At 33.8% G+C, this 72,089-nt stretch overlaps 1 pseudogene; it reads right to left on the bottom strand.

Moving 5' to 3' along the window:
* Positions 1-24,040: 24,040 nt before the first annotated feature.
* LOC149528549 (uncharacterized) lies at positions 24,041-47,501 on the bottom strand (annotated as a pseudogene).
* Positions 47,502-72,089: the final 24,588 nt, after the last annotated feature.

The following is a 72,089-nucleotide window of genomic DNA, read 5'->3' as shown; positions in this document are numbered from 1 at the left end:
CTTTCCAATCTGAGGTCAAACCTCTATTGACCAGGCTTTTTTTCCACATGGTAATCTAGGATTTGTCCACCTCTGCTCTGGTTGCCACATCAGCACTACCAAGACCCTTGCCACATGTCAAAAATCTGCTTCCTCGCATTATTTAATGACCTTGCACTTCTGTTTGCGAGGAAGCGCCAACCATTGGATCTCACCACGTGGCAAAATCTGATGGTCCCATTTGAGCTGCCACTATCAAACTGTGACCTGGGCCCACTGCCACATGGCACCCAGGCGCATCCTTGCATTACTTAAACTCCGCACAACTCCATATTACGGTTTTGCGCAATCTGTTGATCTTCAACACGTGGCAGCATCTGGTTCAACGGTGCCACATCATCGAGCATGCACATTTGGTTAAAATTTAGTGCTTACATGTGCCCGACAGCTATCCTGTTGGACCCACCACACATGGCCACAGCGTTGTCCTTTGGAAAATCCATGTCTTGAAGATGTTAAGATTACTGTGTGTAGGTGTATTTAAATGTTTTTAAAACTTCCAACATGGTGAATATGGGACTAACTATCTCCGCTGAAGTTTGCTTCTTCAAAATTCCAAAAAAGATTCATTGATGAGATTTCAGATTTGATAATCTTGCTTCATCAGCTCATGGGTAGTAAGGAAACTTCAAAATTCAAGATTTGGATGTTTCTGTTCACTATTGTTGTCTTAGTTGGAAAGCAATTTAACAAATGGGAAAAAACATCAGATATTTCTTTAATATCAAACTCCCCTACAAAGTCGCGTGAGCCTCCTGTTCCTTGATGGAGTGCCTTACTCAGGCATTAGCTTCTCCAAAAATGTATGTCCCCTGCTCTTTTGTTTTGCTTCACGCCATTGGGTGCCTCTTCAAACATCTTCAAATTATAAACTACGGCTTCATCTTAATTTGCTTCCTTCCTTATTTGGCATGGAGCTTCTTTGTTTGCAGGGGTAGCTTGTGCCATGGACGTCCTCCTCAGCTACCTGCACATTCGGTTGGGCTCTTTTCTGAGAGACTGGATTGTCATTTATGCATTGAGACATCTTTATCCTGCAGGCTTCTTGGACTAGCATGGAACTTGTTTTTTTTTAATATGTCTTTCTCCATCTTGAACCGCTGATAGAGAACTTCTCCTGCCATGGCTTTAAATTTTAAACTTCAAAAGTGACTCCTCTATCTCTACACCTCTATCTTCAATGATGCTCTTCCTGTTATGTTGTGGGTTCTCATTTTGCTATGTGTAAGCATCTTTTCATTGTCTAATGTTGCCTTCCCCTGTTCTGGTCGTAGCACTCTGCCTTATGGACACCTTCTATATGCTCATTATGAACTTGTTTCTTTGTATATGACAATCAATGGGAACCATGAGTCTCATCTTTCCATATTTTTTGTTTTCTTTTGTCTTGCTGGACCTCCATCTTTATCAACCTTACTGGACTTCTTCTCTAACCTTTTGGATTCCTCGTGATCCAATTAGTAGAAGACAATTATCTTTTATGAGAAAAAGGTGCCTCTTCCTTATGCAATATTAGAATAGCATCAACTTCATGCCCCTTTTTTTAGCTTCTCCTCATCACCATCTTCATCTCAAACCTTAAAACACTTAGATGCAAGATCATATCCAATAACTTCACCCATATACTTTCTCCTTGTATGAGATATCTTCACTTTCCTATAAGACTTATAAATTCATGCAACTTTTAGTCAGATCTTGCCTTCATATGACCATTGAGCCTATTTATCTAGGATAGACCTTGTTTGCCTCTCTTATTAGGTTGATCTATCTATCTGCAACACCGCATCGATCACCCAATGTGACACCAACATGCCCACCCCTAGGAGTAACCAAATCATTTGGTTGTTGAGGATGAGACCACTCCATCTTTAAAGCCATGTGTAGATCTATGATTGTCATAATTCTGATGAATTTAGCCGGGCCCCAAAGTGGGTCCGGCAAAAAAAAAATTTTCATTCCCGAACAACTGAATCCTCCAAATTGACCAATTGAACATCTTGAACTGATTTGAATTAAGTTCGACCACCAATTAATCAAATAAAACTCACTTTATCACCTTTTGCCAACTTGTCAAATTTGCGTCGGGAGGTCTGTTGACTACCTTTGAAAACTTATCAAATCACCTAATCATGCCCTGAAATTGAAAACACTGAATCTCTACTCCGCATTCTTGCACCTTGTCAGATCTCATCTCATGAGAAAATTCAGGGTCAAAACATATTGACCATCAAAGTCACCCCTTCAAAATTACCTACACCAGAACATGTCAGAATACCATAAACTGGGTTTGGATTTGGCTTGGAAAACTAGGCAAATGAGCAGATGGGGAAACTAAAACTGGGACACTGATTCTATGTCATGAGGACAATATGAATATGCTATTTGCACTCTTGATAAATCACGAGGCACATTTGGAAAGCGTCTGAAGTTGGCTACTTAGAATTGCAGGACAAGAGACAACAAAAAAGTGTTTTTTGCAAATGGAAAGGCCCTGGAAAAGTGTGCAAATGGATTCGTCAAGGTTTATAAACTGGCACACTTAAAGTATTTTCAGAGGACAAGACAGGGGTACCATCCATTTGACTTGACCAATCATAGATCAGCAGATATGATGTCACAAATAGGGGTTCCAATCAATCTGCGAATACTGACACTAGTAAAACTTTAGAAATCTCATTTGAAATCACATTTGAAAACTGATCAAATGGATTCGTCATAGGCTAGAAATTGAAACATAACAAGTCTCTGATATCTACAATGCAGCACAAAAGTAATTTTAGCATTCGGGTCAACTGGTCAAAAGTCATAACATGTCAAACAGGGCTTCTCGGAAATGTGTGCATAGTGCAAATGTTTGGAAACATTAACTGACCAACTTTGAGGGATTCAAAACCTAATCAAACGAACTCAAAATGACTCGAAATCTAAAACATAGGTTCCTAGGTATGGATATTAGATACTCCCAAAGCGGTAAATAATGACACATTTTTGGGTGCAAGATATTCAGGTGCAAACAAGGCCTCCTGTCGTTGTTTGACACTTATGTGAAAATGCAAATTTGGAATTAGGTCAAAACAAGACTTTGCCAGACATCTCAGAATGATGTTTTAACTTCATGGAACATGTGGACATGTTAAATGCAAGGTGTTAGAAACATTACACGCCTTATGGGGCTCACAGGTATAGTGGGGTACATAGGCATCAAAAAGTGTTTATAGGGCTCAAATTCTTCAATAGTGCTCAAAATTTGGACTACAATTTTGAGTGCCAACAGTTTGTTTTCTTTATATATGACATTTCTGATATGGTTAAGGAAGGGAGTCGTAGGCACCTGCTAGTCGGGATCTACATGATGCACCACTTCCTGCCATTGCTTTTTTAGCTTAGAATATTGTCTACGTACATGCATGGATTTTATGCAAGTTGTAGGTATCAGGTATCGACTTCCCTGAATTGCCAAGATGAGCATACCCTATTGCATTATCTCAATGGTAAGAGCAAGGAGATAAATCTTAAGTCCAAATCCTAAACCCTTTAGCCATTTGTCCTAATTGATAATTAGGACAAGTATTTGAGTTGAGTAACCTCCAAATTTGTCGAATGACGTTAATACGTGATTATAACCCTTTTTCGATTTAGTATGTGTTTTGCTATGATGGGTTTTCATATGCTGTTTCATGAGCCTTTGGAGTATTTTCTATTAATTAAGTCTAATTAAAAAGATTAATTAATGGTTTAATTTAATGAAAAAATTATTATGAAATTTTAATATTTAATTGTATTTAATTAATTGAGAAATTAATTAAATAATAAAAAATTAAATTTTGAAGATAAAAGTTATTAGTATAAATTTAGAACGTGATAATTTTTAGTTAATTTAATAATAATATATTTAGAGTTCATTTTTAAATAAATGCTAAATATTATTATTAATTGAATTAATAAATATTTTATCAATTAAGTTTCTAAAATAAATTAAAAGTAAAAAAAGATATTAAATTATTACAAGATTCTAGATCGCATGATGCGAGCATGAGTTGAAAATAAAAGAAATTAATTAAAAGATAAAATAAGTGAACATAATAATATTATTTTAATTTCATAAAGTGTGCATGGGATTAAAAGTAATAAAAATTAAAAATAGAAGTCAAGTGAAAAAATAAATAAAGTTATTTAATAATTCAATTAATGTGCATTAAAAGATAAAGAAAAGATAATAAAAGTTAATTTGGAGTTTGAGTCTTGTGAGCAAGGAGTCCTCTAGGGTGAACACAAAATTAGTGCCCTGATTTGAGGAGAAAACTCCTTATGACAACTTTGGAGTTCATTTTTGAGGGACGACGAATTTTGGGAAAGAACTTTTGGAGAGAGGAATTTTCGGAGACATCTTTTGGCAGTGAATTTCAGAAGGAGAATTTTACGAAAGTTTTTCAGAGGAAAGTTATTGAAGAAGAGCGAATTCTCTCACAATTTTTTGAGGTTTTCATATTAGCATCAGAATCAGGTAGGATCTTGTGCTTTGATTGTTGATTAACTTCATAGTTATCCTATCCTGTCTTCTTCGTGTCTGTGGATTGTAAAATTCAAATTCTTTGTGATGAAAGTTTATATATTTCAATATTGTGAATTATTACTTGTTTGTCAATAATTTCTGTATATGTGAAGAATAGTAGAGTTATCAAAAACACTCGTTTTCTAGATTTAAGAAATTAAGATTTAATTTGGGAAGGGTTTGAATTTAAAAATGAAGATTCTACATTAAAATTTGGATGGTTGGCTATATTTTCTCTATCAGAATAAAGAAGGAAAAAAATTCAAATATATATATAAATATATTAAAAGAAATTGTTTAAATTTAACATATTTATAAAAATTTATTAAATAACTAAATTTTATTTTACTTTTTAAAAAGAAACATTTAACAAATTTTATTAACAATAAAAAAATATTATAAATATATATATATATATATATATATATATATATATAAACGAATCGATATATATATAACAAAGTTTATTTAAATAATTTATTTTTTTTTAAATGTTTTAGGGAGGGGCGGTTAAACCACCCCCTACCCCCCCTTGCTGTATATAAGTACAGCAGGTGACTGATGTACGTAATCGTACCTACTGACATAGGACGACTATGACAACAGTCCCTGCGTAGCATTTATATCACTACAGGTAGTGATTTTAATGAATCGCTAGTAATATATTTTTTAAAAAAAACTTTATTATGTGCAAAACTCGATTTTGTTATAAGTGTTCTATTTTTTAATAATGAAAATTTACAATTATTTTATATCAATTTTAATATAAATTATAATTTTATTAATAAATTTCATTATAATAACTTAATTATTAGTTTAATAATAAGTTTTATAATAATTATTAAAGGATTAAACTCAAATTTTTAGTTGTTAATTAATTAAGTTAACAATATAAATATATATATTATTTATTAAGGAATTTGTTAATGTTCATTGATTAATTAATTAATAATTATAAGATAATTATTAATTATTAATTCAAAAATGTAAATGAATATTGGAATTAATTTGAGCTAATGATAAATAGCATTTAATAATGTTAAGTATATTTATCATTTAGAAATTTGAATTTTAATGGGTTTGGATTTATTTATTTATTTTATTTAATAATCAATTATTGTTATTATTTTAATAATTTAAGAAATGATTATTATTACTTTTAAGTTGTGTTATGATTAATTATAAGAACGGGTTAATTCGTTGGGGTAAACTATGAAACTTAGTTATTTGAAACATATGTTAATCTACAAACTGAAACCTCTACTTTTAACTCGATAATATACTTTCAAGTCAAACCTACTGTGAAACTATGATGTTTTTTTATGTACTAGTTGTGTTTGGGGTTTGGGTGGTCTGAGAGTGTTGACCAGTTTAGGACATTTACCAGAGGCTCAGGGGTTATGCGAATGTGATGATATGATGATCTGTTCTTGATCTATCTAAACCCAACCATTGTCATGTGTGATATGCTCTATGATGAATGCATTTATTGGTTTTTATTGATTTCCAATTTTCTTGTGTGAAGCTAAGGTGTATGTATATGGGATACCTAACTTAACCATTTTTGAGTCATGGATCAATTATATTTGATTTGCCTTCAAGCTTTGAGAGGACTGAGATGTTTTGAGTGATTTGTTCCCGATGATGTCATGTTGTGACATGTTTTGACTTGACCATTTTGGAGTCTTCAATCAGTATTATTTTGAGATATTTTATGGTTTCTCGTTGAGAACCAATGGATATTGTGGGATACTTTCTAGTTGCTCGTGGAGAATTGATGGATATTGTGATTTATAATTTGATGATTATCTGTTTATTATGGAGAACTGATGTGATTGCTATAGCTTATCTTTTGATGCTTTCCAGTCGCTTGTATAGAGCTGAGGTGATTTTGTGATTTTTGATTTCATGAGCCTAGGGTAGGTTATCTATGTGTAGTGTTAGGAAGTGGCTTGTAATGGGGGTCGGGGCCCTAAGAGGCTGCCTGGAGAAACACATTGTAAGTTGTTTTAATAAGTGAAAACATCTCACTTAAATGCTAACTTAAATGAACCTAACAAGATAATTGTATGTTCTCTCCCATGCTTTGAGTGCTAGTACAAACTAGGATGGGTTAGAGAGAATGTTTGGTTGCGACCTTGCATTCCATAGTATGCCTCGTCAGTACCAGAGGATACTAGTGGCCGCAGGATCATAGGAGACTCAAGATTCCTAGGGGATTGCTCAAGTAACTTCCAATGTGACTTCTGAGATGACACTTTTTCGCTTGCATAGTAGGTTTCTTATGTGTCTTTGTGGTGCCTCTGGGTCTAGATGTTGATCTATGTGTTGGAACCTTTGAGTTAATACACTTTTAGGATTTCCTAGACTTAGAGAGTACTTGTGTTTTGTGTTTTGATATCTTGTTTGGAACTTGAGACTATCTCCTCAGTGTGTTGGGAGTGAACCATTTAGGTTCCACGTGGTAGAGTGGTAGTGCTTTTTACTCTTACCATTGAGATCTGTTTGTGGTCACCATGGCTGGAGCTTTCTTGGATGGCATTTACCTTCATTCTGTTCATGGATTATTATGATGGATGGCTAGATTTTATGATAGATGTTTTATCATTGTGGATGTATGGATGTATCATGTATGGTGAATGATTTCATTTATTTTACTGTACTTTGTATCATGGATTTGAGGATGATGTATCTTTATTTTTGCATATGTATATTATTTTAAGCCTTTCATACCCTGTAAAATGTATAGTGGATGATTGAACATTTTAAATTAATTTGCCAAGAGGCGTTCAGAACAAATATATATTATTATGGACATTGGACTTTCTTATTATTCTTTCATGTGGATGTGGTAGTTGTTAGACTTAGGATTAGATTAAATTTAAATGTGATTGAACGTCTTGGGATCCTCAAGGAATGTAACCTATTATGTATGGTTGTTGATCATTATATGTTATTGCTTCCGCTACTATGTGTTTGATGTGTATGTTATACTTTCTTACTTAAAAAAAAAAAAATTGTTTAGAAAACTTAGTAAAACTTTAGGTTAATTCTTTTGGATCCCTTGGCAGAGCGTTACATGACACTAACACTTGATCATGCCTAGAGGAGCTTGGCAATGACGGAGGCTGCTTGCCTTTCCTTCTATCTGCTCCTTTTTCTTGCTATTCATCAGAATCCTCATCACTCATAATTGGCACTTTACTTGAGGTGCTTGGTGATTCATCAGTCGGTCCATACCATGACTAATTTCTAAAAAAATTTACGTCTCTTGAGAGAATCATCTTGTTGTTCAATGGGTCATACAATCTATATGCCTTTGATTCTGAGCTGTACCTTGTGAAGATGCACTTCACACCTTTGTCATCCAACTTTTTCCTTTTCTCTTTAGGCACATGTGCATATGCAACACATCCAAACACCCTTAGGTGTTCAACTATCCATCTTCCTCGTGACCATGCTTCCATTGGAATTTTATCATGGATTGCCTTTGTACAACACCTATTAATTAGGTAAACTAATGTCGTCACAGCCTCTCCCCAAAATTCAGTTGGGAGACCTTTCTCTTTCATCATGTTCCTTGCCATTTCAACAATGGTCCTATTGTTTCTTTCAGCCACTCCATTTTGCTATGGTGTATAGCTGGGTGTGAGCTCTTTCTTTATACTATGTTTCCTACAAAAAATTACAAAAGAATTGGAGATATACTCCTCTCCTCTATTTGATCTTAAGACTTTTATATAGTATCCACATTCTCTTTTAGCTTGGGCTTTAAACTCAAAAAACTTATCAAATGCTTCAGATTTAGATTTCAAAAAATAAACCCATGTCCTACAAATGAAATCATCAATAAATATCATGAAATAAGTACTCCCCCCCAATGGAAGTAACTTGCATAGGACCAACTAGGTCAGTATGCACTAACTCTACTAGATATCTAGCCCTCCTAGAATTTTCAGAATTAAAGGGAAGCCTATGTTGCTTACCCAAAATACAAGCCTCACACTTGTCACACGAATTTCATATTTGTGGAAAACCTTCTACCATTCTTTTATTTGACAAAAAATTTAAACCAACATAGCCTACATGACCATACCTGAGGTGCCATAGCCATGAGGGGTCTTCAATCAGACTCCTTAGAGTTGATTGTGTGGGAGATACAGCACCAACTTGAGATGAGAAACATGTCTCTATCCTCAAGGGAAGCATTTTTTTCTTTGCCATTTGAACTGCTGCAAGTATATTCTTGCTCCCACCCTTTTCATGAATGACACACATGTCATTCTCCATCAGCACTTTGTATCCATTTTGAATGAGTTAACCAATGCTCATTAGATTGTGCTTCATACTAGGGGAAAAATACTCATTTTGTATTTTCTTCTTCTCACCTTGCTTGGTGCATACCATAATAGATCCTTTGTCCACTACTAGTAGGGTTCCATTGTTACCCATTTTAATCTCAGATTTGAAACTCTTGTCAATGAATGAAAACAAGGTTTCATTACCACTCATGTGATTGCTACATCCACTATCGAGGTACCAAACCTCAGGGCTTCCTTCCTCACCAACATTACACATGATGAAGGCAGTGGCATTATTTCTACTTCCCATGTTCACATCAGCCACATTTGCTTGTCCTGACTGATCATTTTACTTCTTCCAACATTCACTTGCATAATGCCCATATTTATGACAGTAGTAGCATTCTACATTACTCCTATTTTAGTTGTAGTTTTTCTTACCTCCTCTTGAAGTATTTTGTGAGCTACTTGCTCCATCTGCTCTTCTTGAGCTTTCTGTTATAGTATTTCTTTGTCCTCCATTACCTCGGCCTCTGCCTCTCGAGTTTTTTTCTAAGCCATTTCTTCCTCTCCCCCTTCCTCTTGGATTTGACTAAGCGTTGAATGCTTACTCTTGGGAAGAAGAAGATGCAAATCTATTGATCCTATGCTCATGGGTTTGAAGAGTGCACATCAACTCATCCATTGTCAAAATAGTGAGGTCTTTTGCCTCTTCTATGGTCATGACCAAATTTACATATTTATGAGGTAAACTCCTCAATATCTTTTCCACTATCCTTTGCTCTTGATAGTCTTCTCCATTTGACTTCAGTTGGTTAATCAAATTTGAGGTCCTTGAACTAAAGTTTGTAACTGATTCATTTTCCTTCATTTGAAGGTTCTCAAACTCCCTCCTTATATTCTGTAACGTTACTGTATGGACTTTATCAGTCCCCTTGAAGTTCATCTCAAGGATATCCCACGCTTCCTTTGCATAATTTGTTGTTGCAATCTTGGAAAATATTGTGTCTATCATTGCTGCTTCAATAAGACTTAATGCCTTAGCATCCTTCCTTTTGACTTTTTCAAATGAGTCTTTTGATTATTGGTAAGAGTAGCATACTAAGCTAAGTCTGTCACATCATTGAACCCATTAACTAAAAACTCCCACAAATCATTTGCAACCGTTATGGTTTTCATCTTATTTGCCCATTTATCATAATTTTGTCCATTGAAGGGTGGTGGCTATTGCCAAATCTTTCCTACATCTCCTGCCATGATAAATATCCCAGAAAAAATTGTCCTAAATCACTTTGGATGTGGAGCCTCAAAGCTCTGATACCATGTGAAAAAATAAATCACAAATTAAAAAAATTTGCTCACCACGCGAAAGTGTCGAGTGACAGTTTTGCTTAGCACCTTAAGGAGCCAAGTGGCAGGAGGAGCTGAGTGGCAGGAGCCAAGTGAGCTCGACACTCAAAGGGAAACTCGGCACCAATGGATGTCGAGTGAGCTTGGCATCAACTGTAGAGAAAAGACCAAGCCGAGTGACCAGGTTTATAATGGAAATAATTTCACTATTAAAATTAGATAACCAAAACTTAAAATATTCAACAATAATCTTCTCAAATGCAACAAAGAGCAATGGATTCACGTATGCCTACTTACTTTCTATTCAACTTTGAATTAAAACATTACAAAATCTGTGAGCATTCGGTTTCAACCAAAAAACTCTAAAATAACCCTAAGAACTTCAAACTCATAAACAATTTAAAACTTTGCACTTGCAGCATTAATGGCTGCATACAATAACGCCTGGAGCAAACACTGCATCACAGGTCGAATCAAGCAATAAACTACGAACTTACAGAATGACAGGTAGAAACACATGCAACTGCAGGCACGACAATGATTTCTTCTGTCTCTGCAACGACTGATCTGCTAATCACTTCCTTTCTTCTTTCTCTGCTTATCTACTCTCTTCAACTTCTCTCTATCTGGTGGAATGAATCTGATTATTCCATTTTGTCTTCTGACCTAAAACATTTTTCAGTCTCATTTTTCAAACTCGCCTACTGGCAATAAATTTTTTTTGAACGTTCTGCAATCCGTCAAGTGGTAGGTGGGCATTTGGCTCAATGGGCAAGACAACCACTGCATTAAATTCCAACAAAAATATGCATACAGATTAGAAAACATTTTAGTTTCAATATGGGCAGGATGTATGACGTAGAAAACAGAATGAATAAAATTCAAATAGGGATGAAATTTCAATTTACTGGATAAAGACGACACTTGGTATCCTGACAACGTAGTGGCGATTGACAATAAGCAGGAGATGTTCAGGGTTATGAATTTCCTTGAAGTACTAGTCAAAATTTTATTTTAAGTTGTTCTAAATTCCATGGAAGGAATGGACGCTCTATTTTCACAAAAACCCTCACATATTTAAAGAAATACAATAGTCTATTATTTCTACAGATATAATCTAACACAAAACTATTGACAATTGAAAAATGAAAAATCTATCCAGATTCTGTGTCATCGGGTTGCATCCAGAGTGTTTTGTTGTACTTTTCTGTTCCCTATTTTGGCGAATTTTAAAATGTTTGCAATCAAACAATGACTATAAAGGCATTCACTAGTAGTGTCAATGACCAATGCTTTTGAATAACAACTTTGTTCTACTTCAAATATTTTACCATCTTCCACTAGTTCTTGCCGCCCTAGCGACTCCACTTTGTATCTTTTGTAAAGAAAAATCCCTTATTTAGTAGTTTACTTCAAAAACTATAGATGTAGGCGAAGGAACCCTAAGCTTCTGAAGCTTCTAGATTCTTTAATAGGCATGCCATCTCGACATATCTCGTTTCTAGAAAGCACGCGAGGGAGAAACTGTTGTGCGTGGTCAAGTATTAGCGGCATATCTCTCGAATCCCAAGAGCGCCTTGCCGAATGTTGTCTCTGCTTATTTTTCTATTTTGTCTATTTAAATTTCTGATGAACTTCAGTTTGATTTTGGGAAAAATAGTTTAAAATTTTAACAGTTTTCAATATTATTTTCTGTGGAACCACTAAAAACTTATTTCATTTTTTATTTTGGTTAAGTGGCTCTAAAGGTTAATCAACTCAGGATTTCTTTTAGCTGAAAAGGGTTATGAGATATTAGTAGCGCTTTTCTCTTAGTTTATTGTATAAGAATCCAACCGCATTGATTGTCTCGGTAACTTGGGATTTGTTTATTTGGGAGGTGTGTTTGTGTGTTTGTTAGATTCACAGAAGTGTCAAATTTTGAAATACCATAGTAGGCTTCATGGATATATTCAAAATGAAATGGAATTCTTCAATATTGAAACATTGGCAACTACTTTCAAATATTTTATTAAAATTTTAAAAAAATTCAAATAGAAAGGGGAAAATGATTACTTTTCAAATAATAAGTCAAGGGGTGAAGGCAGTGAAAATTTTGGAGGAAAATCAGTAGGAAAGGACCCTCCCTCAAATCCACTCAAGAATACATGGTGGGCTACTAAAAGAACCCAAAATAACACAAAGGAGTGTCAGAGCATTAAGAACTTGATGACAGAAATATGAGGAGACAAAGCTGAGCTTAACCCCTCACCAATCAAAAACTTTTGAAAAACAAGAAAATGATTCGGTGATAGAAGTAGATCCTTATGCCATAGTTGCAACTGCAAAAGTAGTCCAAGACATTTAGATAAATCAATAGTGCCGCCTTCTATACTCAATCAAACCATTCAAGGATGAAGTAATTTGTGATGTAGCACCTTTAGATGTATGTGATGTTTTGTTGGGATAATCGTGCATGCATCAAAGGCATGGGGTGTATGAATCTAGACCTTGTAGTGTCACAATCAAGCTTGGTGAAAAGAGATATCGAATATTGGAGGTATGCCCTACTAAAATTGCTTTTTTAATTAGCATTAAAAATGTAAATGTTTAATTTCTCAAACTAGAAATTTTTTCCTCCTCATGATTTGTTCTAAGGAAAAAAGTTTGTTATTCTTAACACACATGCTAACACAGCCACAACACCACCAAAAGGAGATGGACAAAATTTTCAAAGAGTACCATATTGTGTTTAAATCACTAGTAGGGGTCCTAACACACTGTCAAGTCAAGAACTCTATTGATTTCATTCCAGGAATGCCATTACCACATGACCCAATATATAGTAGTTCAATTTTGGAAAATGATGAAACTAAGAGATAGATTCAAGAATTGATTGAAAAGGGACACGTCAAGCCAAGCACTTCACCATGTGCAATTCTCACTGTTTTTGTAAGAAAGAAAGATGGGACATGGATACTTTGTATTCATTACATGGAACTTAACAAAATTACTATGAAAAATAGATATCCAATTCTTTGAATTAATGATCTTTTGGATAAACTAAAGGTGGCTAAGTTCTTTACAAAATTTGACTTGACATCTAAGTATCACTAAGTACCAATTGATCCAATGGATGTATGGAAGAATCCATTCAAGTCCAAGGAAGGTTTTTTTGAATGGTTAGTTATGCCTTTTGGCCTTACAAATGTTCTTGCTACATTTATGAGGTTGATGAATGATGTGCTTAGATAATTCCTTTATTATTTCATAGTTTTTTATTTGGATGATCTCCTCATTTTTATCAAAACCTGGTCTAAACATTTGCAACATGTTGAATAGGTGCTTTTGAGTCTAGAGAAACAAACTCTATGCTAACATAGAAAAGTGTTCTTGTGATATGCAAAGCATCTAGTACTCTATGTATGTCATTGATAGTGCATATGTTCATGTTGATGCTACAAAGACACAAATAATTAGATATTGGCCACCTACTACAAATTTCATGGAACTTCATAGTTTCTTGGTTGTAGCTAACTTCTATTGTAGATGTGTATTTGGTTTTTCACATTTATTGTTACCCCTTAATCAGTCACTCGGGGGTGGAGCACAAGAAAAAATTTGGTAGACAAAGGAAAAACAAAAAGAATTTGAGTAATTAAAAAAGAGATTATTTCAGCTCCAGTATTGGTCCTTCTATACTTTCAATAGTCATTTGAGATAGAAATAGATGCCTCAGATTATGCCCTTGGTGTTGTACTCATGCTACATAGGCACTATGTTGCATATCATGATGATACATTTTATGATATAGTATGAAGGTAGCCCACCTATGACAAATAGTTGTATGTCATAGTTCAAGCTTGTAATTAATGGAAGCACTATATCTTGGGAAAGGAAACTGTGATACACATAGGTCATAAAGCTCTTCAATTCTTGCAAACATAAGGGAAGTTGTAGAATGATAGGCATCAGAGGTGGTCATCTTATTTCCAACAATTTCACCTCAAATTCATCATAAAAAGGGAAATGGTAATAAAGTAGCATACTATTTTAGTAGGCCTCCAATCATAGGCTTGATAATGGTGTTGGATTCTTGTGTCCATCAAATAAAAACTTGGGCTCAACTGTATGGTGATGATCCTAATTTTTGTGACTTTTACAATGCAGTCTTATAAGGGAAGCATGTTCCTAAATTCTATATAGATGATGGGTTACTTTGTCATATTGGTCACATATGTGTCCCTAGTGGAGAAAGAAATAAATTGATATGGGAAGCACACTATAGCCAGGTGGCATGAGGACATTTTGGTATTGGTAAGACTACTGCAATTCTCCAAAATTATTTCTATTAGCCAAAAATGAAATAGGATATCATTTTACTATACAATCTTGTATAACATGTGCAATTCAAAAGCCTTCAAATTGTAAATTGCACCTCTATCTACCATTACCTATCCTTGATAAACCATGGCATTCTATTTCGATGGATTTTATGTCTAGGTTTATAGATAGTAGAAGGGGAAATTATCATATATATGTGGTGGTAGATACATTTTCTAAAATGGCTATCATGGTAGCTTGTAAAAAAATGATTTTGACAGAGGAGAATGCCAAGCTATTTTTTGAACATGTTTGGGTTCATTTTTTGTCACCAAAAAGCATTACTTATGATAGGAATAGCAGGCTCATCATTTATTTTTGGTCTTCACTATGGGCTAGAATGGACACAAAGATTACAATATTTCATCCTCAAATAGATGGCCAAATAGAGGTAGTCATTAGAATAATTATCCATATCCTTCTAATTTATTAGTCAAAACACCCCTGTAGATGAGATGAGAGTTTTCCTTATGTGCTATATAACTACAACCGTGCACTCCACACTAATATAGGACACAATCCATTTGAGGTTTGTCTTGGGTATCAATCATTGACACCTATAGATATAGAACCACTTAACTTGCAATCTAGTTAGCCAATAAAAACTTAAAAGGAGGCTGATAAAGAAGAAAAATTTATTGAAAGATCAAAATATTACAGCAATTCAAGTTCATAATATTTAACAACAAAGTAATAAGAAGTATAAGGAAAGACATGATCAGCATATAACTCCCCATCATTTCTAGATTTGTGACAAGGTATGGCTACATTTTTAGAAGGAGTGCCTCCAGGGACCTAATAGAAAGTTTCTTTCTATTCGGTATGACCTATATACCACTAAGAAAAAAGTTGGTGAGAATGCTTTTGAACTTGATTTGCCATAGTTTTTGGGGTTACATCTAGTTTTTAATGTGGAATTGTTGGGACCTTGTTTTCCTCCATTACTGGACATCTCTCAAGGTGTTAAACATATTCATGCTATAGAATTGAATCCATCTACTACAACTCCATTACAGCATGATCATGTCACTGAAGTTGTGCTAAAATATTTGAAAATCAAAAAATTCCTCTATATAGGGTGGTTCAAGCTAGTCGATTCTCTCATCAAGGAAAGTGGTTAACCAAGGAATAGATTGGAGCACAATTCCCTCGTCTATTGGAGAAGCTTGATGCAATGGGGCTCATTTCCTCTTAAGGGGGAATGAATGATCTAGATTATCTAGTGTAAATGAAACATTTTCATATTTAAAAAAAAGGTTTTCTAGGTCTTTTAAAATGGCTTTTTCAAAAGTATTCTGCTCAAAAATTAAATTTGAAACTTTCATCGGTCCCTAAAACTCAGTAGTCAAAGCCTCAATGTTTTAGGGATTGATACTAGATTTTTAGTTCTTCTTTCCACCGATGTAAATGGTTTTGAATTATGAGCTATGACATTGAAAATTTTGGGTAAATAAACACCTAGTTTTGAATAGTTTTAGTTAAATATTATTGTTTTAATTATAGCCACATATACATTTTGAATTCATGGCTATGGTGAGTTTTGATGTTCCATCACTATATATATTCTTACACTTTCATATAATAAATCGGCTTTTGGTTTGCATACAAATCTTTCAAGTTTTGGACTTTTTCCACAAATTGAACATTGATATTGCAGATACTTAATTCTCACTAGATATTGTGTTTCAGTCAATTTCTTAAATTAGATCAGTGGTATCAAAGCATAAATGCTCTTGTATGCCAACTAACACAAGAACTTCCTATCAAAGAGTAGGATTGGCTATGCAATATTTGTCTAAATACATTCCTTTGTGACACATAAAACCAAAGATGTCAGATAATTCATCAGACTCTTTGAAGAAGATGGTGGAAGAGGCTTCATCTGGGCATCAAGAAGAGATAACGAATCCATTTTTGCAAATTTTAAAGAACCAGCAATTGCCCAGTTTAGTAGCACCATTCCATGGAAATGCCCCGTTTAAAGTATAGATGAATTTTGATATCTCAAATTTTGAAGGAAAAGTTCATGTCAATGCTATTGATAATTAATTATCAAACTTGGATCCATACTTCTCTATGAATCATTTCTCTAATAAAATAATAATAATATTTTCCCTCTTGAAAAATGAAACTCATGTGAAACTAGCATGGGAAACAAAACTATTGAATATAGAAAGTGAAACTAGAGAAGGGTTGGGAATACTCTCTGGTAAAAAACTCAATTGGGAAAAATATGTGGAATACATTAAAGAAGCATACTTTCCTGAAGATATATATATCAACAAAAATATATAGAGTGGTAGTTGCTTCGACAAAAGAAAAAAGATAGACCAATTTGTACAAGATTACATCAATACATTCCATGCATCCTCTTTAAAAGTTGGTATAGAAGATTCAAAGAAGCATCAAATTTTGAAATATCATAGTGAGACTCATAGATATATTCAAAATGAAATTATATTTTTAAATATTGAAACATTGGCTACTGCTTTAAAATATGCTACAAAAATTGAAGAAAAATTCAAACAGAGATTACTTATCAAATAATAAGACAAGAAGTGAATTTACAATTGATTAGTTATCATCTCTATATTTGTATTTGCATTTTTTTTTATATCTTCTTTTTTATTTGTTATCATATTAATGCTCAACCTTTTCTTCGCACACGTAGTGTTTTCATAGTCATTGAGTCCACATTAGATTTGACTTTTACCTCCTATATCATTGTTATTAAACTATTACTGTTTTCGTATTCCAATAACCACTAGGAAAGGCACTCTTGTTATTATGCAACTTTGATGATGTGTAGATGTAATTATATTTTCATTACATACTATAATTGTATGATACATTAAAAATAAGTTTGAAGTAATGGGTTGAAACCCTTTACCTTCAACAACATTATTGCTCTATTATGACAATATTGAAACTTTGAAGCAAGGTGTAAACATCCTCCAAAATAAATGGAATGGATTTTTCACGCAGAGACAGAGGCATCATGTTCCTATTCATCATAGATTATCTCGTGAGGAGATCAAAGCTTACAAATGGAGAGACATAACATGTTAGGGTAACTTTATTTTAGGGATTAAAATCATGGGTTAAAGTAGTATCAATGGACATTATGTGATTCCTAAACTACTTGAAGGTTTCGCCTCTTCGATTGTGATGTTGGAGTTGTGGTTTTGGAGAGCACCAAAAGATTGGTCATCAATGAGGAATTTGAGAAACTATACACATAATCTATGGAGCAAGGCAAGTAGGAGGAGGGAGATGACTAGGAGGAAGTTGTTGTGTATCCATTCCTATTTATATCATCACTTTTAGCCATTGAACCAATACAAAACCTTTAAATCTGAAAATTTGAAAGCCCATTATCTAAGGGAAAGTTGAACTAATGGATTTTGAAATGCCTCCTTGAGCTCCAAGCTCCCCCAATTGGGTCCACACTAATAAAGAATTCTTATTTGTATATAACTTATTCACACAACTTATTGCTTGATCTTATTTTAATGTGGTGCATATAAAGAAATATAGTAATAAACTAAATGCAATTTAGTAAATAATGTCTCAGTTGTAACACTAATTTTTATTGCATAATAAACGATTCAACTTTTATGCCTTTGAATTGAATAAATATATTTTAAAATTTTCCTTTTTCTTTCATTGGCCTTTTTGATCTTTAGGAATCTCCTTTAAGGGTGCCCCATGTTATGTTTTATTTGGAGTTTTTAATATTTTTTTACTAGGCCAATGTGGGTACACTTTTTCTATCATTATATTTTTATTATTTTATCTCTTGTGTTGATTTAGTGATTGATTTGATATAACTCTCCTTATTTATATGTATTTGATCATGATCTTGAAAGAGGAAATGACATGGTCAATTAAATTTATGATTTTCAAATTATGGTAATTATGACTATAATAATGAATACACAATTTTGTATCATACATTACAGTCAAAGTTAATGCTCTTTTCAATTTAGCATGGATATATTTTTCATATATTTTCTCTAATTGGCTAATTATCATTGACATTTCTTTCATATTTTTGAAGGAGAAATTTGTGAGTGTTTTCATGTTATGATTTATATATGTTGTACTCACTTTTGAAAGCTCACTTCAATTTTACTTTTTAATTTTTAGATTTCAAAATAAAAACCTTTATCTCTTTTTTGATGAATAGTCCTTTTCAATTAATAAAATTTACTAAGATTACAATTCACAAAAAAGGGGCCGGGGGATACAAGATCACCCCGCGAATGAGTTCACACGGCTGAAGTCGAAAAAAACAACATGGCCTCAGCCAAAAACTATTAACTATTCATAAAAAAAAAACTTTTAACAACCTCAGGCTGCCAAGGCAGTACTAGCAGAGGGAGGAAGATCATCTTTATTAGGAAATCCCCACGCATCAATGGGATTGTGGGGCGAACTAGGAATAGTCCAGCCATCAGTAGCATCAGCAAGATTTGGGGTAGCTGCAGTCTCGGCATCCTTCTTGTCTAGCTGTGGAGGAGAAATTGCTAAGGCCAGCCGAGGAAACTTTCCAGAGTGTGCTCGTCTAGGGGGAGGAGTCAGGGACCAGCCAGAAGCTCGCCAAGGGGGAGGAGTTGAGGACTAGCCAGAACCACCATGCAGTGGGGAAGCGGAGCGGTGCCTCCAACCGCCATGTCCACCGCTGGGAGAGCGATGGCAGGGACCCTAGGAGGGCGGCGTGTGTGAATGGCAGCCAGAGGACTGGCGTTGGGAATGGCAATCGCGAGATGAAGAGGCATCGACCGAGGCATCCGGAGGCACTCTAGCAATGGTGCATGGAGCATTGCCTCAATGATTTAACAATTCCTGTAAGTGCACAACTTCCAGGGAAACTTTATTAGCTTGCACTTGTATCTGCATAATGACATTGTTACAAATGCATGCCTTAGTGTACATTGCAATGTTAACATCCAAAAAAGTGTGAGTGAATAAAACTGAATTCCTATCTTTCCAAAAACAAAATAAAATTTCCATCTTGAAGGTATGCCAAATCTAGGAGAACTTTCGAGGAATTCTGGAGGAATCACCCAGCAGAATCATGTGCCATGAAAAAGGTTTAGGCCTGAAAGCCTTGAAAAAATCATGAATCTAGTGCCAATAATTATGAGCACGCTTACAAAACCAAAAAATATGCAAAAAGGACTCAAGTTGACCATAGAAAGGGCATCTAGGATCAAGAACCCCAATGTGCTTGAGCCGAGGCCCCAAGGGAAGACCTTGGAAGGCAAGGCACCAAGCAAAGTGGTCAATCTTAGGTTCTATAATGGCACTCCAAATGCTGTCGAAACATTTTCTCCATTAAGAAAGCGAAGATTGCAAATGCCACCGTTGATTAAGCGTGTCCACCATTGGAAGGTGGGGCGAAAGCCTTTTTTACCCCATATTGGGCTTATAATTGGTAAATGGAGTGGTAGGATACCACTTCCAATCATGCCACGAAGGACAAACAGACTGAATCCCCACTTTATGAACTAAGTGCACAGGGATGAAAGACAACAGAAGGTCATAAGTCTAGCGATCGAAACTAACAAGGCAGTACTAAACTTGCATATCCTACCATGACCTGAAATTCATGGTGAGTCTTGAAAAGAATCCTTGGTAGTGCGGATGCCATGTTTAAAAAAACGCAAAGCACTGGCACCTTGAGTCTTGGCAAGAGGAGTACCCTGGGTGGCAAACAGGGGAGACCACCAAATGTTCTATTGATTTAAGGATAGCCCATTGCAAAACTCATCACCAGCCCAACGAAGCCAAGGTTTAACAGCTTCCAAAGCTTTCCAAATGCTCTTTATAACAAAACAGCCCTGTATGACCACTAGTTCACGCATAGTGAGAAGGGTCTAAAAACCAATCCCCTTCCACGTCGGTCTGTTAATAGGGAAGCCGAAAGAAATGCAATGCCTTACAAGTATCTTCTAGGCTTCATCTCCAGAAATAGCTCTAATAATCCATTTAGCATAGAGGATAAGGCCCTTCTCCTGAGCGGAAAGCAGGCTGAGACCCCCAGATTCCCTTGGGAGACAATAGAAATCCCAAGCAACTTTGTGAAAAACATGATGGTCAGAACTAGAGGCCCAAAGAAAATCTCTGAGCAAACGTTCTAGTTTGAGATAGGAAGCTTTGTAGGGAGCCCAATAGGAAGAATAGTACACATGGGTGGCAGCCAGAATCTTAGAACAAATCTAGAATTTACCAGCAAGAGAAAGTAGCTTAGTGATCTAATAATCAAGCTTTTTCCTAATCTTTGTAAGCACATCATTCCAAAGTTCCATAGGGGAAGCCTAGAAAGCAAAGGGAATGCCAAGAAAGCAGAAGATTTCTCCATGAGTAACCCATTTCCATTGAAATTGGCTGAGCCAAGGTGGAGCTGGCAAGAAAGACTAGTGATAACAGAGCATTTTATGCCATTGAATGGCAGAGCCAAAGGCTTGACAAAAAGTGTCCAGACAATTTAAAGTATTTTTGATGTTTTCTTCATCTTCAAGAAGAGTAAGAAAAGAATTATCAGCAAAATTACCATTGACTAACTGGGAGGAAGAATCAGGAGAGGCAATGCCACGGACCAGTCCTGAAGACATAGAGTGAGCAAGTAAATAACCAAAACCTTCAGCAGCAAGGACATAAAGCACTGGAGCTAGTGGACAACCTTGCCTGATGGAGCGAAAAAGTTCAAAAGCTTCAGATTGCAAATTATTGATGGTGATGCAAGCATTAGCATCTCCACGGACTGAAGGAAATTGGGACCAAAACCCAGAGCTTGAAGCATAGTCAAAATGAAAGGCCATTCAATGCGATCATAGGCTTTAGCAAAATCTATCTTTAAAAAGATAGCCTGCCGCTTGGACTTACGGGCTCATTCCATACCTTCCCAGATAGTAATGATGTTGTCAAGAATATATCTGAATTTGATGAAGCCAGTTTGTTTAGGCCGCACAATTAAAGGTAGCATATGGCGGATTTTGAGAGAGAGCACCTTGGCAATGATCTTATAAGACACATTTAGGAGGGTGATGGGCGTCCAGTTGCATATGTCCTCAGGATCACCAGTTTTAGGTATGAATTTAATATTTCCTTTATTTATGATCGCTCCTAAGCTTTTAGAATGATAAGCTTCAAGATAGACTTTGTGCAGATCAGGACCAATTTGCTCTCAAAGATGTTTGTAAAATTCACAGGGAAATCCATCATACCTAGGGGATTTGTCATCCGCCATGGAGTAAACTGCCTCTTTAAGGTCTCGAAAGGAAAGAAGTTGCTCACAGAAAGCGCGTTGCTCAACTGCAAGGTGGTTTGGAGTAACAATGATACACTTTCTGCGAGCCTCCTCCTGAGCAACCGAATTGCCCTGCGAAGCAAAGACGTTCTCATAGTGAAGAACAAATTCTTGCAAGATGCCGAGCAAATTGGAAAGAACATCAATTCCCTATTTTATCTTTTTAATCCCAACATTGGTATGACAGGCTCAGAGAGCTTGGAAGAACTCCTTCGAGGCTTTGTCACCAACCTCCAACTAGTGGAGACAGGCTTTGATTTGGGCTCCTCGGGCAGCATAGTTATCAACAATTTTCTTATCATGGCAAAGCTTGGCAAGCTGAATTTGTAAATCCACATAAAAGGGGTTAAAGGTGAGAGCTTCAGAGGCTTTTTTGAGGGCAAGGGTGTTGGCTTCATAAGACCATTTTTTGAAGATTGCCAGCTGATGCTTGTAGATGTGCAAAAATCAAGCGGTTCTGGTAGTTGCGTCATTCCACCATTGAATCCAACCTCGATGGGAATGCGGACATGGCCCCAAATTTTAGACACATTGGATGTGGAAGATGGTGGAAGCATGCAACAACAAAGACGTATTGAGGAAGAATTGAGCTTTAGCCACCTTGGGGACAACTGTTTGCCAAGAAATGCCAAAATAAATGGAATAGTGGTCTGACAATGTCACATCTGTTAGGGAATGACAGGTAAATCACGATCTTTAGAAAAGGAGAAAAAAGATTGCGTCGAGATCATACCATGATAAAGACATTTCAAAATGTGGTCAAGATCGGCTTGAAAATTGAACCAAGTGTGCCAGGCCCCACTATCATGGTGGTGGTTTGCATTGGGATCAAAAAGGCCCAATTTATGTCACATGTAAAACCAGGCTTCTCTTTCCCAAGCTGTCCAATGGAAAGGCAGAATGCCATCTTTGTCAGAGGCCACTTCAACCATATTGAAGTCCCCACATAGGACCCAAGTAGCTGGAGGCAAGTTGTCAACAAGTCAAACCCACATTTGTAGCCTTTCCACAACATCATTAGAGGCATAAACATTAATGACTCCAAAAGAATGATTGTTGATGGAAAGCAAAAGCCAAATAATATGGTGTGTGGGGTAAGAACTGTGTGAGATAATAGCAGAATGAAGGCGAGGTGACAGGAGAGTAACTACACCACCTCGGCTAGCTTCATGCTAAGAAGAAAAAATAACACTATCTTGCCAAATGATGCGGCATGTAGCAGAAAGCATGAAACCAGAAATCTTAACTTCTTACAGGCAAAGAAAATCTAAATTCCCAAGTCTATGAGGGATATCCTGGCCATAGAAATTTCTGGGGAGGTCTATAAGACATCGAACATTCCATGAGAGGAATTTCATGAGAACTCTTCCATATCATCCTCATCCTCCAGAGAGGAGTAGCTATTTTGCAAAAAGGTAGAAATCAAGTGGAAGTCAGACGAAAAATCCTCTGGACTTACAACTTGCTATTTTACCCTTGATATCTCTGCACGTCCAGGAGGACTGCAAGAATGCCTTGTTGCTGGTGGTACTATGGAAGAGACTGCAAGAGGAGTACGAGCCCTAGCCAAGGGCGAGGCCCTGGTGGCTGCCTTGATCCCCTACGAACCAGTAGGGTTTGAAACCTGCAAAACCCCCAGAACAAGTGCAATGGAAGCCGCTGGTGTCTTTACGCTAGCAAGCATTGACACTTCTGTGGAAGTAGGAGGAATCACGGTAACTGCCGCATAGGATGGCTTAGGAGCCAAGGGATTCAAGGTAGGCTTGCCCTTGCACCCAACAGTAACCCATTCTTCTTTTTTTCCTTCAGCCTGTTTGACTGGCATCGCTTTAGGCTGGAGTTTGACCCTAGGCATAGCCAAAGGGAAATCCTCGATCTTGTGTTTCGTAGACTGGCACCTATAACAGGTGTTAGGTAGGTTCAAGTAAAGCACCTTCTGAGAGAAGGTTTGAGTTCCAATCTGGATTTCCACAAAATCCTTGAGATCTTTGGAAAGATCAACTTCAATGCAAACAAGATGTTGAGGGCGAGCATTAAAAAATTTCTCAGGCTCCTTGGTAACAACTTTGCCAAGGGCTTGGGCAATAGACTCAATGAAAGGCCAACAGGGTAAGGGTAGACCTAGGAATTCGACCCATACAAGAACCATAAGCTTTTTATCATCTGAGATAGTGAAGTCTCGGGACCATTTTTGAAACACAAGTAGAAAGGAATGCACAGACCGAGGGCCATTGTTAAAGACCGCGTCTGTTTGCGATAGGTTAGCAAAGTGAAATAAAAAAAAACCTTTGTTAAAGTTTTACACAGCATCAAGGTGAACTCCATGAGGAGTCCAGCATTTGTTGACCCATTCTGTGAGCATAGCTTCAAGAGGAGTCCTACCAACAAAATACCCTATCAAGGTATGTTGTTCTAACTAGTCACATGCAACATCAAATTCTTGCAAAGAAAGGATAATATCAGGATTACCTCATGGAAAACCTTCAGGACAAACTTGTGCGGGCATTTGTTCGATGGTGGCGCCATGGCAGTCCGAAGCAGCAGCGTGAACACCAGAAACAACTGGTTCACCGCTGGCCAGAGCCATTATATCCTAACCTAAAGCTCCTATAGTAAATGCGGTATGACAAGTGCCGATAGAAGGGGAGTGCAGGCGAAGGGCCGTATGCAATAAAAATTGAAAGTTCACATGTAGCAAGAAAACCCTAGCAAAGCCCAAAAACCTCCGTCAATGATGCAAAAAAATTGAAAGGTCGCATGTAGCAAGAAAACCCTAGCAGAGCCCAGAAAACCACTAAAACCTTTATCTCTTATGTTAAATAACTATTACAAAAGCTTTTCAAGTGCTTGGATATCATCTTCATGTATGCAATTTTTATTTAATAACATTTCCATAATGACAAGTGTTCCAAACATGTCATGCACATAATTTTTGTTATATATATATATATATATATATATATATATATATATATATATATATATATATATATATATATATATATATATATATATATATATATATATATATATATATATATATATATATATATAAACTCATTGTCAAAGTTTTGCTTTGGCAAGTGAAAGATTCATAATATTTGCAATAAATTTTTCCAAGTATTAATACAAGATGAAACAAGTACAACTAATTTTCAACTCACTAAGGCCATATGATTGAGAGAAATCTAACCTTAATGCCAATATCATAGTTCTATTATATTAATTGTAAAAGTAACATGCTTATGAAAAATTGAGAGATGTTGCTAAAATGTTTGTGTTTGAATTTATTATGAATGATGGTGAGAAGAGTTATATTAGTTCTCAATAAAAAAGTCTTTCCATCTTTTTTTGAAGCTTAGTTTATCAAAAGAATAAGGCATTATTACGTCGAGAGGCGTTCTATACAATGGCAGCACAAATGCCTAGCACGGGAATATGCCAAGATTCCTTGTCAATAAAAATGAATTGGGAGTAGTTACAAACTTCCAAATTAAATATTGAAAAAGAATTCTTGAAATAATAGCTGGCCAAAATAATAGGAAGCCAAATGGAGGCCGAAATAATAGGCTCGAAAAAGTAGGGCCCGAAAAAGTAGTACCCAAAAAAATAGGGCCCGTAAAAATAGGGGCGAAATAATTTCAATATTATTATTTTTTTGTTAAATATAATTTTGCATGCACATTCATGCTTTTTTTTTGCGAGGAGTGGGGGAATTTGAAACAAATTCGTGGAATGTGAAGAGACGTCTGTTGGGGGATATGAGGAGCCTCTCAGAAGTTATAAAACCAAGGCTCCTCATTTCATTTTCATTTTATGTTTTTGCAGGAAGGAAGAGGTGGAGGTTATTGGAGGATTAGATTGGAGTTTTTGAATAGGAGTAAATTGAAGTTTTGGAGTAACATTTTTGCAGGTGAGATTTCTATATTTTATTTACATTTTCATTTAGATTTAGATGTAGAAGTAAATTGAAATTCAAAATTAGTTGTAATATTCTACTTTGATTTATATTTCAATTTTAATTAATTTCATTTAGATTTAGAATTTTGTTCATATGACCGAAATTGAGGCCACTGGAGGACCTGTGCAGAGTTTTTCGTGGAGATAAGCATGTGGGTACTGAATCAAGGCACATTAGGCCTCTTGGAGATGTAATTGCGGCGACTTCCATGGCTTTTTGAATCGAATAGGGCAATCTAAACAATCTCAGATCTAAAATTCTTTTTTTCCTTTTCAGCCGAAGACAGAACAAAGATTGCTTGCAAGAAATTTTGCAAAGTTTAAGATTTGATTGCTTATGGCTGACTATTCTTGGTAACTGATATTTCTATTGTATATTCTTGTGCCCAGCACGGGAAGTTTTAATCTATACAATTTATTTTGTGCATTTAGTGCACAAACTAAAGAATGCATATGCAATCAATTTTTTTATCAATCTTTATGATAGCTTTTTTTTTAAAATAGAAAATAGAAATTATTCTTTTATGTATGTAGAAAAAAATTAGAAAGATTTTATATATGTAAAAAATTAAAAGAATTCTATATACATCTAGATTTATTGAAAAGAATTCTATTTACATCTAGATATTTTGATTGAAATAACCATAATGTAAAAACAAAATATAAAATAGAAATGTTAATATATGTATGTAGAAAAAATTAGAAAGATTGCATGCATCTAAAAAAATTCTATTTACATCTAGATTTTTTTAGAATGGAAAAAAATGGATAATAGAAATATCAGTTGCATGTTTGTAGAAATAAATTAGAAAAACATGTATCTAGAAATTAAAAAGATTCTATATGTGTCTAATTTTTAGATTTTTACTTTATTCTAAACTAATTATTGATGGATATATATTTTTAAAATATTTATGTAGTTTAAAGTTTAGATTTTAATTAATTTGTATGCAAATAGGAAAAAGAATAAATATTTTATATATATGTAGATTAATTTCTATTTTTAAAATTTACAAGTAAATGAGTACTTTATTCATTTAAAGTAAACAAGTTTTTAAGGAATATATTTTTATTTTAGAAATATATTAATCATAATGTTCATTTATTATTACTTATTTAATATACTTACTCTCAAATCTAAGACAATAGAAATGATATTTTATTAACTTTGAAATAGGGAAGTGTTAAGCAAGTTCGTTTACAAAAATACCAAAAATATATTTGGTCTTTGATCAAATTGGAGTTAATATTAGAAATATAAATATGATCATTAACAATTAAGCTAAATTCAGTTCAAAACAATAATGTTATTTAAATTTAAATAAATTTTTTTGAAAAGAATTCTATTTACATCCACATATTTTGATTGAAATAACCATAATGTAAAAACAAAATATAAAATAGAAATGTTAATATATGTATGTAGAAAAAATTAGAAAGATTGCATGCATCTAAAAAAATTCTATTTACATCTAGATTTTTTTAGAATGGAAAAAAATGGATAATAGAAATATCAGTTGCATGTTTGTAGAAATAATATATGTGTCTAATTTTTAGATTTTACTTTATTCTAAACTATTTATTGATGGATATATATTTTAAAAATATTTATGTAGTTTAATGTTTAGATTTTAATTAATTTGTATGCAAATAGGAAAAAGAATAAATATTTTATGTATATGTAGATTAATTTCTATTTTTAAAATTTACAAGTAAATGAGTACTATATTCATTTAAAGTAAACAAGTTTTTAAGTAATATATTTTTATTTTAGAAATATATTAATCATAATGTTCATTTATTATTACTTATTTAATATACTTACTCTCAAATCTAAGACAATAGAAATGATTTTTTATTAACTTTGAAATAGGGAAGTGTTAAGCAACTTCGTTTACAAAAATACCAAAAATATATTTGGTCTTTGATCAAATTGGTGTTAATATTAGAAATATAAATAAGATCATTAACAATTAAGCTAAATTCAATTCAAAACAATAATATTATTTAAATTTAAATAAAATAAGCCATGTTTACTTTGAAACATCAAACAAATAATTAACTAATACAATAATTAAAATAAATGAATCTATTATGGCATAGAAAAATATTTTCGAAGTATAATTTCTTTGTTTTTGAATCAATATGAGTTTTTTTTTCTACTTGAAAAAGCAAAACCATCCTAATTGTCATCCTTAGTTAACCCTAACAACAACCCCTACCTTAGCCCTAGCCCCAAAAATGATGTACAATATAACTATAATCCAACATTAAACTATAATTATAGCACTAAAACATATCCCTATTGATATAACGAAAATCTCAGTCCAAACCATAATCTAAACCAAAAACCTACACACTAATATTGGTTATAGTCCTAACCCTAAAATCTAACCCTTTACCATAATGTAAAAAAAAACTCCAAAATATTGATCAAAATCCTAAACCTACCTATATGGATAACCATGATATTAAACTCTAAATCCAGTCCCAAGGTCCCAACCATGGTGTAAACCTATAACCGAACTCTTAAAAAATTTACTAATCCCTGATCCTAATCACATTCCCAACTTTAAACTTGAACCATAAACCATAGTTGTAACCATAATCATAAACTTAAACAAAACCCTAACCCTAAAGGTACAATCATAAAATTAATCATAGCTTAGACCCTAATCCTAGCACAAACCACAATCATGACCAAATATAAATCTTCACCTTACCCCTAATCATAATTTCAATGTTAACCCTAACATTAGTTTCAATCCTACCATGATATGAACCCTAATATAGACTTCACCTTGATCCTCACCCTAATCTTAAGTCTAATTAAACCCTGACTAAAACCTAATCTAAATGATATATCTAACTATAATCCTAACTGTAATTATCATACAACCCAATGCTAACCCTCATGTATATTTAATCCCTAATCTTAACTCTAAATATTCTATAAACTCTAGAATTTACCTTGATTCTAACCATAACCCTAAAATCTAAATTGTAACCATAGCACGAAAGGTGGGGACCCCCGCTACATGGCATAATTCTGGGTCTTGGAGCCTTGCGAAAGCACTACAGAGTGAGGAAATGTCATAAAGGTGACATGTAGTAGCATGATGCAATTTTGGGCTTTAGAGCATTGCAGAAACAATGCAGCTTAAGGAGGCGCTAGAATGGAGACTCATGGAAAGAAGAGGAAAGACATTCATGTCGCTGGCAAAAAACTATGAAAAGAGATAACATGATGTCTTAACCTCCCACAAAAAATGCAAGGTTGATCCCAAGGGGGAATTTGGTTTCCCCAAAAATGAATGATGGTCATCGATGAAGGTCTTCCTCTCGAAATAGACGGCATAGATGCATTGTGAGTCCTCACCAATGAAGGATTAAGTCGCAACCATCGATGTAGATTCTCCCCTCAAAAAGGATGACTGAGATGCAACGAGGAAACTCCTCCCAATGAAGGATTAAGTCACATTCGTCGATCAAGATTGGCTTTATTTCCAATGGATGACTAAGATGTAGTGAAGAGATTCCTCCCAACAAACGAAGCAGATAGCACAAAATTTGTGAACCCCCTCCATGTGGCACAATTTTGGGTCTTAAAGACTCATGAAAGCATTGTGGAGTGAGGAAATGTTGGAAAGGCAATGCGTGGTAGCATGATGCAATTTTGGGCTTCAGAGAATTGAAGAAACAATGTAGCATGATGATGCATCAGAATGGAGATGCATGGTAGCATCTTGTGCAATTCTAGGCTTTAGAGTGTTTCGAAGACACTAGCATATAAAGAAACGTTAGAATGGGAATGCATGGCAACATCTTGCACTTTTGGGAAGATGGGAAGATAGCTCGCGAAGAAATAAGAGTTATCGAATCTCGCAGCATGAATCAACCCAACCAAGAAAAAATGATCCAGCGTGGTCAATGAAGAAACCGAGCCAACACAAAATGTTAGCCGCCAACTTTAGCGATGTTAACCCTCTGCAAAGAACCTATTCCATTTAAGGTCTCTCAGATCAGACATCAGTGATGGGTTGAGTAGGGGGAAAAAATAGCACACAATGCCCTCCTAAATGAAATTCTAAATGTAACACTAATAACCACAATCCTACATCTTTCCCTAACCTTATCCATGAGTGTGAGAATATACATATTATTATATAGGGCACCTTATATAATAATAAATATAATCTAAAATCCCAACCCTTACTCCCCTCCTAACTATAACTGTGACCATAAGAAAACTTCTAAATATAACCCTTCCTCTAACTCTAACCCTAACCCTAACCCTAACTATAATTGTAACACTATCCCTACCACTAACTGTAACCCTGAATCTAACTCTACCATAATTGGACTTTAACCCTAACTATAACTATAACCCTAAACCTAACTCTAACCTTAACCGTAACCATAACCGTAACCCAAAACCTAACCCTAATCGTAGCTAGGATTCTAATACTCTGTCTACCCCTAACTCAAACTATAGCCCTTACTATACCTCAAACTCTAACCGTAACTCATATTCTAACCCTAAACCTAACCCTAACCTTGACCCTAACCCTAACCCTTTGTCTACCCCTATCTCTAACCCTAACCCTAACCCTAACCCTAACCCTAACTCTAACCCTAAATCTAACTCTTTCTATAAATCTAACTCTACTATAATTAGACTCTAACCCTAACCCTAACTTTAATCCTAACTAAAACCCTAACCCTAACCCTAACTCTAACCTTAACCCTGACTCAATCCCCTTACCCTAACCTTAACATTGATATAACTCTCTCTATATATAACCCTAACTCTAAATATAAACCTAACCCTAACCCTAACCCTAACCCTAAATCTAACTCTAACCCTAACTGTAAGCGTAACCCTACCCCTACCCATAACTCTAACTGTAAATCTAACTCTACCATAATTGGATTTTAATTTTAACCCTAACCCTAACTCTAACCCTAACCTTGACTCAAAACTCTAACCCTAACCCTAACTCTAACATTAACCCAACTGTAAAATTAACTCTATTGGTAACTCAAACCCTAAAACTAACCCTAATTCTAACCCTAACTCTAACTCTAGCTCTAGCTCTAACCCTAACTCTAACCATAACTCAAACTCAAACCCTAAACCTAACCCTAATCCTAACCCAAATTATAATGCTCTGTCTACCCCTAACTCAAACTATAACCCTAACCCTAACTCAAACTCTAACCCTAACTCATACTCTAACCCTAAACCTGACCCTAGCCCTAACCCTAACCTAGAACCTAACCCTAACCCTATCTATAACCCTAATCCTAACCCTAACTCTAATCCTAATCTTAATCCTAATTCTAATCCTAACACTAACCTTAACCCTACCCCTAACTCTAACCATAAATCTAACTCTACCATAATTAGAATCTAACCCTAACCCTAACCTTAACCCTAGCTCAAACCCTTACCCTAACTTTGTCCCTAACCATATATCTACGTATGACTATAACATTTTACATTACAATATCCCAAAAATAAAATATATATTTTTATCTAAATTAAACTCCTTATATTAAATTTAAAATAATATTTGACTCAAACCTTAACCGTAACCCTAACCTTAACCATGAACATTACTCTAACCCTAACCTTAACCATAAACATAACTCTACACCTAACTCTAACACTAATTCTAACTCTACCATAATTGGACTCTAATCCTATCCCTAACTATAAACATAACTCTAACCGTAGCCTTAACCATGAGCATAACTCTAACGTTAGCCTTACTATAACCCTAACACTAACCCTAATCATAACCATAACCATAACTCTAACCCTAACCTTAACCATGACCATAACATTAACCCTAACCTTAACCATAAACATAACTCTAATCTAAACCATAACCATAACTCTAACAATAACCATAACCATAACTCTATCCCTAACCTTAACCATAGCTCAAACCCTAACCCTAACTCCAACCCTAACTCTAATGCTAACCCTAACCCTAATTCTATCCCTAAGGTTAACATTAACTATAATGGTAACTTTGTCCCTAACCATATATCTATGTATGACTATAACATTTTACATTACAATATCCCAAAAATAAAAAATATATTTTTAATCTATATTAAACTCCTTATATTAAATTTTTAACAATATTTTGAAGCATAATTTTATGCTAACTTCATACAAGTCTAATTAAAAATTAATTAACAATTTTATAGTAACCTTATCAAAATAAAAAATAAAATGTAAATATTTTTCATATTGCGCCGCGACTGCCACTAGCTATATATACCTCTATATATATTACGCCGAGAGTAATCGTTCTCGAGGCACCTATTTTTATTTTCATTAATCCCAACTTTGATTAAAATAATTTTGGGATTAAATAAAAATAGGCGCCTCGAGAACGATTACTCTCGGCGTAATATATATAGAGGTATATATAGCTAGTTACGCTGAGAGGCGTTCCATACAATGGCAGCACAAATGCCCAGCACGAGAATATGCCAAGATTCCTTGTCAATAAAAATGAATTGGGAGCAGTTACAAAATTCCAAATTAAATATTAAAAAAGAATTCCCGAAATAATAGTTGGCCAAAATAATAGGAAGCCAAATGGAGGCCGAAATAATAGGCTCAAAAAAGTAGGGCCTGAAAAAGTAGGACCCGAAAAAATAGGGCCCGAAAAAATAGGGGCGAAATAATTTCAATATGATTTTTTTTTTTGTTAAATATAATTTTGCATGCACATTCATGCTTTTTTTTGCGAGGAGTGGGGGAATTTGAAACAAATTCGTGGAATGTGAAGAGACGTCTGTTGGGGGATATGAGGAGCCTCTCAGAAGTTATAAAACTAAGGCTCCTCATTTCATTTTCATTTTATAAACCTAACCCTAAATATAACTCTAAATATAAACCTAACCCTAACCCTAAATCTAACTCTAACCCTAACTGTAAGCGTAACCCTACCCCTACCCATAACTCTAACTGTAAATCTAACTCTACCATAATTGGATTTTAATTTTAACCCTAACCCTAACTCTAACCCTAACCCTAACCTTGACTCAAAACTCTAACCCTAACCCTAACTCTAACATTAACCCAACTGTAAAATTAACTCTATTGGTAACTCAAACCCTAAAAATAACCCTAATTCTAACCCTAACTCTAACTCTAGCTCTAGCTCTAACCCTAACTCTAACCATAACTCAAACTCAAACCCTAAACCTAACCCTAATCCTAACCCAAATTATAATACTCTGTCTACCCCTAACTAAAACTATAACCCTAACCCTAACTCTAACTCTAACCCTAACTCATACTCTAACCCTAAACCTGACCCTAGCCCTAACCCTAACCTAGAACCTTACCCTAACCCTATCTATAACCCTAATCCTAACCCTAACTCTAATCCTAATCTTAATCCTAATTCTAATCCTAACACTAACCTTAACCCTACCCCTAACTCTAACCATAAATCTAACTCTACCATAATTAGAATCTAACCCTAACCCTAACCTTAACACCCTAACCTTAACACTAGCTCAAACCCTTACCCTAACTTTGTCCCTAACCATATATCTACGTATGACTATAACATTTTACATTACAATATCCCAAAAATAAAATATATATTTTTATCTAAATTAAACTCCTTATATTAAATTTAAAATAATATTTGACTCAAACCTTAACCGTAACCCTAACCTTAACCATGAGCATTACTCTAACCCTGACCTTAACCATAAACATAACTCTACACCTAACTCTAACCCTAATTCTAACTCTACCATAATTGGACTCTAATCCTATCCCTAACTATAAACATAACTCTAACCCTAGCCTTAACCATGAGCATAACTCTAACGTTAGCCTTACTATAACCCTAACACTAACCCTAATCATAACCATAACCATAACTCTAACCCTAACCTTAACCATGACCATAACATTAACCCTAACCTTAACCATAAACATAACTCTAATCTAAACCATAACCATAACTCTAACAATAACCATAACCATAACTCTATCCCTAACCTTAACCATAGCTCAAACCCTAACCCTAACTCCAATGCTAACTCTAATGCTAACCCTAACCCTAATTCTATCCCTAAGGTTAACATTAACTATAATGGTAACTTTGTCCCTAACCATATATCTATGTATGACTATAACATTTTACATTACAATATCCCAAAAATAAAAAATATATTTTTAATCTATATTAAACTCCTTATATTAAATTTTTAAAAATATTTTGAAGCATAATTTTATACTAACTTCATACAAGTCTAATTAAAAATTAATTAACAATTTTATAGTAACCTTATCAAAATAAAAAATAAAAAGTAAATATTTTTCATATTGCGCCGCGATTGCCACTAGCTATATATACCTCTATATATATTACGCCAAGAGTAATCGTTCTCGAGGTGCCTATTTTTATTGTCATTAATCCCAACTTCGATTAAAATAACTTTGGGATTAAATAAAAATAGGCACCTCGAGAACAATTACTCTCGGCGTAATATATATAGAGGTATATATAGCTAGTTAGTTGTAAAATGATATGGATAGAACCAAAGATGATTAAACCCCATATTTTTCATGTTTGAATACGTTTATGCATTTGAAGAACCTCCTTTTCATTCTATTTGGGAAGAAATGCATTGTTATGTCAGCCTTCTAGATATTAATTCCACAAAGGGTTTTAATGTTGATTGGTCGAGTGAGCTTCTCGCTAACTTTTTCTAGTCATTTTATTTATGAATTGAGTGTGATAAATTTAGTACATACACTTGTACATGCTAGTTTCTTTCAAATGTTGTATGAGTAGCGTGATATTATTTCAATAAGGTTGGTTGGCAATATTTTTTTCATCAGAAACTCTCACGAGTTTTTTCTACCTCTTGACGAAAGGTTAGATAATGATATCCAAACAACATATTTGTTGACACATGAATCTCTACCGAGTCCATGGAATTGGAGGGACACAAGTGCCAAAGGTTAGCTAGCTCACAATGTATTATGTCTTGATCTATTTTTTAATATAGAAATAAAATAGAAGATTATCAACCAAAAACTTTTAATGTTTAAAATAATTCAATATGAATTTAGAAACTTACATATATTATTAATTTATGAAAGTTACTTAACCAATTTGAAAAAATATAAATATATAATAATATTTTAAAAAATTATATTTATATATATATCTATATATATATTTTATTAACAACAAAATATTTATTATATTTGATATTAGTTTAATTAGTAAAATTATTCAAAACTTTAGAAAATTTAATATAATTATTAATAATAAAAATTCACAATGGACATTTTTCTTAAAATGTAAGAATGAAATTCATACGAGAAATACGGGTGACTCTTGAATTTTGATTTAAAGCGAACACCAATCGATTAGAGTGGAGGGAAAGGTGGAAATCACGTTTTCAACCATTAACTTGATTCTCAAGAGCCAAATTCAAGATCTGAAATGCATTAGGACGAGCTCACCCTACCTTTTTCGCCATGTTCCATCTGTAGGGAGTTTCCACAGAAATGACCCTCAAAATGGATCTATAGTTGAAGATGATGAGCAAACCCCATATTTGTGAGAAGAATGAATATTAAAGGTAGATGACGACCAATTTCTCACTGAGTACTTGATTAGCAAGATGTAATGCAATCCACGGGCATGAACAACAGAATTCTTAAATATGGAATGCCCACCTCATTCATTAGATATAATTGTGGAAATGAGATATTAGAGGATGAACTTTAAATTCTATTTGAAGACACCAAGAGGGATCAAGGAGTGAATAAAAATAGTTTCCACTAAGAGTGGCAACAAGAAGCAATTGATAATATATGATTGAGATAGGGTTTTTAACCCATCAAAACCCCATTTTCAATGAGGATTTTGCATTTTTTATTTCATGGGAGAATGAGGGCACATTTATTGTTCAATAGGTTCATTGTTGATCAAGTAACTTTGATCAGAAAGATGATGGGTCTTACTGTTGCAATAGCTAAAGAAAGTGATAAAAAGAGAAGTTGGAACAATAGTATTAGAACAAATGGAACATAGTTGAGATAACATAGCAACATAGTGCCAATCAAACCTAAAGGTCAATGAGATGAAATCAATTACAAAGTGTTATTAGAATAGCATGGAGAGCTACTATTTTTTAATGTAAAAAGAGTTCCTTTAGAAAAACGTTTTGAGTTTATTGGCTCTTTATGTTTATTGGAGTAACATATGAAACATGCTTAATTTTTAGATGAAAAGTTTAAAATTATATGATAGATCCGTGAGTTACATGCAAATTGAAGATTATATATTAATCAAATAAATAAAAGTATATCTAATTAAAATTCATGACTCTTTTAAGGAATTTAGCTTGAACCATTTCAAACTATACTTTTCAGGGGAATCAAAAATATCCTCATTATCTTCCCACTTTGAAAAAAAAATCTTCCCGAGTCTGAATAATAACATTCATAGACAAATATGTATGATTTCTTTTTGAGAAATAAATCACAACTTTAAAAAATTTCACTTAGCACTAACTATTGTCGAGTACCAGTTTGCTCGGCACCTTAAGGAGCCAAGTGGCAATTTGCTTGGCACGTGAAAGTGACAGGCAGTAGGTACCGAGTTAGCTCGGCACAAGAAGAAGCCGAGTAAGCTCAGCACACAAAGGGCAATGCTCAGCAACAATGGATGTCGAGTGAGCTCGGCTCAAACTGAAAAAAATATAACTTAGAGAAATTTCAACGTGAATGTTTCCACCATTAAAACTAGAGTGCCAAAGCTTGAAGCTTCTAAACAAACTTCTCAAATGCAATGAATAGAGGAAGAGAAATGGATTCAAGCATACCTGCTTGCTTTCTATTCAACTTTGATTAAAAATATTAAAAAATTTGGGAGCATTCAGCTTCAACCAGAAAACTTTAAAATAACCCTAAACTGGTAAAACTTCAAACTTTAATGAAGTTTAAACTTGTAGCTCTAGTGGCTACATACAATGGTGCCTGGAACAATCACTGCTTCAACAAGACAAAACCAACAATAGAAAACTTACAGAATGAACAAAGGAAGCACTTGCCAACTGGATCTGCTGATCTCTTTCTTTTTTCTTTGATTTGCTCTGCTACTTCTATCTTCTCTGCTCTGCTGAATTGACTCTCTTAAAAAAATGAATGTAGAAAACATTCTTTTTGTTATATTCCATTTTCCCTCTCAACATTCAAATTTCAAAATCACCTACCAAAAATAAATGCCTGTCGTCCATGGATGCCTGCAGGAAACAAACTGATAGGGTAGATGAACGTGGAGCTCGAGGGAAACCTGCAGGCTTTCAACATTCAATTTCCAACATTCTTTGCATTGTCACCTAAATCTGGCCAAGGTTCATGATAAATTTTACAAATTCTGTCTCTTTGTGTGTAGATTTCTTTCAGGTTAAAATCCATAGAATTCTAGAACTCATTCAACAAATAAATTGTCTATGTTGTTTGGGACAACAGAAATGATTTGCATATTGATGTCTCCCAACAGAAACCTTTAACATGGTTTCAAAGTCTCAATCCTTTGAAGGAAAGATCTACTAAGAGGAAGGTCATGTGGCATAAGAAGATTACCCAAAAGATTTAGACAACCAAGATCTACAAAATAATCTACCTCGTCTTCACTCCAACCACAAATTGCATTAGAAATTGTCAAAGCTGCTACTTTCTTCACATGGATTGTCCCTTAAGAAGAAGGAAAAAATATGCGCTAATGAGAAGGTCAATTTCATCTTGTGTGCCTCACGTGATACTGGAGATGATCTGACAATCTTGGATACAAAGTTTTGAAATACAATTTTCCTTCAGTGATTCGGGAAAGCACTTTGTTTGTCAGAATATCATCGTAGTCTATAGATGCCAGATAGAATGTTGGACCCACATCTAATCAATCAGGACTTTGTGTTAAAACTTTAGACATCTTGTCTCTTTTTTTCAAATTCATCAATACCTTTCTTCTATAGGCTCCCAAACCCAACTCACTCTTCTTTGTACCTTCTGAAATAACCTTCCGAGGTTAGACTAACATTGTCCCACTCTCCCAAACCTTAATGCCATAAATCATCGAACACTTGATCAACCCAAATGCTGATAACAGTTCAATAGGACCCAATGTCTTCATCCACTTTATTCATGAGTTTTGTCTGGAAACACCTTCCTCTAATAGCTTATGACAGCTTAATACCCCTCTTAACACAACTTCGGACATATTTCATTCTTACTAATCCCCCAAGAATTCCTCACCCATCTCCCAAGGCTCATTATACCATGCCCAACTATCTGCCAACATAACTTTTCCCACATGACATTGTCATATTCCTTCTACAAGAAGAGTTTATCTTTTAACAAAACCTTTAACGTTAGGATTCTAATTTTCGAAAAGTCCTAGACTTTTCCCCTATCTATCCTCACCACTCAACACATTAACAGCTTTAACCCTTTCAACTAAGAACACTTGTAACATTCCTCTCTTTGAAATAACAAGTTACAAGGTTTTTTATATATACCTGTAGACAGTTGACTATAACGTTTCCTCGCAACAATATGTATTTATTCGCTTTGGTGAGATCCTCCTAAATGCGGCTACCAACAACATATCTACATTGGAGAAAAATCCAACGGTGTAGTTGTGAGATATGCCCCCCGTACTGAGACTGGTTTTTCTGTGAGAGTCACTTATTCACCTTCAACAAACTAGTATATGTCTTTGATAAGTTCACATGCCAATTCATGTATAGAAGTCTGCAATTTCGGGACAGGTAAAAATCATTGTGCGCCTAATCTATATTAAATTTGGGTTCTTAATATGTATAAAAATGAGAGATATTTCATTTTGAATAGTCATTTTCATAATCTTTGACCGAAGATTACACAGTTAACAAGAAATACTCACATCTCTACCTATATCAAGTGAAATTGAATGCTACAAAAGCCAATGTAATTTTGATTCATCCTCTTAATATGTACACTGAATGGTCTTCGAAACAACCACACACTATCTAGGATCAAATATTGGAAAGTGCTGATTTATCTATCCAAAACATGGAAAATATGCAGGAAACCAATATTCTTATTAATCAGAACTTATTACAACCATTTTCCTTCCCATGATTGGGCTTCACACACATTTATAAGCCTATAAAAAGCTCCCACAACTGACTACTGACCTGTAACTACCATGAACCGATCATTAACTATCTTGTTAGTCAATCTAATATGTTGATTTATGTCAAGTTGACAACAGAGTTGTTGTTGGTGGTATTAATTTCTACCATTAATAGCAGACAATCAGTCTATCGGCAGCCCACAACTTAGCTGTCCAGCCCACCGTCCAGCGCACACTCCAGCACCATCCATATTAAATAAGAGACAAACAGCCGTCCAAGCACCGGCCAACACACCAACCTCACCATCCACCATTAAATGTGCATTTGCTTATAAATATCATGGATTGAGCTTGTGATCAGTAGAGCCTATTTTGGGTTTCTCATTGTGGATCATGAGTGGATGGAATGCTATAGCATTCTATGGATTTGTAATAGATTTCAGTTATGTTAATGAGTATGAAGTGCTGTAGCACAGCTTGATGTATTTGTGTTTTGCTTATTGATTTGAATGTTTATCATTGCATTCATGTTTATCTTTGATCCACTCTATCCACCTCCTTCAAAGTGGTATCAGAGCTAATGGGAGATGATCCTAGAGATTGTGGAGAGCTCGAGAAGTTTAGAATTGGTGAAGAGTGTTGTGGCAATGTAGCCCAACAGGCAATGGCATTTGAAATTATCTTCTACAAGAATAAAGAGAAGAATAAATCAAGAGACCACTATGAGAAACAAAGAAGTCATGAAAAGAAGGAAGTCAAAATTGAACTGTGTTTAAGTTAGTGCTATGTGACACTATCATTAATAGATTAGAAGCATATGGAGCATCTCTGTGCAAAGAATGCATATGCATGACATGGAAGATATTGATCATGGAAATTTTTATTATGTTTGTGTTTGAAATATGTGTGTCAGTTGTTATGCATTAGTTGTTAAAGTTAAGTTGGTTATCTTAAGTGTAACATGTTGAATAAAAGGTGAGATGGTGTCCTAAAGCTCATTATCATAGTGCAAAGGTCTCTGTGTGTGCTGATTTGGAGTTTAAGTGTTGGAATCTAGATGAAAAAATGATTAAGGCTTTGTTATATCAAATGTGGTTATGTAATAGTAGATTGTTGAATTGATATCCCCTAAACAAGTGATGGAGATTGAATGAGAATTGTTTGTTAATAAGCTATTGTAAGGGGTGCATTATCGGTTGTACCCGACACCCTAGAGTTTGACTGAATGTATTGATGAACCATGTATGTGAAAAGAATTCCTATAGAACTGACGAGTACAGCGGTTGGGCACCAATGTATCTTGGTAGATGGATTTCTTTTTATATGGACTCAATAATTAGTTTGGTGCAGGTACAAAAGAGAAAGGCCCAGACTGATGATAGTTTTCCTGTAGTGATGATTCATGGCCAGTAGAACCAATGAATGCTTGGTTTGTAAACCATTTGAGTGCAAAGTTTATGGTGATCTTGAAACCATATTTGTGATGTTCGAGAAGTTTGTGGTGAACATGAAACCACTTTAGGATTGCATTGGTTAGAGGTAAGTTGTAAAACCCGAGGTAATTATAACAAGGGAAAACAATGTAAATGTGGTAGCATTAATGATAGAAATTAAGGGGGAGTTTTCGTGGTATTAATTTCTACCATTAATAGTAGACAATCAGTCTATCGACAGCGCACAACTTAGCCATCCAGCCCACCATCCAGCCCACACTCTAGCACCATCCATATTAAATAAGAGACAAACAGTCGTCCAAGCACCGGCCAACACACCAACCTCACCGTCCACCATTAAATGTGCATTTGCTTATAAATATCATGGATTGAGCTTGTGATCAGCAGAGCCTATTTTGGGTTTCTCATTGTGGATCATGAGTGGATGGAATGCTGTAGCATTCTATGGATTTGTAATAGATTTCAGTTATGTTAATAAGTATGAAGTGTTGTAGCATAGTTTGATGTATTTGTGTTTTGCTTATTGATTTGAATGTTTATCATTGCATTCATGTTTATCGTTGATCCACTCTATCCGCCTCCTTCAGTTGTTAACTTGAAAAGTTTACATGCCCTTTGATATCTTATCATCCCAGTTACCTTCTATTGGTCATTTAAAGACCTTATCAATAAAAAAACAAAAACTAAACTCCCCTATTGTACATTTATAAACCCTTGCATTAGCCTTACTAGGCACATGTCTCCTCATGGGAACTTTGTTAATAATTGAATAATATGATCTAATGTGCATTCCAAATGGCTTTATAGCCTAGTTACAATGCAGAATGGCCTTATAGGCCTACATATGCCTTATATCCCCTTAGGATTACCCATATGACAATGCGTTCCTTTGGCTCTCTGGTGCTCCTCCACCAATTGACAAGATTACCAAGATTTGGAAAAGCACTTTGTGTCTCAGAATGTCAGTGGTTGCAATGGTTTTCATCAGAGGTCTTAAAACATCCAGAAAAGAATGAAACAGAAGTTTCACAAGATTTGGGTAAATGCCAGTTTTCTCAATAGCCGCTTTACACTTGTTCTCTCCCTCAGAGCATGACAAAACAACCGTGCAAATGTATTGTAATATATCCTCATCTTCTTTCATTCCAAGAATGATTTTCAGGCTCTCAAGAAGCTCAATTGTCTTGTGCGAAATTCTAACATCAGAAATATGACATCTCAAAAGAAGAGAAATTGAACTTTTGGACGATGCTGGAAGTAAATTTGTAGATTGCTGTACAGTCTTCATTGAAAGGGATTCCAACTGAGCACAACACATTAGCATCTTAAGATGGGATAATGCCAAAATTGCCTACTACTGCAGATCTTCATGGGAGATTCCAAAAGACTTACAAACTTTGTAAGGAAACTTGGCAACAAAGAATATAACTATTTCCACATAACCCATAATAGATCTAAAATAAATACGGAATTAAAATCCACATGCAAGAGAAAAGACAACATACCCACAAAATGTGACACAAGATATACCCTGGGAAACCCTCATTGAGGGAAAAACCCAGCCTCCAAAAGCATCCATCATCATGTATTATTCAGCAAAAAATATCATTGCCATACAACCATGGAAGCCTTCATGGCCATAGCCACAACCGAGCAAACTATGTGAACAAGCATGAATCCACACATCCCATGCCATGCTTCCAACCTTCACAAATGCTCCCTTGGCTAACCTGTCAAGCCTTATCCCACTCGACTCTTGCCTTTTGTCTTCTCCTTGTCACTCTTGTTCTTTCTATACAACAACTACCCTTGTGGCTGCTTATATAGTAGCAAGTCCCACAAAACCACCAAGTGGTATTACATAAACCATGTGCTAAAACCATGTGCTACCTAACCCACTGACCCCACATTTAATATTGGGCATTTAATTCTTTTCCCCAATATTAAATAATTACATGAAATATTTTTACAATGTTACAATACAACTCATCAAGAATATTCTATGGGAATCTTTACATGTTGCACGTCCATCTAGGCACAACATTACATAATAAAATAAAATAATAAAATAAAAATATTATGCAATGTGTGCAACACCCATTATCTCAACAATCTTCCACTTGTTGTATACATTGCATAGGGTCAATCCGTAGCCACACAAAATGAACAAGGGAACAATCCCTCCCAGCACATCCACCATCATGGATCAAAATATACCAAGTGCTCCATCCTGGTACCTGCAACAAAATCAAAGTATCCAGCATCTCAAACATGAATGATCTCACCTCCTATTGTGCCACTACCACTGGACATACATAGAAGCCATCCAAAGAGAAAACCGCCCAACTTGTCGCATTAGAAGATCATAAAATCCTGTACCAACTAAAATTCCAAGCACAAAAACCTGATCCAAAGGTAATCACATGTATCTGTAGTTGTCAAAATATCCATAGCTGAAATAGCACCCACAACAAAGTGCCAAACCCATCCAACTATCCATACCTCAAAGGTATAACAAGTGGATTCTCATATCACTGACATATCAAATCTGCAACCTGCAATCATAAGCCTCAAGAGCAATACCTGCCACATATTTACCAAGAAGCTCCCACTGCAAAAGATAATGTCAAATCTATAACCAATCCACTCAACACATCTCAAAGAAGTGAATCCATGTAGTATCAAGGACATCCACAATACATAAACTGATATCCTACAAGAACAACTCTCATAACAAGTCTCCAATAGTCTCTCAATTTCTCCACAAACAATAAAGGAAAGAGATAAAGTAATAACCATGTCATCTCTCACATGACATACATGAGCACAAACCAGTGATCACAATCTCTAACCAATCTCAAATCCAATATAGTCAAAACTGAACATCCAGGAAGATAACCAAGACCAGAGAAACTATGCAAATCATAACCTGTATCATGTCCTTCTACACACACCTCTAGATGTAAACTGTGCAAGTATGATCTCCTCCATAAAACCCCAACAAGAAGCCTCAACAACACCCAAAGCATACCATATAACTAATCATGGATGTAAGCCTCTCACAAGAAGATCAAACTCAATAAAACCATTCCTAAACCAAGGAATAACCATTCCTAATCCAAGGAATATGCCCAATAAAACCATCTCCCAAACTCAACCAGCATAACAACATATGTACATGGAGATAACCAATGCTAAACCATCTCTCAAATGAACCCTCCAGAACTAACTCGTGTACCATAGCTCAAGATCCATATCCATGAAAGACAAGCATAAATATAATGCAACTGAGAGAAACAATGGGCTATACCTCTCAAGTAGCAAACCGCCGAGTAGACCAAGAGTGGGGAATGAGAATGCTCATTAAGATACCAAAGTCTCCAACCAAGACTCATCTAAGAACAATCTCCTCTCAAGTCCATATCAGGTGACTACCCCTCGAACTTCCTGCTGAAACCATTAACCGTCCCAACAAATACTTCTCTAATCCAAGAGAAATCAGCGTCACCACCGTCTCTAAGTATCCATGAGCACCTGTAACCAATCAATCTATGCCAACTCCAAATGCAACATAGCAATATCATGAAGTATCTAGCTTATGATCAGTGTACTCAATACCAAGAAACTAAACCAAGATCAATGTCAAAAGTTCCAACCATGGCCTCAGGAACATAAGCATGACAACATGATCTTACCATCTCAACTAAAGAGATAACATGCTCCATATGAACACACCATAACATGTCACAACTCTAAATGCGTATCAAGAGTATACCATGACATAATAATGAAACCATCCTCATACCAAGGATAACATGCCAAATAAAAGCATAAACCACACCTTTTCCAAGAACCTTGTGAGTCCTCAAGATGCAACCATCTCCACACACCATGAAGAAAACCATCTCCACATATCAGGAAGAACCATCTCCACATACCATGAAGATAACCAAGAACTCCATGAGTCCTCAAGATCTAACCATCTTCACACACCATGAAGATAACAAGTGCACCATGCAAATGTCAAAGATGCTTCTGCAGCAACAGGATCTAAGACAAACCTCCAACATCTGCAAACACTCAATAATATATCAATGCCAATAACTCCCACTCAACTGTGGTACCAAGTCACCTATGGCATCATAAAATCCATCCTCTCCAAACCAAGAATATATAAACCAAACCAGGAACTAATCCTGCACTGTCACCCCATCACTGTCACAAGCTCCCACTAAACTGTGTATCCAAGCTATCCATGACATCATGATGAAAAACCATCCTCTAACCATGAGAATCAACCAAGGCATCAAACTATCAAAGAACTCAAAGTGCACATCATGAGCTCCTCAAAAGAAACTAAATAACCATGATCCTCAACCAAGAAGATGTACCACCATAACCGAATCAGAAATCCAAGCTAATGAACATCAAGGATGTACCTGTATAACCAATCATGTCATGCCAAAATCCATGACACCATGATCACATCCATGAACCGAGCATCTGGCTCTCAATATGTCCAACCTGTCAGCATAGTCAACCATAATCCTCTGCCATGACTGTACCTGGTAACAACATCTCATCCCTTCTACATGAAGATAAAATCAGCAAATCATGTGACTTAGGGCATAGACAACCCAAATCCAAGCCACCAATCTGAATATGCATCAATAATGAAAGATCAATGGGCAAAGACAACCCATAACCAAGCTATAAATGCAACCTGTAAGTATAGACCGCTTACAAGACTGCACAACTTGTAGATCCAACAAGCCATCATGCATATCCAAACCAAACACTGATAACCATATCATCATGAGACCAAACTGAAATATGAAATGACATCAAATCTTAAATCTTCTAATGCCATAAACTCGCAATGTTACCATAGTCAAAATATATACCATAAACTGTTCAGATAAAAATATCAATAAATAAATCATGCCAAACTTGCACCAAATCTGAACCAATGTGTAGAGCTCTCCAAGAGCTTTCCGTTGACTACTCGAAGTCCAAAATCCGACTCCGTATGCCCAAGTTATGCCCTAATCCGTGCTCAAAATAAATAACATTTGACTTTAGGGCTCTGAAAACCTGACAAAATTTTAAAATCACAGAACCAAACCTACACCATCTTGTAGTGCTTTGAATTAGCTTTCCAACGCCTATAAGAACTCTGAAATCCGATATTCTGAGAGAAAGTTATGGCCATTTTACTAAGACAGTCTTTTTACCATTTTCAGTACGATTTTTTATTTTTTATTTTTTCAGTGACGAAAATTCCGACGGGATTAAATTTGACGGCCATCATGGGCTGAAACCAAAAAACCCTTTCATTTCCTCTGAACATGGCCAAACTAGGGCATATTATATATCAAATTTTATGGAAATGTCGACCCGGATCCAATGGTGAGGTCTGTTTTTACCCAAGAGGTCGTTTCTGCAAGCTACCCCCCAAAACCCTCATTTAAATGAAACATCCGAAAAAATCTTTTTATCCAACAATTTCCCATGCCCAAATCTTTTAACATCCCATCATAACAGCAAACCCAAAACCCTTAGATCTGCAATAAATCATTCATATATCTTGCCCTTTTCTTTTATCCTCTCATGCATTCCCATGGATTCAATCTAGGGTTACGATAATAAAACCATAGCTCTGATACCACTTGTAAGGAAATTTGGCAACAAAGAATATAACCGTTTCCACATAACCCATAATAGATCTAAAATAAATACGGAATTAAAATCCACATGCAAGAGAAAAGACAACATACCCACAAAATGTGACACAAGATATACCCTGGGAAACCCTCATTGAGGGAAAAACCCAGCCTCCAAAAGCATCCATCATCATGTATTATTCAGCAAAAAATATCATTGCCATACAACCATGGAAGCCTTCATGGCCATAGCCACAACCGAGCAAACTATGTGAACAAGCATGAATCCACACATCCCATGCCATGCTTCCAACCTTCACAAATGCTCCCTTGGCTAACCTGTCAAGCCTTATCCCACTCGACTCTTGCCTTTTGTCTTCTCCTTGTCACTCTTGTTCTTTCTATACAACAACTACCCTTGTGGCTGCTTATATAGTAGCAAGTCCCACAAAACCACCAAGTGGTATTACATAAACCATGTGCTAAAACCATGTGCTACCTAACCCACTGACCCCACATTTAATATTGGGCATTTAATTTTTTTCTCCAATATTAAATAATTACATGAAATATTTTTACAATGTTACAATACAACTCATCAAGAATATTCCATGAGAATCTTTACATGTTGCACGTCCATCTAGGCACAACATTACATAATAAAATAAAATAATAAAATAAAAATATTATGCAATGTGTGCAACACCCATTATCTCAACAAACTTGGGGATTTCTTTACTTTTAATCAAAATGAATATGTTTTTCTTCATTAGATATCTTAATATGCGAGCTGCATGAGTTTGAAACTGTGGTTGATCTATTCTTCTGAGATGATCAATCAAATTAGGCACAATTTATTTGTTGATTTCTCATTCTTGAAGTTGTACAATTTTGGGAGCTAAATCAAAGTTGCAAACTGTCATTTTGGATCAGAGCTGAAAAGTTCATACATAGTCGATAGAAAATGAAAACCCAATTTCCTATTGTAGATTGAATAATGTGGTTAAAATTATTTCATAGATCAAACTCAACCTGTTTTCCTTCTAACATGAACCGAGAAATTCTTTAAGATGTTGCTAACAATCTCTTCCACCACCTCTCTCTTGCAAGTTAAATACTAACCTTACTAAAATTATTATTTTCTCCAACCTGGCCATGCATACCATGGAAAATTCTCCATGATTCTCAAACTTCGAAATCCATGAACGAAATAAGCATCTCCCAATTCAATAAACGACGTCAATGCAACAACAATACGATGTTGAGAAATCTCGAAGCCATTCTCCAGTAGCCTCATCAGCTCTCTCTCTATATCAGCCATGATTTTTTTTAATACTGCCTTTTCTTTTCTAGTGTTTTCTAGGATCATGAATGTTTTCGGAACATTATTATGCGATTCTTTAAAATATGGATTGAGAAAATCCACCAAAATTGTCATTGGAAATTTATTCAGTATGCCATTCGTCATATCTTCCCTTCAAAATTCAGCTACTCCAACATCTATCTAGACCAGTGGATTGTTGTAGGTTTCTAAATGTGCTTTCAGCTTCTCAATGATAGCCACATTTTCATGGCTTCCCATGTATTGGATATAATCATATTTTTGAAAAAATTGACCATTGACCTTGCAACAATAGCTAGAAGGTCTTGAGATTCTACTGTTAATTGACCATGGACCTTGCATATTCATCTCTTGATCAACTGAATCGGAGAATCTAAAATGAATCAGATAAATAGAGGATATTTGTCTAGAAAATCAAACATATCACTAGATGACACTTTAGCATGGAGGTAATGTAGAAATCGATGATTTTCTTGGTTTTTTTGACAAAATGAATGTAGTTAACAATAAAAACATTTGATATATAATATGAATAGGAAAATATTTGTCATTGGAGATCGTGTTTTGGTAACTTGAATTGGGAAATGATTTTTTGTTTGTAATTAGAAACTGTGGTAAATGGTGGATTTTTAAAGATGGATTTTTTAGGATACAACATTCTCCTGACTTTGCTTGTAGGTTTTTTGGATGTTATCTTTTAGTAGACAATTGAATCAATACGTGGAAGCATTTGTTTGTGTTTTTTGTTGATAATTCCAATCCTGATTGACGTGGTTTAATACCGTGCAGGTTAGTTGTCTTGTCAATATTCTTGGTAGAAGCATCTGTATTATCTTGGTGTTTTGTTCTTGGCTTTTTGAAGGCTGATGGTATGCCTATCTTCTCAGATAATTTAATAATAATAAAAACCAAAGAGTTTGATAAAATATGACACTCTAATTTATCATGTGTGAACTAAAACAATTATTCCTAACTTACTGGCTTCCTTTTAGATGTCGTTAATGGTTAGGTTTTTTTGTTTCCCTTGTCTAATGTATTTCATACTAAGCATGTTTGTATGATGTACTATAAAATATGATAGCAAATAAGTAAACCAACATGAAATATTTTAAGTTCATGTCCCATGGAGTGTAAAGAGTTTTTATTTCTGGTAGACAGGTTCATCTTCCAGTTTTAATTCGTCACTCTATCAGAATAAGTGTAGTTGTGATACATTTTATACTTAATTATAGTGAGGAGGAGATTGAGCTTGCATTCCTATAATACTGATGTTGTCTTAATGTTTGAATATTTTGTAGGTAGATTCACTTTGTCAGTTGGCTCCAGTTACATTCTGCTTGCTGGTAGCTTAGGTTAGTCAATTAAAATTTTCTTCTAATTCCTATACAATGGAGTATTTTTTTCATTGGGGTTTCATAAATGTTTTTAAACAAACTTGTACTATTGTTAGCCAGCCAGTTACATTCTTCTTGCTGGTAGCTTCGGTTAGTGCATCTCAATTAAAATTTTCTTTTAATTCCTATACAATGGAGTATTTTTTGATTGGGGTTTGTCCTAGTGTTAGCCAGCCTAATTATAGAATTAAAATGTAGTTTACATTAAGAATTGTCGATTGCACCAGTTCTGTAATAATTTTGAATGCTAGTACCTGACCTGGTTTCTAGGTATCTTGGAAACTGCTTTTCTTATTGGAAGTAAAAATATTTATGTAATCACATTTGAATTTAGAATTAAAATGCAAATTTGACGCCCTACTGTTTTTAAAAAATTAGAGAGGAATAATGACAGATTATATTTTATCTTGGAAGAAATTGTTGCATGATCTGGGTGGTCACTTATTGAAAGTTTTAATTGATCTATATTGCACACTTCTCTACAAGCCGGTGGACATTGTATGTGATAAATTGATGTAATGTTTCGTCCAAATCAATAGGAGAGGCACCTCGACTTAAATTCTTAGGAAATCAAGGTTGAATAAGTGACGCTTAAACGTAGGTTTCAATAATTAATGAAGTGGATGGATTTATAGCCCCACTGAATCATCCAAGGTTCATGTCAAATTGATTGTTTAGCTGACATTGCTTTGTTTCATCTATTCGAAACCACTCCAGGGTGAAGCTCTGTCTCTTTTCTTAAGTTTTAGAAAGGAAATGCATAAAATGAAGTCATTATGTCTTACACAGACTAATCTGAGTAGTATCTGGGTCACCTAGAATATATAGCGTGTAACCAATTAACTGCTTGTAGAATATTCCTTGTTGTTTATATCATCCTTTTTAGAGGAAGTAGAATTCTTGAAAATCTTTCTTACAATTATTCAAAGAAAAGCTGCATTATGCAAAAATTGTGATATATCTGACTAACAACTGATTTTATCCCTTGAAAATTTTTGAATCATGCATTTTTTCGATGAATTGTTGACTTAAGATATTCAATGTGAAAATCTCTACAATAGAAAAATATGAGAAAAAATACCACCATAGAAAAACTCACAAAATTACCAAATTACTTTGAAATAGGGTCAATTCATGATGGAGTCAAACTTAGTGTGGAACTAGTTTGTTATTTTGTCCCTTAGTTTTGCATGCTTGGATCCACGGAGTTAGGAGAGTTATGTCAACTCATCGAGTTGGGTGAGTCATGCCCAAAAATTAGTGACCTGAGTTGGCATAACTTGGCCAAGTTGAACCAACCTTACAACTTTCCAAAATCTCTTAACTTGTCATAACTTGGCTAAGTTGAACCAACCTTACAACTTTCCAAAATCTCTTAACTTGTAGTGACTTTCATGATTTTGTTGTCGATCCTATTTCATGGATTTTGATATTAACATGTGTATAATTAATCTCGTTAATCAAATGTTTGAAATAGGATTATTTTAGTTATATTAATCCATGTACTCTTTTTAAACACTAGAATTACAGTAGTAAAACATGAAGCCTTAGAACCATTGAGTCTTTTGAAACTAAAAATCACCTATTTTTTACATAAAGCTTCTAGGAATTGCTGAGTCTTTTATTTTATGCTATCTCTCATTGATTGTGGAGAAGTAGTACACAACCTCAATGCTAGGTGATTGGATACATTGGATCAAATGCTTCTAGATCCAATGCTTCTATCTAGATTAGATTTTTGATCTTTAGATTGTTTACTAAGAGTATGGAACTAGTCAAAGAGGATGTTGATATCAATGTAGTGATCATCATCAAAAGTATTGTTTGTTCTAGGGATCTCCTTTCTTGTTTTCTCATTTTCAAAATTCTCTTCAAAGTTAGTACCAATAGTTTCAATACCACAATCATCATCTGCACCACTTGAAGTATCAACATCCTGTTGGATAAAATTGATCAATTGTTTGTTGTCTTTGATGTTAAACAAATGTCATATCAGTTATCAGATAGAGTCTACCAAGCTCAGTTGGTTAGTAAAGAAAAAGACAAAGTTTACCAAGTTCAAAAGGTCAACAAAGTGAATTACAGAGTCGACTAAGCATTTCTAGAAGTTACATAGTGAAGATAGTTTCTACCAAGCTCACTTGGGCGCTGAAGGATTCTATGGTAGAAGTTAGTTTCTACCGAGCTCACAAGCTCAACAAAGGAAAATAAATTCTTATTGAGTTCATAGGGTCTCCAAAGGATTTTGTAGAGTTTGTAGTGTTTACCAAGCTTCACTTGGTTAACACTGGAAATCATTTTTGGAGTAGTGTTTACTGAGTAGGGTCGGCCAATGAAGGATTCATTGTTTTGGGAAATAAAGTTTAATTGTTTCATGTAATGTTTGTAGCCAACTGATGTATTGTTTTTTGGTAAATGTAACTTGTAAATGAGTCGAGTTGACAATTTGTAATGTATAAATATAAGGTCAAGTTGTGAATTCTAATGTATGAATGGATGTATGAATGAGTGTGTATTCAAGTGAGTTGATTGTGTTAGCAAATTTTGAAGAAGGATTAGATATCCTCAAGGAGTAGCAAAGGTGTATTCGATTAGTAAGGATCTAGTGAAGCATAATAGAGATCTGTATCAGCAAGGATCAGTTGCATCTCATTCAGGTCACTAATTGTTACTTCTCACAATTGTAGCAGTGAATTTTAAATCTCTTAATAGAGTTGGTTTAATAGCCATTTTCGTAAATCCTCTAACAAGGTGGACAGTTCTACTAAATTGTTCTAAAGTCCTCTAGCAAGGCCACTCCTAGTAGGGTGATTAAATCCTCTAAAAAGGTAACACCTAACAGTGTGTTTTGTAACCTTTAACAGGGTTAGCTCCTAACAGGGCTTACTTCAAAAGAGTGAAAATTGGTAGCTAGTTACTTGGTGGTTTTTCCCATGTTGGGTTTCCACATGTCTCTTGTGTTCATGTCATTTCTTTTTGCATGCATGTTAATAATTTTGAATGCTTAATAAGTTAATACACAATTCATCTACCGATACAACATTTTTCTGTGTGGTTACTGAGTGATAGCAATAACTAATTATTTAAGAGATCTAAGAAATCTATGGATTTGTTTTTGTGGTGACTGATTCATCCCCTCTTAGTTACTCCATCTATATTTCCAACACATCCTTACCTTCATTAAACTTAGAACCTTAGTTACTAATTTGGATGTGGATATGCAAGCAGATGAGGGAAGCAGGTGCGGGATGGAATATTTTTTGGGGAGGGGATGTAGATGTGTATGGATGTGTGCGTGTCCATATATGTATTGGAAAAATATGATATTTTGGTTTTCAATAAGATATTTAATTCTCTTTGTATTGACTATGGTCTCATGTTGATTGAATCTGTAGACTACGAGAACTCGCGAGCCCTAGTGGGGATTGCTCTAAGTGTTTTTGTTCTCTGTGATAGTGAATGTACTTACTCGATTATAAGTTATTCCAGGAATGGTTTCTAAAGTCTAATAATGGTACAAAGGGATTTTAGAGAACTAAAATACATTGATAGTGCTTTAGATCAATCTCTGTTCTAAGTCTTCAAAGTTTGATTGCATTGACAGAGTGAATCAGTAAAAGTTTTCTGAATTAGCAGTCAAAGAACATATTAATTAAATGCCGAAATGAATTAGTATGAATCTAAAAATTTGGGAGAAGATGGGTCTTGAAGTTATCAACAAACTTTATTCTTTCCATAAATATTAATTGAATTGTGAGGTCTAATGGGTCAAACAATTTGATTTCCAAAAACTGTTCCATGGAGATTGAACATTGGTGTCTGAATTTTGGCAATATAGCTGATCCAACATATTTAATTAAATAATGAAATGAACTAGTATGAACCTGAAAATGTGGGAGAAGGTAGGCCTTGAAGTTATCAACAAACCTTGTTCCTTCTATAAAAATGAATTGTGAGGTCCAATGGGTCAAAACTTTTGATTTCCAAAACCTGCTCCATGGGGATTGAACATTGGTGTCTTAATTTTGGTAATATAACTGATTCAACATATTTAATTAAATAATGACATAAAATAGTATGAACCTGAAAATTTTGGAGAAGGTAGGTCTTGAAGTTACCAAAAAAATCTTGTTCCTTCCAGAAAAATTAGTTGTGAGGTCTAATGGGTCAAACAATTTGATTTCCAAAAACTGTTCTACAAGGACTGAACATTGACATGTCTCAATTTTAACAATATAACCGATCCAAAACATAAATTAAATGGTAAAATGAACAAATAAAAACCTGAAAATTTTGTATAATATATGTCTTGAAGTTACGAGTAAACTTTGTTCCTTCTAGAAAAATTAGTTGTGAGGTCTAATGGGTCAAACAATTCGATTTCCCAAAGCTACTCCACAGGGATTGAACATTGGTGCATCTTAGTTTTGAAAATGTAAATGATCCATGTTTTTTGTAGGGTTGGTGCGAAGTTTTTGATTGTATTTGGGTTTTGTGAGTGGTGTATAAGAGGGCCTTATTATTTTGACGAGTTACTGTTCCAAGGTGGTGAAGTAAATCAGACATATATGACTGATATTTGGGTCCGAGATGATTTTCTTTTAGGTTATAAAAATAGTTTCTTTATTCATTGTACTATGTAAGTCACTATGTTTGTATGTTGAGGAAAACATACTATATCAATCTATGAATTTCTATTGTGGATAGCTTTCTCATTTCAAAACATGCCATGTATTAGTGAATTTGATTTCTTTAGTCCCAACTGTTTATAGTTTCCTAACTCTCCTTTGGCTGTATTTCAAATATTTCCTTTCGAGCTTTTCATTTAAATTGTCGATTCTCATTAAATACATAATTTATTCATCAATATATTGTTTCTTGTACTATGGAAATTTATTACTCAAATGATGTCACTTTGAAAGTAGTGGATAAATTGTTTCTTTATTAATGGTGAAAATTCTGCATTTGTAGGTGTACCCAACATATTTGTTTAAAGAGAATGGCCTTGGCTTTTCTATTTAATGCCCAAGAGCTATAACTTCTTGGTGAGGCATGAGACTCCATGGAATGTTTCCTTACATGTAACCATTATACTATGTACATTGTCCTCAATTGGAAGTAACATTGACCTTCATTGCTAGGTCAAGATCCTTAGCCTAATTCTATGATGATATGATTTAATTTTCTTAACTCAAAATAAATATCTTGAAGCTATCCATGTTCATCTTATTTTGATTTTTTTTTGTTGTCTGTTTAGATTTTAAATTATTTTTTTGAGCTCTATTTGATTTTAGATTTCATGTACTAGGTTACAACTTACAATTGTGTGTATACTTATTCTTCAAAATTGAGAAACAAATTAAAAGAGACTTGAATTACTTCCTAAAATATATTCAAGCCAAGGTTCTAACATGTTTTTGCAACTCTGTAATCACCAATATGGAAAGATTTTACATTTAGGAAATTGATAAACAATGCCATAGTATACCCTACTAAAACCAAGTTGAGAAAGGAAATAGTATACTCTATCTGCTATAGAACATGCACGCAAGATCATTCCTTTGACATCTACCTCTTCTATGTTAAGCTACTAAAGAATGAGGGGTACTAATCCAACTAAACTTAAGGAAAGATTGAAGTACTGCAAATAGTGTAACAATGTGAACTAATAAAGTCTTCTAATGTGTCGGTGTTGTATCCATATGCAATTAAAGTTCATGCATACTTTTCATTAGTGTTTACCTTAAAAAGTGTTCTTTAATGATTTTTCAAGCCTCCATTGTTTGTGCTCTTGTTGGACTTGCCACATTTTTTGAAACTCAATCACAAGGCCAAGAAACTAGAAACTTTCCTTGAATGGGCACAAACCTAGATTTTTGATTAGGTACTTCCCCACAACCTGACCTTCCTATTGTCAAGCAAGTGGCTCCATTCTGAATTATCATTGTTTTTTTAATATGGCTGGCAATAGTGCTGGTGGTAATGCTATATTCACCTATGTTCGGCCAATGAATGATATATTGCTGAAATGGATGTTTTGCCCAGCTTTTGAATAATCTTAACAACTAATAGGAGCACCAAAAATCCAACTCTTTAAATATGATCATCAAATATTAAAATCCTTCACAATTCCCTATTGCACCAAATTAGACCTCAAATTCATTACAAACCATCTATGTCAAGCCAAACAATCTACTAAAATGGATTTTTTGGCATGCTTGTAGTTGAAGTTTAATATTGACTATTGATAAAAAGTGGCCCCCTTAATACCATAAACACATAAAAGAAACAATGAAACAATAGTAATTGTAAGAACAAAATAGGGGCTTCTTATTATCACTACAAATGCAAAATTACAAAATTCACAATTACAATATGCTAACCCATGTGGGCACCTTCATTAAAATAATCTACAAGAAAATGCTGCGAGCTATCACTCAAAGTTGTTCTAGACAATGTTCGGGCCTTTCTTAAATAGGCAATTTTATTCTACCTGTGAAGGTCTTAGACATTTAGACTTAATAACTGGGGCCAAGAGACCCTAACAATACATTTATAGTCAGCCAAATACATCTTTGACATTTATTTTATAAATGTCACATAGCCCAACTTCAAAATGCCATAATTCTCAGATCATTGCTCTTATTGGCTATTATATAACCACTTTTCGAAAACACTAGCTTGTGATCTACAGGATCGAACCTGCACAAGCGCCTATCTGTCAAGTTTTTGGACCTCATCTGGGGCCTCTAAGGCCTTCAAAAATTAGTTCAAAGATTTTTCTCCAAAATTTTCCACCAAAAATCCACAATAACTTGTCTGGTTCTTAAGTAGGAGCAATGCGATTTTTATGGTAGGCTTATAATTATGAAATGAACCTTCATGTGGAAAATCAAAATATTCCAAGATCATATGAAAAATTTACTAAAAATAGTAATCTCCTAGAAATAGTACTCCCTTGTCTACTAGTCCTGATGAAAATAGAAAAGGCTAAGAATAAAAATATTTCTGGGTAATACAAGTTTGCGCTCACACCCAAGTTGCTCCTGCATCAGACACTTGGGCTAATTTGAGAAGTGACTTTGTTACATCTCAAGTGTTTAGAGGAAAACCAAGAGGTTAACCTCCTCCCTTGCAATACATGATGAATCCTTTATTGGTCTCCCTTTCCATTTGACTAGGTATTCTTCATAAGTTTTGTTCCTTGTCCTTTTGCCAACATGACTATCGAGTCACTAGTACATATCCCCTTGTTTTTTGACCAATTTTTTTTTTTTACCAAAGGCCATTTGGCCTATGATTTATTATTATTATTTTTATGCCTAAGTTGGTTGAAATTTCGATGAAATTGGGTTCATAATGAAAAAAAAATTGTAATTCATCATTTGTTATTTGATAAGTTTGTTTGGTAGTGGGAGTTTTTAGTTCAGTCTATGCTTAGACTATATAGCAAAACCTCTCGGCATAACAAGACCTTGAGTTAAATTCTTGTTGCCCAAAACTTACAAATGTTTACAAGTTGGAATGATATGTAGCATTTTAATTTTGCAAAACTACATAAAATTTTCTTTTTATAGTCTTGAAATGTTTTGAAATCAGAGGGATGTGAAAAACTCACACTTACTTAGAGGACTTTACAAACATTTGAAAGCTATAGATTTTGAACCTTGAAAACTACAAGCAATTGGAAGAGTTTCCACATCACATTGTTCATCAGGAACTCTTAAGAGAGCTACATTTAAAATATACCAATATAAGGGAGCTCCTAGTTGAATTAGGTCAACTTGAGAAATTCCAAAATATGGTGATAAAAATTGAGTCTCTTACAAGATTGTAGAGTTCTATAGGAGATTTTTCCTCACTATCTAATCTTGAAATGTATGATTTCTCACTGGAATTTTTTCCTTGCTCTATCAAAGGTTTGTTGTCATTAACTCATCTCACAATTGATGGCAATTTTGAACTAGAATTTTTGTTGAACACAATTAATGGGCACCTTACTCTCTTGGAGTATTGACCATCATATACTTGCGATTGAAGTCTCTACTAAAATCAATTACTCAACTTCATAATCTTTAAATGTTGCACATAGATAACTCCCCTATCAAAGAGTTGTATTATTGGGTGGCCTCATTAGCCAATATTGGATTGAACAATCTAAAACAAATAGAGCTATTTAATACACATGTGTGGAGGATTTCATTTTCTCAAGAATGTTTCCCAATGCTTGATATTCTTAGTGTTTTCCATAATTATCATTTGAGGTACTACCAATGGTTATGAAAAACATAATTTTGCAAGACTGTAAAAGTATTTAGGGTTAAAGAAAATATTTTTCCCATGGCAAGTATGAGATTTAAATTAGAGATTGTTGTGGATTAGGATATTTGGTACAATTGCTACAACCATAGGAGGCTCCATATCAGCTATGTTGTGTCCACGTAACCAATCATGTATTTGGACTTGCTAACCTTTTATGCAGGCTTATGCACTATAACTTGTGCTCTTTAGGTATACAGGGCTCATTTTTTAGTGTATTGAGTATACACTTTTGGTAGATTCACAATGCCTACAATGTATGATATTATCATGTTTTTGAGTTTAGTAGGTATCTACTTGTAACTATGATATCTAACATATATTTCAATATTACTAAAGAGGATAAGAAAAATGCTCTCCCCTTCATTCTTTGGAACATGGTAAACTTAGACATTGCATGATTTAAATGCTTTCATTGAAACCTACCATAGATCTAGGCTTATGCAAAAAAACTTGAGCTCTTTAGGTGTGCATGACTCTTTGTCACTATATTAGTGTATTGCGTATATTCTTTTGGTAGATTTCAAAAGCCTATAATGTATAATATTATCATCTTTTATAATTTAGAAGGTATCTACTTGTTACTGTGATATTTAACATAAATTCAAAATTGTTGAAGAGAATAGGAAAATTTCCATCCACTTCAGTCTTTGGAACACGGTGAACCTAGGTAGACGTGATAAAATCCTCTCAGTGGAACTTAGTGTAGATCCTTTCCCATACTAAATATTGGCAACCTGAGCATCATGAAGGTCTAACATCTGAAGTTTGGACATAATGTTGATTTGAAGCATATGTTACCATTGAATATATAGATTCATTTGGGAGAATGATGAGGAATGAAAGGATGCACATACACAAATAGAAATAGAATGAACTTGGTCATTCTGTGATATGGCTAGTCATGTGATATTTTTTGAATTGTGATACTTAATTATATTTAAATTTAGATGCTATATATTCATACTGAAATGTAGCCCAAGTTTTTAAAAAGATATGATTGATTCGCCCAATTTTGATGGGTTTCTTTTGTACAGTAAATAAGAAGTTAGATTGGGTTTATATATTTTTTTATGAACGTGCCTACCTTGGTAATTGCTAGCTTCAAAGGGCTTCATAGTAAATCATGCCTTATTTGTGATCTCACATGTTTTAATTTTATGGATCTTGCTTATTTTTTGGAGATATTATATTCAACTTAGGGATCTATTTTGTGTTTACATTAGATGGATTTTTTTGGTGTCACGGTTACAATTATAATTCTAGATCAAAATCAATGAGGGAAACTTTTAAGCCCATTTTTGGCTCAGCTCTCTAGTGTTCATTTTGTCATTAGATGATGACTGGATTAACACTTGTCTTCATATGATCATTGGGCTCTTTTGTAAATCATAATATAATCAGAATCTACATTACATTATGTAAGTTGGGTATTAGGTCGTGATTCAGGGATTAATTTTAAATAGTTCCCCTCTTTTGGAGCTTTGATGTGGCATGTACTTGCTTTATACAAGAGTTTCCCATTTTTGGTAAGGTTAGCATATTAGCTATTTTTTGATTTCTTATTAGATATCTTTACTAGATATTTTAGGTGCAATGTTATTGTAAAATAATTAATTTTTTTTTCAAATTTCATTTAACTAGTAAACAAAGTTATTGCTTTTTTTATTTTCTATTTGTATTGCACTTTGATGATGTAGGTTGAGGTCAATGGTAGTAATGAAACCCCTATTTACAAGTTCTCAAAATCAATCAAAGGTGGATTTTTTGGTGATAGCATAAAATGGAACTTCACTAAGCTTTTGGCTAACAATGATGGAAATGTAGTTGATAGATATGCACCCACAACATTTTTGTTGAAGATTGAGGTACTTGAAAATCATATTTTGTTATTTTTTCAATTTTCTCTATCAAAATTACACTTACAATCTTTTCAAACCAATTTTATTTGTTTGATGACACATGTTATAAGGATAATGGCTAATATATATAACCTTATGTTTGCAAGAAGATATCAAGAAATTGTTGGGTGTTGCCTAATGCATTGAGAAACTATGTTATAGCTATTCTTCCTATTTACATTGAATGTAAGAAGAAATAATTTAACTAAGACATGGTTCTATTATGCCCATAGAAGAAAAAATTGATTAGTAGTTACCTTATAACAATATTTTGCAATAATTGGAGAGTGCTCATGGCTCACTTTTTGAGTGTCATTGTTTGATACAAGTGTCTAGTTTAGGTTTTTTATGGTTTAGGTTTAGGATTTACATGATACAAATTCAGCTATTTATGGATATAGATAAGCTAGTCATGGCTATAGATTCACATGGTGTTGTTGAATTAATGAAAATATACTCATTAAAGAATTAAAAGAAAGAAAACCTAAATTATTCTTCTTAAATTCCTAATGAATCTTGTTTATAATAACTTTGAATCAACTATAGTCTACCATTGTATTTTATTTTTTACATTCTACATAAAATGTCTTATACCATTAGTTCTTTTTTCCAACTTACAAAGAATGATCACTTCATAATTATTTCAATTTTCTCAATGATATGCTGAATAGTGCCATGATTATTCAATCTATGGTCTTGTTACTTTTAGGTATGGCTTCCCATTGTATGTACATAAATTTTAGAGGAAGTTGGACAAGGTGGGGGTATACTAACTCTAGACTTATTTGTTGATCACATCTTCATCATCCTATAGTTACTATATTCCAAGTTCTCGATTCTTTTTCTTGTTCTAAAAATGAAATATTTTACTTAAGATTCCTTATATGTTTAAGATAGAGCAACATATTCTAGACATCAACTTCCCCCTATTTCACTTGCCATTGGAAACTAGTCTTCAAGTCCCTATATCATTTTTGGTTGGGTAGTATATAGTAGTGAGTAGATATTTGACATGTATATGAACAAGAGTAAAATAATAGTAAATAAATTATTTTTTCTTGCAATTTATGTCTCCCACAATTTATGTCTTTGTGTTAACAAATCAAATAGGGGATGACATAACTAGATTAGGGAAAAGGTACTTTATGATGGATTCTGAATTGGCTATGGAAGTAATACCCATAGGCTACATTATTATTAGTTGGTCAACTATGATCACCAATACATACAATTTGGAGATGCAAGTACAAATTCTTTTGAGGAATAGGTTGTGCTATATCATCACTCTCCACAAAAAACTGATGAAGAAATTAAAACTTATTAGGTCAACATGATTGGAGGAAATTGACCACCTCTACTCGAAGTTGCTCCACATGAACACATATTTTTCATAGTTACACAAGATTTTCCTTACTTTGGTGACAAAAATACCAGACTTTGACTATTCAACATACCAATTGCCAAAAATGATGGCTTCATCCAATTCAGCAACTTTAACCTTACCGTTTTCACTTCATTTTTCTACACTTGAATTGTGTTTATTGTCCATGGATAACTCATTGCCTTTGCATTATGAGACACCAATTCTATACTATCTACTGTCTTGCATTGACCCATCACAATCTTCTTGTCATCATGAACCTCTTCTGCAACTTCATTCCTTTGATTGGTTGTCAAAATAGTACTTGTTATGTGCACATATTTTCCCACAAAAAATTGCTTTATTGATTCAAATTTTGTACATCACAACACCAACAACCTTCCTAGGTTGAAGAAAATTCAATTTATAGGCCAAGCCTCTCGAGCTTACATATTAAACTCTACTTGTTCTATCAAAACACAATTGTGACTGTTGACCTTCCAAATTTGAAAGAAAAGTTGCACAACAACTTTTTGACAATTTTTGCAACTTTTTAATATTTCCAAACAAATGACTTCAAATTCCTACCAAAACTTGATAAATCATGTAAGAACTCTAAAAAACATAAATTTGGGAATTTTTTGTCAACTCTTAGCATTGACCAATATTGATTAACCTACAACTTTCCCATAGGCCTTATTACAACATGCAAATTTTTTTCCTAAAATGCATTCCAGGATGCTTGAGATTGACTTATTGCCATGTGTCAACTTGGACACTTATTAATCACCTAACCTATCCAAAATTTGATGCTTGATCGTCTTGTTTAGGACTTTGAGCCCTTGAACAACTGCCCCACTTTGGCTTTTTATACATTGAACATATAAGAATTCCAATTTTTTGGAAGATTTAACAATTTTAAGTTTATTGGAACCTTGTCCAACTCTTCTAATTCTCCATCTTGCATTTCTACAAATTCTTTCTTTTTGTTTCTGTGATTGGATTTTGGGATGTGATACTTGTAATGAAATCTTTGGCTTCTTCTAACTTTTGTCCTTGCTTCCTTGCCAAATTCCTTAACAATAAATATTTAACCATAAATATTAAAATTTTATGTAAGTGGACAACTTTTCATTGATTATAATATGGGTGAATTTGAGTGAGGTGACCAAATTTTTCTTTCGAAACTAAATGTGTTGATATAAATATTAAGTACAACATGTCCAATATTTTTCTAGATCTATAAATTAATTAGACAAAATTTTTGTTTCAAAACTATATGTGCAGGTATAAATATTAAGTAAAACATGTCCAATAGTTTTGTAGATATACACATTAATTACACCAAATTTTTCTTTCAAAAACCTTATGTCTAGATATAAAAATTAAGTACAACATGTCCAATAATTATGTAGATATATTTTCTTATGAAAAAAGACCACACCTGGCAATATGAATCCAAAAAATAATAACAAGACAATTGTTAGATTGTGGTCCTAGTTCTTAAGAAAAGTTGATAAATTTAATTAACCTTGCAAAAAGTATAAGGGCTTAAAGAATCAAAGAATTCTAATCACAATAGCCCAGGGTCATTGTAGGCAACATGGTCATGTTGAAGGGGGCCACAATATTCATCAATTGGTGAATTTGGATTTCCAATTAGAGGAACATGAAGGTGTGAATATCTAAGCTGAGGATAACACTCCCATGGAAGAAGATGATAATATGCCAGATGACATGATTTAAGAAGATGGTATTGGCACAACTAATGATGATGTTCATGATGATGGCAATAGTACATCTAATAATGATGATGAAGATGGTCTTGATATACCTATACTTGATAAGGCAAATGATTACCATGCACGCAATAGAAGTCAAGATAACATTATGTGAATTCATATGGTTGGTTATGCATTTAAAGAGATAGAAAAAATATGGCCACACTTTAAAGAATAACCTCATAATCTTAAGCTTTCATTGGTAGTGGATGGTGTAAATCCATTCGGAGATATGAGATCTATTTACTCAATGTGCATATTTTTATTATTATCAATAACATTCCTCCTTCGATGTCCTTAAAGAGAGAGCACATAATGTTGTCAATGATTGTACCAGGTATTTTTTTCATTTAAGAGTTATCTAAATTTATTTATAAACAATGCATCAAAATAGTCATAATAATTATGTAACATATTTTTTTATTCAATTACTAGATAAGTACCAAGTTAAAAAAATAAATGTGTATATTGAGCCCTTATTGACGAGTTGTTGAAACTATGGAATAGGGTCACTATTTATGACATCTCTAGACCAATAAGACAAAGACAATTGCAATTCCATCCAATGCTAGTAAGGAGAATACATGATGCCCTTGGGCTAACTCATTTTTGTGATATGCTATATTATTAAGGTCACATATTTTTGGTCTATTATAGTGCTTACACATTATTTTTGTATACTTAAATTGTGCATGATAATTGTACATGATCCTTTAGGTCTTTAGATAAAGGAAAAATTCACATGTCAAGTCTGTCGTCCAAAGATGAAATCTCATCATTTTAGAAGTTTAGGAAAGAAGATGTATGATGAGTTTAGGCCTGCACTTTTTTCATAATAATCATAAGTATAATATTACTAAAAAACATATTTTTAATGGGAAAGAAGAGAAAACATCAAGGCCACAAAGAATGGCACCTCATCTATGGAAGTTGGAATATGATTGACTAAATGATAGAGGTAAGGTCCAGTTTGTGGTCTGAAGTTTAAAATTTATATTTTAATATTATCTTTTATTTAGTAATAATGTAATTGATGCTCATGAAGGTCATCAAGGAATCAATGACCAACTTCCTAGAGGAATAAAAAGTTATCCTACTCAATTTAGTAGGTTATCATACTACAAGGATCTCCCAATCATGAATTTGTTTGATGCTTTGAATACTGGAAAGAATATAATATAGACACTATGGGAAATATTGGATGGAAGGCATGATAAAGAGAAAATTGCTAAAAATTTTAATGACATTCATGAATCCAATCATGCACTTAAAGATTTCATCGAGTCAAATAGCAATGGAGACTGCATAAATATTAGTGCCCTTCCTTGGTTATTAACAGAGCAACAAAGTGATGCATTTGAAAAAGTCATATAAAAAATTCCCATAGGATTTGTTACAGACATAAGTAGTCTTGTATCAAAGAAAGGTGGATTTTGGCCAAGGTTGACAAAACATAATTAGCATACCTTCATCAAGGTAAGTCATGTTCTCTATTTACAATATATTTTTAAAATTGTATGTACTACCTGTTGTATTATTTCATAATACTTTGAATTTTTTTTTTTTTAATGATTGTAGTACCTCCTACCTCTATCTCTCCCACACCAGCTTGACAACAGTATTTAAAAAGTTATATATGATTTTGAAAAATACATAAGGTTATAAATTTTATTTCTTAGATTTGTTGTACATATATTATATTTATGACTTACTTTACTTTTTATGTAATCTATTGTATATTTTTTATCTAAAATCTCGTTTATATGTTCTTGTATGTTGAATCTTTTTAAGGTGCTTATCATCTAAACAAATTGATAAAAAAAAGATATTAAAATTGGAAGAGAAAAATTCCACAACTTATGTGTTAAATGCAAAAGTGTCTACCTTTAACTTTTTTGAATGCTCAAGAACATTACCTCATACATCAAGTTGAGAAGATTGAATTGTCTCAACCTATACAAACTAGGTCAATGTGGATGGTTGAGAGACACTTAAAATTTGTGAAGGGATTCGACAAATAGCACATCCTTAGGGTTCTATGGTAGATTGATATATGGTATACTAGACCATGGTGTACATTAGTGAATATATTCACAAGTTTTTATCAAAGATCCACATAAATTGGATTTGGGATCTGAACTCCATTAATAGATTTAGAGGGGAGTATTTGATGGGGAAACATAAATTGAGAAAAGTGAGAGGTAATTATAAGATATTATTGTTGTTAATTAATTCTTATCCATCATCAATATAAGTTTTTCCTAAGTGGTTTAGTTGTTTTCTTTATAGTTGGTCATGAGTGGGATGCACTACATTTCTATATTGCAAACAATCTTGATTCAATGATGGTATAGATTAAAAAATCTCAAGAAAATAGGCACTCATTATTATGGGATATTGTTGTGTCACTAGTTAAAGAAGCTCATCGTAATGGAGATCATAATGTTACACCAATGGTACTTGATCTAGCATATGGCTTAAGAGATATAAAGGTGTGTAGAAGATTACTACTCATGACCCATAAGTTTAATATCAAGTCATAGATCAATGCAAATAATCTTGACATGTGTGAATAATTGCAGCTCAAACACCACAAAACTATGTACTACCATGGTCATAAATTTTGCATAAAAAGTTAGATGAAACAAAGAAAACTTGTGATTCAAGGACAAGTACAATCTTTGAGGTCACCAATATTTCATCTAAAAATAACATACATCCTTAACAATCTGAAAATAGATATTATGGCATTTTGGATGATATCCTTGAGTGTGACTTTAATTCATTCAAATTAGTTCTATTTTTTGTCAAATGGTACAACTTATGGTTGAATTGAAATCATCCTAATAGGACTATTATCGAACATGATAGTGGATTTACAATAATTAATAGAAGGTCATATGAGCTAGTTAGAGATGAGTGTTATGTTCTTCCAAGCCAATGTGAGCAATTATTTTACTTTGACATCACACATAAATTTGGTTGGTCATTTTTAGTTAGACATGATCTAAGAGGAGGGTCAGTAAAGTATAATGTGATGGAAGAAGAAGTTACTGAAGAATAAGAAGATGAAATAAATGATGATCATGAACGACTATTATACAATGAAGAAGAGGAAGATGATAATTCTGGTAATGTTGATAATGATGATGATGATGTTGATGACGATCACGATCATGCTGATGAAGATGATAATGACCAAGAAAATGATGGTCATGATGATAATGTTCATGATAATGGTGATGAACATGACAAGTATGATGATGATGATGATGACATGGATGAAGATGATGATCAATAACATGAGCAATGAAATGTCTGTCGATGTATGATCAATGTCAAGTATGATGGGGTCATGATTTATTTATAGAAATTTGTTTAACTTATCTGTTTTTATAATTAAGTTATTATGTGTTGAACTCTACTATCATGGAGTAGATAAAATGATATTGCATAGCTACCACACATAAAGTAGAGGTAAGGAATTAAAAATATACAATGATTTCAATGAATGCATCATGTAATTTTTGTCTTCTGCATAATTTGTAGTAAATAGAGTAGTGTAAGTGGACAACTTTTCATTGATTATAATATGGATGAATTTTCAAAACCATATGTGTAGATATAAAAATTTAGTATAACATGTCTAATTTTTTTTCTAGATATACACATTAATTAGACCAAATTTACATATGTAGGCTATTCAACACCTTTGACTAGGATCTTGCACAGTTACATGGATCGATAGGTATAAGTCAATAGACCATATCGATGCAATTTTTTATTTGCATATATTCCCTTTACCATCAACATCAACTTTAGTCCTAGTATGTCTCTCATTTTATGGGTTGCAGGTATCACCAAATAGGTATTTTTCTGATTTGTCTTCCTCGAGTGAGGAAAACGCAGGAATAGAAGACAAATATGAGACATTTAGTAAGTCCAAAATAGGGAGATCAACTAGAGGTCAAAATATTAGAAGAAATAATTGTGGACTAGGTCACTGGAATAAGAAATGTTTCATTATTACTCTAACTGTGACTTGGTCTAAAACTTTTCACATGTTATAAGCATTATTATCATGTTATAGTATATTATGTAAACTAAGATATATGATGTGAGAATCTCAATTAATGGAGATATAGAGGATGATAGATAAATTAAATTCAAAATATGATTTTTTTTCAATTATCGTCCAATACTAAAGATGCTTAGATGTTTAAAAATACCCAAGACACAATTTTATTGGTCTAATTATATAAATGTTGTAACCAAATGTACTTTAAATAGAATTCACAAAGAGAATTAGAGGTTTGAGATGGAGCTAACAATGAAATGGCCTCTTACTGTGGTAGGAGTTGCTACAATTTATGTTGCTCTTTTTCTATTGAAAAGCCTCGAAAGTTCTAATAACAAGAACTATCTTCCTCCATGCCCAAGTAGTCTTCCCCTAATTGATTAATTTCATATTCTTCTTGATAGTAGAAGCCTAATTCACCAAATCTTAGCTTCTCTTGCTAAAAGCTATGGGCTAGTTATGCATGTCAAATTTGGCAGTCACCCTATTTTGATAATAAGTTCTATAGAGTTAGCGAGGGGGTGTTTCATAGTGAATGATAAGGCTTTGGAATCAAAGCCTCAACTTTCACATGGGAAGAATTTGGGGTACAATTATTCAATGGTTTCTTGGGTTACATATGACCCCTTCTAGAGAATTTCTTGAAGGATTTTTGTTCTTGAGCTTCTCTCTCCCAACATAATTTAGTATTTTTGCTCCCAAGAGATCCCAACAACTTTGCAATGTACTTGCTTCTCTATTTGAGCAGGCTTAACTATAGAATAGTGTTAACATGAAGAGGTTTTTATCCTTCTTAAAATTCAAGACACTCATTTCTATCATAATTAATAGAATTATTTTGGAGGGGAGTCAAGGGTCTCAATGGAGATTATTTCCAAGGTGATTGAGGAGTTTTTTGTGCATCATGGGTGTGTTAATATTGGGGATTATATTCCCTGGTTGAAGTGGCTAGATTTGCAAGGGTATGAGATGGAAATGATCAAGGTATAATCACATTTGAACCTATATATGTAGAGAATATCAAAGAACCTCATCAATCTATAGCCAGTTGTAGTACCATCAATATAGGTCTATGAAATCTCATCTCAAGGTGATCGTAGACCCAACAAACACCTGAAGATAAATATCCAAACTAATAACTGAGTAGGCTACTGTTGCTGATTACTTTGGATATTTAACTTCTAGCAATTTATTTTTTAAAACAAATCATGTTGGTCAAAATTTTGACCAATCCTAGTCAAAATTTCCACCAAAGATTTGTCAAAATTTTGACCAATGCATTGGTCATGGGTTTGGCATACTGGTTAATCAAGGACCAACATTGGTCAAAATTTTGACTAAACTTTGGTGGAAATTTTGACCAATTCATTGGTCATGGGCTTGGCATGCTAGTCAATCAAGGGCTAGCATTGGTCAAAATTTTGACCAATGCTCGTCAACAACAAAAGTTGTTATCGACCAAATGCTTGGTTGAATTTCCAACACATACAAGAGTTGGTAAAAATTTCAATGACAAATATAATGACAAACCATTTGGTCAAAAATTGACCAACATGGGTCAAAAAATTGACCAATTTTCATTGAAAAGCAAGTCAAAATGTACTAGTGAGTATCTTCTCAATCTCCTTTGTAGCCAAACTAGTTGTTGGAATACTCCATTGGTGTTCTGCAACTTCATCTCCATCAGTTCCTTCATAATACTTTGTCAAATCTGAAATATTAAATACTAGTGAAATATTCAATTTAGCAGATAACTCCACTTCATAGGTATTTGTAGAATGATTCCTTTTCACTATCTTGCATGGTCCAAACTTCGTCATCTTTAGCTTATTATATGTACCCACTAGAAAATTCTCTTTTCTCAAATGAACCATGACTTCATCTCCAATCTAAAATTCATTATACGTCCTTTTCATATCTTTCCTAGCTTTATACTATGTATTTATCTTTATAATATGCTTTCACACCTCCTTATGGATGTGCTTCAAATTTTTAGCAAAATCTTCTGCTTCAACATTGCTTATCTCTTCTTTATCCAACTATCTCAATTCAGAAGCATTTCTGGGACTACTCCCATATACAATCTTTAATGGTGATTTACCAATACTCATATTGATTGAATTATTAAATGCAAATTCTATCTCTGATAAAATTAGATCCCATCTTTATGGCTTGTCTCCAACTAAACATCTCAATAAATTTCCCAAAATTCTATTCTCCACTACTATTTGTTCATCAGTTTGTCGATGATGTGATGAATTGAACTTTAAATATGTCTTCAATTTCTTCTACAGTGTATGCCAAAAATACCCAACAAATTTGGTATCTCGATCTAAAACTATACTCTTTGGTAGACCATATAGTCTCACCACTTCTGTAAAAAACAACTCTTCCATATGAACAACATCACAATTTTTCTTGCAAGGAATGAAATGTGTCATCTTTGAAAACCTGTCAACCACCACAAAGATAGAATCATTCCGTTGTTGAGTCCTTGGCAATCCAAGAACAAAATCCATGCTAACATCCTCCCATGAGTTCTCTGGTATAGGTAATGGTTGATACAACCCTATATTCTTCTTCACTCCTTTTTCCATTTGGCATACTCTGCAACTCTATACAAATTTCTTCATGTCTTGTTGTAGCAATGACCAGTAATAATTCATAGCAACCAAAGCAATGATCTTATTTCTCCAAAAGTGTCCAACCAATCCTCCACTATGCTTATAATTGATGAGATTATCTCTCATTTAACTTAATGTAATACACAAATGGATTCCCTTAAACAACATACTATCCTAGATCATGAAATCCAACCACTTTGTCCTGTCAAGTATAACAAGTTCTGTACAAGCCTTCCATGCTTCACCAACATCAATATCATCTGGATACAATTTCTTGAGTTCCTTGAACCCAACCACCTCAATCTACATTTATGTAAGAAAAATTTATCTTCTATTAAGAGCATTTTGAACTATATTAGACTTCCCAATCCTATGTTTAAAAACAAATGCATAACTTTGAAAAAACTCAACCCACTTCAAATTCCTTTGGTTTAATTTTCTTTGACTATTCAAATATTTCAAAGCTTGGTGGTCAATATAAAAAACCAAATCCTTATGAAGAAGATAGTGTCTCCACTTTTTCAATGCCTAAACTATAGCATACAATTCTTGATTATAAACCAAATATTTTTTTTTTGCATTATTAACTTCTCACTGAAATAAGCAATAGGTCTACCTTCTTGGCTCAAAACAAGTCCTATTGTAGTACCACTAGCATCACAATCTACTTGAAACACCTTGTTAAAATCTTGAAGTCCTAAAAGAAGCTACTCTATAACTTTCTCTTTCAATAGATTTAAAATCTTCTCCACTCCTGCAATCCATTTAAATTCTTTCCTATCCACTCTCATTGTTTAAGTCAAGGGTCCACAAATTCTACTAAAACCTCTTATGAGCTTTCTGTAAAAACTAGCTAGCCCATGAAAAGATCTTACCTCTGTATCACTCTCTAGATTAGGCCATTCAAGGATAGCCTTTACCTTCTTTGGCTCAATTTTTAGACCTTCTACTAAGACTACAAATCCTAGATACACCAATTCAGTCTTTACAAAACTACACTCCTTCAGATTTATTAACAACTTTTCTTCCCTGAAATTATCAAACACCTTTCAAAAATGAATCAAATGCTCCTCCAATTTCTTACTAAAGATCAAAATATCATCTAGGTAAACAATGACAAACTTACCCAGAAACTCCATCAGTACCTTATTCATGATCCAAATGAAAGTGCCTGGTGCATTGGTCACTAGTAGAATTTTGGCAAATAAATGACTATGTGACTAAAACTTTTGATCACAAGCCTAAAATTTTTAGTCACTTAGTGATCAAATTTTAGTAATATTTGTTAATTAATAAGTATAAATGATTAGATATATGACTAATTTGGTTATTGACTAAAATCTCAAGGTTAGACAAAGATAAGTGACTAAATAAATGATCAAATCAATGATTAGATAATTAGTCATCCAAACATGAATAAATGAATGATCAATATATTTTTATCATATCATTATATTCTTTAACCTTTTAATAAATTTTATTACTCATTGATGGACTTTTTGTTCGTCAATGCATCATTGTCAATTAACTTCCTTGATTGTCCTCTCAAATGATATTGAACTAGAAATGAAGCTAAAATCACTTGAATCTACACTCAAACTCCTCAAATTCTATCTATAAATTATTGAAGAAAATAAAGACCCTTCATCCACTTAAAAGAAAACTCCAAGTTTATCTTTGTATATGAAATAGATTAATTATCCATTAAGTATTTTATAATCTCAACATATAATTGCTATCAATCACATTATTGCTATGTAATAACCACCTTAAAGTATACCATTACTTTATTATCATTACATCTAATATGTTCTATAAGTATTCAGTAAATAGTGAGAACTTCTATTTGATAAATATTAAACCTCAAAATTAAAAAAATTAATGATAAAACTCTTTAATAAACATATTTTAAACATATATAAATCACAAACAATGTTCATATTACACATACGACCCATGATGCCTCATTTGGAAAAAAACATCAAAATTTTTGAGGGAAAAAATACCCATGAACATTGGATGCATAGGGTTCACCAAACACCAAAATAAGAGAAACTACTTTTATTTTTTACTTGACTCATTGGGAAAACTCTTTTCTATAATTGAAGTTTTACTTGCCTTTAGACTTAGGGTTTCAACTCATTCTTGATGCCACACTTGTTTACAATTAGTGTCCACCTTTTGATAGGGTTCCCCTCTCTCTTTTCTCATACATATGCCATGTGACCACCTAATATTATTGTATTTTATTTCAACCTTTGACATTTAGCATATCATAAAATTTTGCCAATTTTCCATGTAAATCTAATTTTTAACTCATCAATGGAAAGATATATTTTAAGAGTATCAAAGACTAGATTTTGGAATCTCATTCTCATTATCAAAATGGATCCACCTATTTTCTAAAAGCTGGGAACATAAAAAAAAATAATTTTTTGATAAAATTATAACTTAAAAATTTTTCAATTGTGTTAATATCAATATTAGTCACTCCATAATTCAAGAACTCTAGAAATCCCTAGTGCCAAACAAAGGCTTGATTTATTTACCATGGGAAAAGAAATCATTGTCTATGTTGGCTCAGTTCTAGCTTGCAGATTACTTTTTCTTGACTATGAATCCCTTTATAAAAGGGTTCCAATATCTTCACCAATACACTATGCATACAAATTGAAATCCATAACTCCATTTAAATACTAAAATTTGTGAAGAATTACTATATCAAAATTACTAAAATACTATCCAATATTATTTGAAGATTGAATACTAATGTTAGAGCTTATTTACAAATTCTTTAATGCAATCTGCAACTTTTATTTGATACATTGATTGTATTTCTATATCTATTGATCTATGAATTAGTATAGTCATGCCTAAAAAGATTAGGCATAATATAATGAATTTCTTTAAGCTTGAAAACCCTAAAAATGGGCACATGGATTAAAAAATGTTTGTTTAGATGAAGTCATATGCTAAAGCCTTCACAAACTCAAGAATCCAACCAACCAAAATAACATTACTACCATTAACTAATAATACAATAGGAATTTTAAATGTGGCCATGAGTTTACTAGTTTTACATTATGATGGGATAGAATAAATATGCAATG

This window comes from Cupressus sempervirens, chromosome 11 (genome assembly GCF_028749045.1).
Source record: "Cupressus sempervirens isolate cs-2001-9-10 chromosome 11, ASM2874904v1, whole genome shotgun sequence".
Lineage (NCBI taxonomy): Eukaryota > Viridiplantae > Streptophyta > Pinopsida > Cupressales > Cupressaceae > Cupressus > Cupressus sempervirens.
This window is presented reverse-complemented; position numbering and strand designations above follow the sequence as displayed.